This window comes from Fundulus heteroclitus, chromosome 23 (assembly GCF_011125445.2).
Source record: "Fundulus heteroclitus isolate FHET01 chromosome 23, MU-UCD_Fhet_4.1, whole genome shotgun sequence".
NCBI lineage: Eukaryota > Metazoa > Chordata > Actinopteri > Cyprinodontiformes > Fundulidae > Fundulus > Fundulus heteroclitus.
The window spans coordinates 962,768-1,023,715 of record NC_046383.1 but is presented as its reverse complement, the minus strand read 5'-3'; the positions used below and the strand labels follow the sequence as shown (position 1 = coordinate 1,023,715).

The following is a 60,948-nucleotide window of genomic DNA, read 5'->3' as shown; positions in this document are numbered from 1 at the left end:
TTCCTGTGTACTGAAAAAAATTAACTACTGAAATGTGTAAAATTCTGTTTTATGTCCACACTTTAGTGCAGTACTCATTTTAAACCTTAATTTTTTTTTATCCTTTTTAGTCATGATTCAAACCTTAAAGGATCCTGACAACATCCCTCTGACTGAAGCTGGACTCGGTCAAACTGTGACTCTGAACTGTAATGCAGCTGGGTTTGACAATGGGTTGCTTTACTGGTACAAGATGAATTATGGATTTATGCTTCAAACCGTTGCTAAGGGCACTTTTAGCAATGCGAAACTTGAACAACACTTTCAAAACTCAACATTCAAAGTTAATAACATGGGGAACATGCATTATCTCACCATCAATAATGTCCGCAAAGAGGACGAAGCAACATATTTATGTCAGGCAGGCTCAGCATACGAAATGGTATTTATTAATGGCACACATTTGTCTGTGATTGGTAAGATAACTTAATTTCTGTCTGTTTTATTTTATCATTGCCCACCCAACCAAATGCTTTTAAATGATTTTTGTGCCTTTTTACTTTGTTTTTTAAACTTAGATTCTCATAAGAAGTCCTACTATGTGAAACAAACTTCAGACATAAAGTCTGTTTCGCTTGGCACCGAGGTGACTCTGCAGTGTTCACTTCTCTCAGAGAAAAGAGAAAAAGAAAGCAGAGCCCGCTGTTCCGATGAACACAACGTGTTCTGGTTCAGAGCAGAATCAGAATCTAATCCAGGATTCATCTATGCTGATAAAAAGAGCTGTGACACACAAGCAGGAGGCAGCTGTGAATACCGCCTTTCTAAAACTATACAGAGCTCCTCGGATACTGGAACATACTACTGTGCTGTGGTCACATGTGGGGAGATCCTGTTTGGAGAAGGAACCAAAGTGGAGACAAGTATGTATTTAGGTCAACTACATACTATTTTATGTATAATCCTTCAGTTTACAATATTGATGTCTTTGTGAAGTGTTTACAAACAGGCACACTGTATTTATAGTAATTGTAAAATGTTATCTTACCACTACAGCCCTTAATTTAACAATCTACTGTTGTTCATTTAAGCACTTAAAGAACACCAGCAATAAACTTTCATATGATGGGGTATAAGAGTTAGGGTTATTCATTCACTATTTGTAACCAATGGATTTACTGATCATCATGATTTCTTAAATAACATAAGGCCATTGTGATTTTCTAGTCTTTTATGTTTTTAAAATTCTGAATAACCAAAGTGAATGGGATAAAAAAAACACCTGGATTGTTTTTTTTTAAAAGTGTGCAATATAATGAATCCTCAAATGTGTAGTGATGATCTTATAAGAGATAAAAAAGACATATTTCCAGAGATATAGTTTTCCTAACTCAAAATGTGCTGAAGGTGACTCTAAATCAGCTTTAACCTTATTTTGGAACAAATAGCATCTACTAAATTTACAGTGTAAGTTAAAAACATTTTCAACAATCTAAAACTAAATAAAAATATAATAAGTAGATATTTTAAATGTACAAATACTTTTTATTCATTTCCATCTGAAAAATGAAACCCCCCTTAGTAACCCACCCGAGCAGATATAAATAATGGATACAGGAATGGTGGAAGATTTTTAAATCAAAATATTTTAAATCAAAATGTCAGGTAGCTTTTCTACACATTTCTACACATTTGTGTGTCAATATTTTCTAACTCTAGGACAAGAAGTGTGCCAGTATGGTATTGTGCTTGGAGCACTTTTGGCGTGTTGTGTACTGGTGAACTTCGCCCAGATTTTCAGCTGCAGAAAAGGAAAGCAATTTAATGAAAATAAGATTGGTAAGTTTGTTGTTTGTACTAATCTGTTTCCAAATCACTTGTTTAATTGTATGCATAGCTTATTGTGCTTACTAAATGGTTATAAACTATCCATGCAACAATATTGAATTATTATAATGTTACTAGACATTTTTGTTTGTAGCTGCATTCTTTCAAATTCTGATTTCCTTTGGTGCTGAAACACTGAATTTCACCATTGCAGCAAAAGTAAAGGATTGTTATATTATATTCTATTTTATACCATGTCTGTTTTTCTAATGTCAAAGATACTGATTCACATTGTATTGTGAATCAGTTCTTTTTTTATTTGGCTGCTGCTTTTTAACCTTAACATCCAAAGTGAAACCCTTACATTTTTACAAATAGATCTTTGTCTGTTTTGCTAAAAAAGTTTCATTTTAATTAATTATCTCTTTATTCTTTCACCCAGCTGCTGTCAAGCTGCATAAAATCCCTGGTCAGAAGACTGAAAAGGTGAAGGATTAACACTGTTGTGGAATTAAACATGCTGATAAATGTTTAAAATAACAAATTCGCTTTATTGCTGCTAAACTGTCTAATTTATCTTCTCAGAGAAATGAAGACAAAAGGATGTACTCTGCTGTCATCTTCACCATGATAAAAAACTGATAACACTGAACCACAGGAGTCAGCAGCAAAACGGATGATGTTTGCATCTGTAAACCCTTTGACCTTTTAAACATGTTCAACATAACTTTGCAATGATTAAATTTGCCCACAGTTCTTAAGAGTTACACATCATAACATTGCAGATGTAATAAAATGTGTTACTTTAAATATACAAGTTGTATATTTATTACCAATCATAATTAACTTCATGAATATTAACTAAATGTTGTCTTGTTCATTGTTTAATAATCCTGGTGCTACATTGGAAACTAATTGGTCAGCGGAAAGGTTTCTTTAGATAGTGTAAAATTTCTATTCCATTCCATTTCTATTCTATGCCAGTGTCATAATTTCTCCCAGAGTCGACTTACAAACAATAAATGATCAGGGATGCTGAGCATTAGAAAAATATTTCTTACTTCTCGTATTTTGAAATGTACTGCCTATTGTCAACTCAGAGGCCAGCATCGATATTTGATGGTGTGCCTTATGATTACCATTGCGCTTACTGACTGATTTTATGTGATAAAATGTGCTCAAAAATCTGTTAAAATATAAATGTTTAGCCTGGCCAGCCAGACTGACACTGTCAACACGGCATACCAGTCTGGATAGCTGATGGTAGAGCACAATTTCAAAGGCGGGACTTGCAGGGTCAGAGGAAACAGGGTAGAACCAATCAGATAACTACGGATGTGACGCAAACTCTGAGCAACATGCTCTGTTTTTTCTCCTAGAGCAGAGAGTTGTTGAGTTTTTAAAGATATATCCAGCTCATTTGGGACATCATTAATACATTGTGCCATTGGGCCGCCATCTTGACTGTTATAGCTAAAGAAAAGTGCTGCTGCATTAAGGGTAAATAGAGACACATTGTAAACTCCTGCCTCCCACGCTGTGAATGGTCCTGTAAGTTTCAGACCAGCAAGCTGTGTTTTGAATACACATAATGTAAGTCGGGGCTGCACAGTGGGGCAGTGGGTAGCACTGTTGCCTTGCAGCAAGAAGGTCCTGGGTTCATGAGTTTGCATGTTCTCCCTGTGCATGCGTAGGTTCTCTCCAGGTACTCCGGCTTCCTCCCACAGTCCAAAAACATGACTGTTAGGTTAATTGGCTTCTCTAAATGGCCTTAGGTGTGAGTGTGTGCATGAATGGTTGTTTGTCTCTGTGTTGCCCTGCGACAGACTGGCAACCTGTCCAGGGTGTACCCTGCCTCTCACCCAGTGAACGCTGGAGATAAGCACCAGCAACCCCCGCATTTTTTTTCACATTTTTAATAACTTGTTTTGTAAAGAGGAGCTGGATTTTGTGTTTATCTCTGAGACTTGGCAGCATGAAAATAAAGTTTCACATCTTAGAACTGTGTCCCAGAAACTCCTCATTCTTCTTTACACCTAGGATTTCTTGTAGAGGATGTGGCAGGGCAGTCATTTCAAAAAGACATTTTTATGGCAGATCATTTCTTCAAGCTCTTACAGTTCTTTTGAGACAACTGAGATAAAAATTGGACGAACTCAGCCAAATATGGTATTTTAATTTATTGTCAACCTGGGTCTGCTGCATCTTCTCTGTCAGACCTTGAATACTTTTTATCCCTTACTTTTAAACTAGGCTAGATTATCATTCTCAGAGATTTCATGTTGAAGACTCATCAAATAGTGATAACAAGGGGTTCAGCATTATCATTATCTGGCCCTCTTGGACCTGGGGCTCGTTCTTCGTACGTCGCTAACTCAGTTAGCTGGATCTGATTGTTGACGATTTGGCATGATCTTGGATCATGCCAAATGATGACAAACACATCATTCAACAGTGGCTTATAAAGAGAAAAAAGTGGTGCTAGAGCCATAAATAGAAAATATTTAAGTTATTTGTATGATGCTTTGCTTATTATTTTTTATCATATATCAGTAAGAAGATTTGTTCAGGCCATTTTATTGTGAAGTTTAGTTTTACTTTGAAAGGCTTGCATCCTGTCGAGCCGTATATTGTATTATAAAAACTATGGATGGATCATCTAGACACGGAGCAATACAGTTTTTGACCGTGTAAGCTGTGGATGACGCTTCCTTTACATTCAGTGTCTTTCAGTGTCTAATGCATGAACGCGCAGTTATCTCAGATAACTCAATCCAGCCATACTAATCGTAAACAACAGGTGTGTTCGAAGAACCCAGTTAGCCGGATCATGATTAGCCGGATGAAATCATCTTGGATTTAACATTTGATCTCGGATGTTTTAAGCAACGTACGAAGAACGGGCCCCTGGTCTTCACTTATGGTGTTACTGTAGATCATTTGCAAAATGCATTTTGTTGTCTTCAGTGATCATAAGTGTACTTTAATGTTGTTACTCTGAGTCTTTTACTAAAGTTTGTTTTGAGCACAGGCATTTGATGTTTCAGTCATTTTAAAATGTTCTCTTCTTTTCATTTTTACATCTTTTTCTGATGATAATTCGTTCTTTCAATGAGCACTGTCATGATTGTTTTTTGTGTTTGCTTTTGGACTTTCTGGACTGACTTTTCATGCTCCACTCCTCTCAGCCACCAGTCACCCTCCAATCAGCTCAGTCACCTCCCAACCACCATTCAGTTTGGTTCAGGTTAGTGATGGCCAAATGAAGCTTCATGAAGCAATGAAGCCTTCCAGCCCATTGCTTCATTACTCAGTGCTCTCGAATGACATCTGCTGCTGTAGTTATACTTTAAAGGTCTAGTCACTTAAAATAAATCAAAAACAAAGCAACTGGACTTGTTTTCCGTAATTGAAGACGTTTCGCTTCCTCTCCCGGAAGCTTTCTCGATTCAAAAAGTCTGGAGTAATGCGGAGTAACAAGCTTTATACCATTGCCCAACAAAGGCCTTGTAATGGCTTAGATAACAAGCTTTATACCATTGCCCAACAAAGGCCTTGTAATGGCTTAGATAACATACAAATTCAATAGAAACAGGTCCACCCCTTAGTAATGGGCGGTCGTTAAAGCCATTAAGCCAACAGATTGGACCGAAACTGGTCCACTCCTCTGTAACGAGGAGTCGTTAGGGTCGTTATTGGCTTGGTTCAAAGGAACAATGTTTTGATCACCCGAATGAGGGTGAGAGTTAAGGTGATGACTGGCCGGAATTAACCCTATAGCTGTGTTGTAAGTTTTTGAGAGTTGGAACCTAAGGCCCCCTCCTCTGTTTAAGGTTGGTCTTTCTCTCTTAAAGGCATACTATGCAACATTTTTCAGTTAATTAATGTGTTCCATACCGTTTTGGATGATTAAATGAGTCATTTCAGGTCGAACAAAGGTTTTCTCGGCCGCCCTGGGGGTCTGTGGGGGAAATACCGCACTTGCAATTGCAGGAGCTCACGGCCCGGACTCACAGAAGTCTCGCTTTACGGCGAGAACTCCATGTGTTTTTGCCCTGCCATTCACTATATGCACACGCGAAAGCAACAACAAAGAACCGTGTGTTAACGTCAAATAAACATGCAAGCATATTGAGTTTTTTTATTATTATTATTATTTTTATTATTAATATTATTTGTTTTTTTTATGTTGGCGAGACGCTACCGCGGCGGCCGCAGCTGCAGAAACTCCTCATTCTTCTTTACACCGCCGCGGTCTCGCCAACATAAAAAAAAAAAAAAAAAAAAAAATAATAATAATAATAATAAAACTGCCGAGGCGCCGCCTCGCCAAGATAGCGCTGCGGGCAGCTTGATGTTCATACCTTCACTGTGTTAGTCATTGTTTGTACTGCCGTTTTTTCCACTTTTCGTTGCGTTCGCCTGTCTGCTAAGCTCAAAACAACCGCGCCTGGCTTGAGGAGAACCCAGAACAGCTGAGCATCTTTACGACAGTGCACTTTTACTTTCGCCCTCTGGGGGAAGCCTCGCTGGAAAATCAACTCCGGTTGCATAGTATACCTTTAACGTAGATGGCTTCCTTCAGACCCCTTTCAAACCATCTGTCTTCTTTGTCCAAAATGTGGACATTTTGGTCCTCAAAAGAGTGTCCTTTGTCCTTAAGGTGTAAGTGGACAGCAGAGTCTTGTCCCGAGGAGGTAGCTCTGCTGTGTTGAGCCATGCGTCTGTGGAGAGGCTGTTTGGTTTCTCCAACATAAAGATCAGAACATTGCTCACTGCACTGAACTGCATACACCACTCCGCTCATCTTAGGTTTGGGGGTTTTGTCCTTGGGATGCACCAGCCTCTGTCTGAGGGTGCTGTTTGGTTTGAAATGTACTGGGATTTTGTGTTTGGAGAAAATCCTCTTGAGTTTTTCAGAGACTCCAGCAACATATGGGATGACGATGCTTTTGCGTTTATTCTTCTCACCATGTTCTGCAGTGGGTCTTTTGGATTTTCTTGCTGATTTGACAAAAGCTCAGTTAGGGTACCAACAGGTTTGGGGGGCATCTTTGATTGATGTGTTTCTGTTCCTTGTGCTTCCCTTCTGTTTTAGTCGGGACATGCTCGGCCCGGTGTTGTAAGGTTCTGATGACAGAAAGTTTGTGCTCCAGTGGGTGGTGTGAGTCAAAAAGAAGATATTGGTCTGTGTGTGTGGAGAGCTTTGGGAACCTTCAGAGGAACACCACCAAGCCACTGGTTTAGATATGTGGATGACACCTTTGTCAAAATCCAGTTAAAAGAAGTGGAAGCTTTCACAAGACACATCAACTCCGTGGACAACAACATCAAGTTTACTCGAGAGGATGCCAACGACAACAAGCTACCTTTTCTCGACTGTTTGGTGAACTTGGAAGGAGATGGAAACCTCAACATTGAAGTGTATAGGAAACCCAAATGACCATGACCTGAATGACTGAGAGTCTTCACAAGCTTAAAATACATAACTTAAAAAAAAACAATGTAACATAGTAGAGTGTGCAATTTTGTATCAAGGTTTTTGTCCAACCCATGTCCAGTAGCTGATTGTCTTCTGACTTTTATGTAACTCTGCCATCTGTATTGGGTTCCTATAATGATTTGCACCCAAAGTAACCCTGCTCTTATGTTGGCTCTCATTGGTATTCTTTAATTTAATGGCATGGACTAAACATAGTTGGTGCAATTGTGTCTTGTGTGTATGCTTGTAGAGGCAGACACATTATGTTTGTCACATTATTTTTTCCAAAATAAACATTACCACTGCAGTGGATAAAACATAAATCAACATAGAAATTAATATTTTAAATGATGTTAATTATTGTCTTCTTCTCATGTTTTAATTCAAAACCTGCCCTTGAGGATAATTCTGATGTCTGGTTTGGAGCCTGGGTATTTGTGGGTTAATACTTGCTTTTTTATTTCTCTATTATAAGTGCACACATCATGCAAACTTAGTTAAAGTGGTTAAAAAGTATTACCTGATGGGGGTAGTTTTTCCTTTTTTTCAAACTGGTTGTAGTTCAGCCACTGCTGCTGAGAAATACTGTTCACAGGTGATACAATCTCTATCACTACTGACACCCTGATCAAACTACCCATAACAATAACCCAAAAAGCAACACGTTTTATCACGGTTTTATTTTGAAAATCGACAAGCAAAATTAAGCAGTCACATGTCCAGTGTAATGTGGGGCATTGTTTGTCATTGGGCACTTGGTTTACAGCAAGACGGCACGCACTTTGAAGCAGGGCTTCATCTGACACGCCCCCTTTTTACTTGGTACATGGCTCGAAGCCTGGCTTCAGATGTCCATTCACTAGTTGAGGTCCCTCCTGGGATTTCTGTGTCTCACTCTGCCCATACTGGGAACACGTCGTAGGCTTCATATTTGGTTCCGCCTGCAGCTCCTGGTCACGTCTGGTTCTGGCTGCTACACCCAGTCGAGTCTTTCTTGCTTGCCCATCTCATCTGCCACTTACACGTGTTTTAAAGTAAACTTCTTAACGCTGCTTTGTGTTGGCTGAGGATCAGGTTCACCACATACACTCTTTACAGAACACTGCCTTGCTATTGTCAACCAGGTTTCTCCTTAAAAAACTAGTGACCGTGACTTTTTTTTTCTCTTACTGGTTAAACAGCCAGACTAATTCTTCTAAGGCTACGTCCACACTGGTGGTCTTGATGCTCAATTTGGATTTTTTTTTTGCTTTTTTTAGGTGGCCATCAAACTTCTGTCTGAATGGTTCAAGACCATAAAGCAACCCGCATGCGCAAATAACAGGAGACATCACAGAATGTCCCTATTAAAACAGGTACAAACTAATCAGTGTGTACAAAGCTGATCTTCAAACCAGGTGCAAAGCAATTGCAGAAATCACATCAGAATGATATGATGTATGTATGCCGGGACATGCACAGATAGACTCTAGGTGGGGCTGGAGCCCTTCTGTGCAAAAAAAGTGTCCTTGTGAAATTATTATTTTTCTTTCTTCTCAATTTATCTTTTACAGTGTGTAGCATGTGGTGAGGTATCTTTTATGGATTTAAAAGGTTGTTTTTATTAGTGCACCACATTTTCTGTAAATTTGCCGGATAAGAGCTACCTCCATGTCCTGCCGCGCGCCTCTCTCAAAGTGAATGTGCAGTGAACAGACGTGGTGATGCAGCAGCAGCGCTTCCTCTCCTCTCACCTCTTCTGCTGTCTATAGAGCACCAGGAGATGACATTACACAACCACCAGGTGCTATATTGGCAGGATAAGCCCATACACAAACTAAGTCACTAATCAACAGTTTTTCAATTTTGCAACGATGGTTGACTCGTGTTGTGCCCTTGGATGCACAAACCACTGAGAGAAGTTAGAAGAATTTAATCGCATTGCTAAAGATCCTGTTAGAAGGAAAAAATGAATTTCTGCCATTAAACGGGTTCGGAGTGCGACAAAGAAAACCGAGCACTGGATCCTTTCACTCAATGGTTCCGCTTGTGCAGTGAACATTTCATATGCTAACTTCAGATGAATGTAATTTAATATTAACATCATTTGATCTTTTACAACAGTATTGCTTGCTATTGCATTACATTTTTGTGTCCACAGTTTTTATGGTAATGATTTGCCAACGCAGAAAAATGAATAAATCCTAATGCTGTCAAGCAAACGTTTCCATACTAACAGAAAGTCCTGTATAGTAAACAACCAAAACTTTGGTGATCATGACTTTTTCTGTATATAATACAGCAGCCTGCATGGGCCTAATCCAACTTTTACTCTATGTATGATCCAGTACAGTGCCTGACTGAAAAGTCAATCCTACTGTTTCTTATTGAACAGAGTGCAGAAATATTAGGCAACTTATCACCCTAGGGGAGCAGTGGGCTGCCACTGTGTGGCGCCCGGGAAGCATTCTGGGGTAAAGGGTCTTGCTCAGGGAGCCAGAGTGTAGGCACTGGGGATCGAACCGGGTACTTGCATCCTTCTCTGAGTGCAAGCGCGCTGCTCTAGCCACTCGGCCAACACTCCACGGCCAAAGTATTTTGATTATATTGTTATTTTAAGGCATGCTTTAACAGAGGAGTCATTTCATCTTTGTGAATGATTCACCTGTAAGAAAAGTCACCATAAAACGCGTTTGTTCAGCTACTAGTTGCTGTCCAACATTATCATAGCCTATTATAGCATAATTGTAGGGTACTTACCCTTATAGTAACAATGAAAAAATTCCTGTTGTGGTAAACTCCACAGCAGAATCTCACCCAGAAATTCCGACGAAATCCATTTATATCCCTCAAGACTTTTGTAGGCCTTCAGTGATTCTCCGGTGTAGTGGGAGGGAGAGTTGATAAGTCCACTATATACACTTATTTCAAAATCAGGAATCCTGCAGCGCTGGCTACCAGGTGAATTGTTTTAAAAAGCAAACAAGGAGCTAAGTATGGATCACAAATTTTTAGTCTGTTTACTTAAGTTGTTTATCGCTATATATCGCTTTGAGAAAGTTAACTGCTCCAATCCATTCCTCTCGTTAATTTCCATGCTTTCTGATCCTGCCAATATGGCGGTGCAAACCAAATTGGTCACGTAATGTCCGGAGCTCCATTACAGCCCTGCCTTGGTGGAGGCCCATGGAATTTTTCAGGTAACAAACAAACTCCGTGCATTTGCTTCCCAAACATCTGATGAAGAAGTGTAATCTTCAATTGCTTGAAATGTTTCTAAGCTAACTGTAGATAGTCTCATTATTCTTAACATTCCAAGAATCATATATCACGCTGGTCTCATGCAGAAGAAATTAATATAATACTTATTATGACCATATTCTCAGCTGTCAGTTTAATTTTGACAACAAATATTTTTTAACTCTTTTTCTGATCAATATACTTAAGCTCATTAGTCAGTTACTGAGGATAACCCGTGTGCCCCATACCTGGTAAATTTGTCAGGGTAACCTGCTTTGTATAACCATAAGGTTAACCATAACCATAAGGTTATATGGTGCAGATGATATTTTGTGATAATGTATGTTAAAATACAGAATTATGTAATCAAGGCAACCATCATGGCAACAGGTGACTGAGCGGCCAGTGGACAGGCTGGTGGTATCTGTGAAGGGGGGTCGGAGCAGCGGCGGCGTGGTGCGTGGTCCGATGACAGCTGGAGGAACCAAGGCTATCCGATAAAAATCCTCAGCCCGGCTTGGTAAAGCCAAGGGAGCGTCGGGTTATTGCTTGAACACGGGGAACGTAGGAGCAGGACACAGAGAGATCTGAGTTGGGCTGCTCGTCTTGGAACAACAGAACGTCGGCAACGCTGGGAACGGGTCCAGAGCGTGAGGCGACCTAAGGCACAGGAGACAAGATTTTAGCACAAGAAGGAGGCAAGTTTTCATGAGCCAGGGGCCGTTGAAGTGTACCAAACAAGGTTAATACCCTGGTGTCCTCCAGCTGTCAGGGCACTGTTCTTATAGTGCAGCCGCATGCAGCAGAGCGAGCTGCAGGTGTGTACCACGCCCACCTGCAAACTCAGGTCACCTGTGGAGAGAGCAGAGAAAAGATATAAGGGAATTATTTCAGAGATCGTCTGGGGATGTAGTTTTTAGTAGTATTTTTAGTTTACTAAGAAGAATAGGCATTATGGGGAGAATATAATAGATTAAGATTGATCCATACTCCAATCTGGAAGGTGGCGGTAATGCACCTAAAAGTTGTTTGCCAACTGCCATAAAAAAAGAGAAGAAGAGAGAAGAGATGTCAGAAGCGGCAGAAAAAAAAAAAAAAAAAAAAGTAATATATATATATATATATATATATATATATATATATTAGGGCTGGGCAAGTTAGCGCGTTAATTTTGCGTTAACTCATTAGACTATTAACGGCGATATTTTCTTTAACGCGTGTTAACGCATGTTGCTCACATGCTTTTATTTTGTGAAGGTCTGTTGCTGCGGTGTAGGGGTTTGAATCAGAACAGTAGGTGGCGATAATGCGCCAATAACCTCGCTGTCAGCCAAGCCTCGGATTCAGAGTAAGAAAGGTGCTGGCCGGAAAAAAACAAAGCCGACATGCGGAAGGCGGTGTTTCCCGCACGAATAGTGTACCGCGCACGTGACGTCACCGTCTCAAGAGCAACGCCCCTTTTGCCGCTTAGGTAGGACATACAGGTAGAGAACGCCCGTAGCAACCAGCTATTACACGCGCAACAGAAACAGCGATATGACCGACTCTATAGCCATTAAACTTTCCCAAGACGATGTCCCAGGCGCACGGATTACTGGCCGCACTGTCGAAGAACACACCAACCTTCAGCTCAAACGATGGCTTGAGTGTCGAGGGCTTAAAAAAACGGAAAACGGGCCGAGTTGATCGAACGGTAAGCTTAGTTTTTTTTTCCTGCGCGGCGGTCATGGTGTCGTCGGCCGTTTTTTTCCTGTTTGTAATCACCGTCCAGGGATCGGTATATGTTTAATGTTTGTCTTATTTGAAATGTTTTTGAGTAAGCTATCCTGGTAGCAGGGTATCATGTTAGCGCCTGCTACCATGATAGCCTAAATGCTATCATGGTAGCAGGCGCTTCATTATTAACATGTCGGCCACCAAAATACTCTTAACTGTTCACTACTTGATGTCGCTGGAATTGGGTCAGGATGTTCTTCGGTTGTGCCCTTTCCTCCAACAGAATGCTTGCTACATATGTACTTGAATTTGGTAACTTTTTCCGGGTTGAACTGTTGTGTAGGCCAACCGCACCGGTGAACCCAGCGCACACATTTCTCCTTGGCAGTCTTGAAGAAAACATCCTTCAAATGCGGCCGATCAGCGTACCTCGAGTCGCTGTTGCACGTTCCATAGCAACAATGTTTAAAAACCATGGTCTTAGATTTGGAAAAAGCAGTCATTTACCGAGTAAAACCTAGGCTAACGCACGTCTCTTTTACAGCGAAACAGCGACGGACTATGCAAGCTTGCCCTACTGCGTACCACGTGATGTGACGTTACGTTTCTAAAAATAGCTCGCTCCCGGTACGCTATTTGCTTAGGCGAGGCGGTGAGTTGGCGAACGGAACAAGTTTTGTGCGGAGCGGAGCGGGGGGGGGGGGGGGGGTTTGCTTAGACGCCGTCGGTGAAGTCACTTCGCGTTTCAAAGTATCCATGTGTTTTTGCCTGTTTTTCCCTGCCATTCACTATATGCACGCGAGAAAGCAACAACAAAAAACCGCGTTTCAACGTCAAATAAACGCAAGCAACACAAGCATATCGAGTTAGCAAGCATTTCAGTTTAAAGTTCTTCCAGCATCGAATATGACAGAAACAAGTTAGTTGTAACCACTGCCAAGTTAAACTTTGGTATTGAACATAAAATGGCAATGCTGCTCCCTGCTGTTACCACAGAAATTGCCTGTTTTTGGTAGATTTTTTCCCCATAAAGAGAATTCCCTGTCAGTGGCAATAAGCTTTAATTTATTATTATTGCTATTTTTTGTTTTACATGTTTAAGTTGAGCTTTACACTAAATATGTGTTACTGATAAGTGCTACAAATGTTACAACACTTTTGTTCATATGGCAGCAGAACATTAAAATAAAAGTGCTCTTTACACTACTTTTGAATTCATTCTTGGAGTTTGTAAATACAATGCGATTAATCGCGATTAATCAGGGCGATTAATCAGGGCGATTAAATATTTTAATCGTTGCCCAGCCCTAATATATATATACACACATATATATATATATATATATATATATATATATATATATATATATATATATATATACATGTGTGTGTGTGTGTGTGTGTGTGTGCGTACAGTACACGTGTGACGTATGCTTGGTCTGTACTGTACTATGTACTGTGCAGACCAAAAGTTAGGACACACCTTCTCATTCAAAAAGTTTTCTTTATTTTCATGACTATGAAAATTGTAGATTCACACTGAAGGCACCAAAGCTATGATTTAACATATGTGGAATTATATACATTATGTATATAATTATGTACCTAACAAAAAAGATCAATTGTGGAGGCCAGGTCATCTGGCGTAGCACCCTATCCCTCTCCCTCTTAGTTGTTCTAGAGATGTGTCTGCTGCTAGAACTCTGTGTGGCATTGACCTGGTCTCTAATCTGAGCTGCTGTTAACCTGCGATTTCTGAGGCTGGTGACTCAGATGAACTTATCCTCCGCAGCAGAGGTGACTCTTGGTCTTCCTTTCCTAAGGCAGTCCTCATTTCTTTGTAGCGCTTGATGGGTTTTGCGACTGCACTTGGGGAAACTTTCAAAGTTTTGCGAATTTTTCAGACTGACTGACCTTCATTTCTCAAAGTAATGATGGCCACTCGTTTATCTTTACTTAGCTGCTTTTTTCTTGCCATAATACAAATTCTAACAGTCTATTCAGTAGGACTATCAGCTGTGTATCCACCTGACTTCTGCAAAACACAACTGATGGTCCCAACCGCATTTATAAGGCAAGAAATCCCGTTTATTGACTGACAGGGGACACCTGTGAAGTGAAGACCATTTCAGGTGACTACCTCTTAAAGCTCATCAAGAGAATGCCAAGAGTGTGCGAAGCAGTAATCAAAGCAAAAGGTGGCTACTTTGAAGAACCTAGAATATAAGACATATTTTCAGTTGTTTCACACTTTTTTGTTAAGCATATAATTCCACATGTGTTAATTCATAGTTAATTCATGCCTTCAGTGTAAAGGCATCGAAATTTTCATAGTCATGAAAATAAAACTCTTTGAATGATAAGGTGTGTCCAAACTTTTGGTCTGTACTCTATACACACACACACACACACACATACACACACACACACACACACACACACACACACACACACACACACACACACACACACACACACACACACACACACACACACACACACACACATGATCAAGCTGTGCCTGTAATACATTTCATACTACAGCTCCCTGTGCTGGTACTGCAAAAGGTGCTGTTTTTCTCCACTTGAGCACCTGCCCCCAAAATATCTGAGTACTCCTCTGAAGACCTAACGAACTTGGACAGAGTCGTTTTACACTAAACAGATGTGATTAAAACAATTTATTTTATTGTGATTGTTGTTTTCTTTTTGTGAAAGAGAAACGGTGCTTGCTTGTAGTGAACCACATAAAATTCTCTGGCTGATTATTTGAGTAAAACTTGCAGAACCAATTAACACTAAAGAGATTGATAAAATTATTAGAAGGTCATACTTGGTAAATTGTTATACTTTTCTTTACATAATGTACCTCTGGTTAATGACAGAGACTTATGTACAAATGTGAACATGTAGTATTAGAACTTGTGTTAGACACTCACCAACGTGTGATTTGTTCATTTTTTTTTAATTTTCAGTGGTTTCCTTTTAGTCACCACATCCTCATCTGCAGGCAATGGGCAGCATACCCTCACTAAAGCCTTCACAGAACTTTCTGTCTAAAAAACGGTTTATTTTCCATCAAGCGTTTTTTTTTTACGTGTCCTGTCCAGCAGTGTAGCCCAACGACTGACGGAGTGTGATAGGGGAAATGAGTGTCTTCTTTTGAAAACTTTCCCCTCAAGAAAGTACAATGCATCTTGCAATTTTTCACTACTACTGTACAAACAGCTACACAACCCAATAGTAGTAAGCTTTTTGTTGAACATCAAGTGTTATGTCTATGAAGAATTTATGCTGTTTTCAAAGTGGCAAAAAAATTGTACACTATGTGGGTTTTGGAATGAAGGTTTGTAAAATTTAGTTTTCCATTGCCATGTTAACACAGACTCACTTATTTCTCAGATACTGATCGCCTGGCAATGTTGGGATAAAAGTTTAATGTTTTACAGACTCGATATGTAAGTGTTTCCATGAGGTTAAACTGATCCATCAACAGACCAATGTTGGTATTTTATCTACAGTAAAACCCAACTTGTGACCCTTTGTGTCATTAACCTTGGATCTATTAAGAAACCTTGGCAGGCAGGCAACATGATATTCAAGCCAAACACAGTGTTGTGTTTAAAACGTTTCTTATCAAAATTCAGGATGACAGTCAGGGATCCTTTGCAGGAGTAGGAGACCAGGCAGAGCTTTAGAAAGCTGGCTTACTCGCTTGCAGGAGAAACAGGCAAGGTAGCTGGGGCTAGGTCCAAGTCCAGGAGATCAGCCTTTGTCATTCACGGGTGGTCAGAGTGAGGTGGGCAGACAAATCTAAGGGCTTGGCAAGGCTTGTTCTTGTGATAACAGTCCAGGTTGTGCCCCAGAAAGCAGTAGCTCCAATGGCAGACATTGGCTTGGCAGGGCAGGAAGATCAGTCATGGTCAGAACATGGAAATCCTGCGCACAAGCAACGAGTTTTGGAAGCAGACGGAGCCAGAGCAGCCGATCTTGGAGGCGGGCAGCACTGGACCAGGAATCATGTTGGTCAGCGTCAGAGCAGGAATTGTGGTGGCCGGCATTGGAGGAGCTGGACTTTTGTTCTGTCAAATCTAAATCTGGTTTCCAAATGTTTTATGCAGCTGAATCATTAATCTTACCTATGGTTTTATTTAATTGACAAACCAACTGGTGGAATATGCGTTTGGTAATTTTAGGTTACACGGAACTTATTTTAGAAAAAAGACAAAAGGCAGATCCAACTGTAAACATCTGAAGTGGTTGAGCTTCTTTTTTGGGCTAAGTATATGTCCAGAGAGTCCCTCAAGTCATTTTTAGCTTCTGAGCCATGTCCAGTGCATCTCCACCGATGTACAAGTTTCATGTAATCACAAACAGGCTTGTGGTTCCCATGACCTGGATCGCTAAGATTTTGCACAGGTATAATGTTATATGTAAAGATCAACAGCCTGTAAATCAAATTTGTATAATATGGTTAACCTATTTTTTAATATAAGCGAAAATTCCCCGACAAAAATTCAGGTGTGGTAGCTCTGTTGATGTTTGTGTCTATTTAAATGGGTGTTTCACAATTTATGTAACAATGTTATAGTTCAGAGGCTAGTCATTTGTTTTATTTGTTCAGAAAGAAATCTTTGCAGGGATCAAAATTCATGATCAAAAAACATGAACAACATGATCATAGTGTTGTTCAAAGATGTAACAAAAACTGGTGACACTAGTTATAACATTTTGTCACCTAGATTTTGCAATTTCCTCCCTGCCCAGAACATTTGTATCAGGTTTGTTTGCAACCTCGTTTCTGTGTATGTTTTTGTCTTTAGCAAATAAATAGTGCTTACAAAACCAGGAGATAGTAAAAAAAATATATATAAAGGCTCAACTATGAGAAAAGACATACAGGAAATGCCCTATCATTATATATTCTGTAATAACCAATCAGATGCATTTGACAGGATCGTCGCACCTCCCCCAACTACATAAGGATCTACTACCTCAATGAAGACAGATTCATCATGACTCTGTTATGGCTAACATTGTTACTTTTTCATCAAGGGTGTAAGTACTTTTTACATAAATTTAGACAGAATTGAATTGAATTCAAGTATGTGAAATATGTATTTTGGTTCTGTTCAATCTAATATTGTGCTTTCCCCTCATTGCAGACACTATGGTTCCAGTGGTCATAGTTGAACTGGGTCAATCTGTCAATTTGACATGTGCTTTTCAAATGAAATATCAGAGCAACACATGGCTTTATTGGTTCAAGCAGAGTGCAGGAGATACTCTGAATTTAATAGTGATACAGCAGAGAAGGACATCCCCCATGTATCAGCCAAAATTCAATAATTCAAGATTCAATATAACATACACCGATCATGGCAGCAATCTTACAATTTTATCAATAGTTGAACAAGATGAGGGAATGTATCACTGTTCTCAAAAGGACACACTTGAATCTACGTGGAGTGGGACCTATCTATCAATAAAAGGTAAATAAGTAATTTTCTTCTTCCAGTGTTTTCAAGATCCTTTAATTCACTAATTAATCAGTGTTTATCTGAAATCCAACTGGACATGATTATGTTATTAAAAGATGTATCCTGACGCAAAATGTTTTAAACCAGCAAAGTATATTTTCAATGTTCAAGTCACGTAAACATCTATCTTTTTTGTTCTCTTTTTGCCTTGCATCATGTAACAACATTTGACATACATGCAGACTGAAAGACAAACTAAGTTTATTTGTTGCACATTATGCATCTAAAATCTTACTTTTGGCATTGTTCCTCCAAGTACAATTAAAATCCCAATATTTTAGTTTATATATGATGCTTTGTAATTATTCAGAAAAAGCAAACTGTCTGTTGATCCTGATGTAGTAACATTTAAATGATCTGATCCTAGTCAGGAATTGGAAATTAAGTAAATCTATCCTAAATTTAGAGAAACCAATCACCAAAAATTTCCCCATTCATTAAAACAGCAACGGATTTAATACAAAAAGCTGTGGAAAAACAACCTGAAATCCACAAACCCTCAATAAAAAAAACACAAAGAAAACATAAGAATCTAAACGAAATTTAACTTACATTAAATCAAATCAAATCAAAATTGACTATTTTTTTTATCATAAGTAATATAAAAATCTTACTAACAATTTGAATAACTGAATTTTAAAAAATGAGAACTTTAACAAATATTTTATACAGAACAGACTTTGCCAGGTTTAAATGAGTTCTCGTATACGATTAAAGTAGGTGCTGTAATAGTTATATTCTCAAACACTGATGTTCACACAAATACATAAAAAAATGCCAACTGTATACATACTTGCATATATGCATATTGAAATAAACCACCTAAACAAGTACACTTTGTACCACACATTAATGCATATATGAAATATGACCATAAATTAAGTGTCCAACATTCAATTTTCTCACTGTAAAAGTATTTTGACTTAATACAGCATCTCTTTACCAAATGTGATACAGATACAGATACAGTCTATTTTCAAGCATTGGAAGCATTCTACATCCAATATGAGTTTGTTTAAATTGTGCACTAACACAAATTACCATTATTATCCCATAGAAAAATCTACAAGAACATCACGCTACACCGTGGTTCAGGAGTCAACATCAGTTCATCCAACAGACTCAAAGACTCTGCAGTGTTCAGTTCTTTCTGACTCGGGTAACAAAACCTGTTCAGGAGAACCCAGTGTGTTCTGGTTCAGAGCCGGACCAGAAAAGTCTTTTCCTGATATTATCTACACGGATGCAAAAGGAGCTGAAGATTGTGAGAAGAGATCGGACACTCAGAAGAGATGTGTTTATAACTTCTCCAAGAACGTCAGCTCCTCTGATGCTGGGACTTACTACTGTGCTGTGGCCACATGTGGACAGATATTATTTGCAAATGAAATAAACTTGGGAATTGATGGTAAATATATAAAATTATTTATTAATAACATACTTTCAGTGTGGGATAGAATAAAGATGCAGTCTTAGCTATAAGCACTCTAACTGAAAATCCCTTAGCTAGATTTTGGCCAATCCAGATGTAATTAAATGTTTGCACGTGTGATGTTGTTTATTGATTTTTGTCTTATAATGTTCCAGGATTCAGTGTGTGGTCACCAGAAGCCATGATATTTATTTTTTCACTCTCTGCTGCCTTAGCCATAAGTCTGATTTGTATGGCTGTCCTCATAAGCTCCATCAACAGGATCAAATGTGATTGTCAAGGTGATTCAAAATTCTTTTCTCTGACTTATTTTGTAGTAAATGGTTGCCTCTTTATTTTACTGTCTACTTTTCTTATCCAGAATCTGTTAAGGTGCAAGAAGACTTTGGTCAGAACAAGCAACAGGTAAAGTGTAACGGCTTCTTTTATCAAGTGTTTTGATACATTTTTAAGTAAATGAGTTTCATACATTTTTATTTGGCTTATCCATTATTTTTAAATGGATTTCCTTAGAACGACGAAGACAAAAGGATGTATTCTGCTGCCATTTTCGCCATGATGAAAACTGACAACACTAAAAGAAAGAAAATAGCAGAAAGACAGATGATTTTTGTTGCCATAAAAGCCTTCGGTCGATAAGAAACTGTTTTACAGTCTTTGTGCTGATTGATGCAGTTTACGGTTGTTTCGAACTATAAATTTCAATGTACATCAAATGTATTGAATCGCTTCTAATAAACATGATTAGCAATTGCTTTTACTTAATTTAGGTAGATTTTTTTCTGTTTAAATTGACATTACTGAAATAAGGCCATTATTGAGGACACACAACATACTCAAGGGACGAAACGGATGTTAAAGTATCTAAATGCTGTTACAGTGGAAAATAAAGTACTTTTGATTGGGTAAATTCTGTTCTATCAATCTGAGCAGTGGAGGTTTGTCAATAGGGCACACTATGGTGCTGCCTACATCACAATTGCAAGAAAAAATGTAAAAACAAATAGACAAATTAATTTATAACGGACCTCAAAATCCATCCGCATGTACTTACCTGCAAATGGATTTCTTTTTAGGTAGAGTTTATTGTTGTGTTGTCAGCCCTGACCTTTGGTGCCCTCCATTCAATCTTTTGTCACCAGCCGCCACTGGATTTGAGTGAAGACATTTTCTTTCTTTACAAACAATGGCGTGTTGGTTTTGTCACATTGTGAATAACTTCAATTTCTTTTATCTCTGTAGTGTTAATCACTCGTGTTTTTGTCTTAAAATTTGATGCTCATTGTGTTTGTTCTCTGTTATAGTTACCTGTATGTATCAGGCTTTTTGTGGTGACTTTACTACATTGTTTGTTTTGTGCAGTGTCTGTTCCTGCATTCACATCATTGATCGTTGCCTTTTCCCCAACACATAAACTGTTAGTGTCATATTACCAGATTACTCGATTTGTTTGATTTTCTCATGAGTTTTTCTTTAATTTCTTCGAGTCCTGTCCTATGTATTTATTTTTTAGCTCTTCTGAAATATTGCTTTGAGGACATCCTTGGTAATCTTACCACTTGCTCCCATCTCTCATTAAAAGTTAATTTACTTTACATCTGAATGAGTTCATGTTGTTTCAAATTTATATTTATCCCTACCCACAAACTGTGATTGTTTTACAATCTATACCTTACATCTGAATGAGTTCATGTTATTTTTAAATTTATATGTATCCCTACCCACAAACTGTGATCATTTTACAATCTAACAATAATGGTTAAGTAAACTGTGACAAGTATAACAAGTAAAACCACTTGTGTCTGTACACATTTTAAGTTGCAAGCTAGAGGTAAAAATGTATATGATAGAACAGAGAAACAGTCAAATATAGAGAAAGTAGAGAAACAGATAAATCTCTGCATAAAGACTGATGTTGCTCCTTTCTTTTTTTCTCTGATATATTTCTGTATTAAAAATGTTTTTCTATGATTCTGATGTAAGGCTGTTTTTTAATTAAATCTAAGTGAACAATCATAAATAACACATATAACCGCATGGACATCAATATGGTATTTTTAAACAGGATCAGAGCTAAATTTACAAAAACAGCAGAGTGTAATCAAATTATTAATGGTGTTCAAGGCCCATCCCAATCCGTAGTAGAGCATGTGGACAGAATAAGATTAGCTTCTTGATAAATACAGTGGCTTGAACCTCATGTGGCTGAGGTTCTGTCTCAGCCGCATGAAGAGCTTGCTGCACAGCTGCTTCAGACAGTGTTCATATGTTTATCAGACAAGAAAGCATTTGAAAATCTAATAAACGTAGGGGTAGTGACTGCGATGTGGTTGCCACTTTCAGTGTTGGTACAGATTATCTTTCTAATCTGTTTGTTCGAAAACCCAAATTGAATTCACCTATGTTCAGGAAACAGTTTTCAATAAAGTGCGCTGAACATATAAACATAACAGTCTCGTATTGGACCGTGGCGAAGTTAGCTTTAGGTTGGATATTCGTGCTCCGTTGCTTCAGCAGTGAGCGAGCACACAGAGTGGTAGCACCAGATCAGCCTCCATGTTTCATCTCGAACAGGATTTGCGGTCTGCTGAAGCCGCAGACTGCAAATATGCAATTGCCAACTTAAAACTAACTTCACAGCGGCAGGCCAGCTGACAGCTTTGCCAGGGCCCGGGACAACACAGTCTTTTTGGGCCCCCCCTCTACACCTGCCGCCACCACACACACACACGCACGCGCACACACACACACACCAAAACAAAGTCAACTTAACTGTATACTTCATGCCCTGGAAATCTCTGTATTGGATACTTCATACTGGATATTTTCAACCCGTCTATGGAATTTAGTGCAATTTAGTCTCTTTCTTCACAAGAGAACAGCCTTAACAGCCAAAATATGGCCTTTTTTGACCTGCTGTAGCCTATATTAGCCAGTCCTTAAGCTTGATGTATCATGAAACTGTGGACCTGTGATTTTTATTTTATTATTACAATTAAATAATAATAATAATGTTATATTCATAGTGTTTTTCCCCTAATTCACCTTATATATTTCAATCCTGGTGTAATTTTGTCTGTGTTGTGTGCCCCTGCCTATTGCTTTAATCCCATTTATTTCCCCGTCGTGGGATAAATAAATGATTAGCTAATGTTATCTTATCTTAAATAACACTTTTTAATTGGATATATGTACTGGGTTCTTTCAAGGTCTTAATTACATTTTATGTGTGGGCTCCAGTAACATATGATAGATAATATCTACTTTGAAAGTTAGATATTATCTAAGGTCTGTCGGGGCAATGAGAGAAGTTTCGTCTCCTCTCTCTGTTTCTGTGGCTCGATGTTTTCTTGCTCTTGGTTTTTCACGTGCTTATATAAAATTGTTGTGTTTCCACTGAATTTAACCGGCTTTTTACAAAAGCGCGAGCTGACTGACACTCTGACCATTTGTCAGTGTCAGTTTTGGGCCCCCCCTTTGTCTTGGGCCCCCCCTTTGTCCTGGGCCCGGAACAACTGACCCATTTGTGCCCCCCTGTCGGCGGGCGTGCACAGCGGTTCAAACTGGGGTTATAATTGTGTAGTATTTCCCCATAAATGAACTTCAGCCACTCTGACTCTCATGTCATAACAGCTCCTCTTTTTAGAAGACATTCTCTTCTCAGGTGGAGCAGTCAGACATGCTAGCACAACCAATGCCATTAAATTAGTGGGCTGGTATCAGCTGCATCAACAGTCAACTAACTTCTGAACTGCTTTAAAGTCCAAACAATTACTGGCAGTTGCTTTGAGGTAAATTCAACATAATTCTTAAACGTTTTGTAAGACATGCAAAAAAAAAAAAAACTTTGTGTAAAAAATATAAAATTTTAAACATGTTACTTTCTTTATATAAAAATAAATGTCCAATTTCCTAAAACACAAACAAACCACAAAAAAACACTTCATAATTAGATTAGTCCTCCCATTGGCTCTCATCTTGCAGCATCTTTGTGTAGACCCCCAACAATGTTGCTGTCTGTGGGGGTTGGGTGGCTGGCCTTTGTTCTCTTTCAGACTGCAGTGTTGAGGTGGAAGGGGTAGGTGGTGGTTGACTCTGTGGGGTTGGTGTTGCCCTCCAATACCCTTTTAAAAGATCAAATACGCTGACATACTTTGCTGACCCAACTTGGTCAATGCATTGTTCCATCCTGAGAAGAGGATAAAGGTCTGCTTTAGTAATACTATTTACTTTACGATAGTCAGCACAGGGTCTAAAAGTTGAGTCAGACTTCCTAACTAGAAGACAGTGTGATGCCCAATTCTAAATATATGGTTCCACAATATCATTTGCCAACATGTATTTCACCTCTGTCTCCAACTGTTGTTTCTTCTCCTCAGATACTCTGTAAAATTCTTGTTTATTGGGCTTACCCTCTCCGGTGTCTAGGGCCTGTGAATAGACCACGCGTGACGTGGTCTATGACGAGCTACATCCGCGCTACATCTGTGCCACGCTGGTAGACAAAAACAGTACTGTTTTCGTCTACCAGCGTGACAAAACGGGTGAATTAGAGCGTACTTTTAGTTTATTTTTGGAGTCTAAACAATGCATACGACTTGTTGTGTTCCCGGTTGCACACAGAGGCATTCCAAATCGTTGGATGTACGTTTCTTTCGTTTACCGAAGGACGAAGAAAGAAGAAAAAAAATTGATATTTTCAATGAAAAGGATGCAGGCAGACAATCCCAATCGACTGTGGGAGCCATCAAACCACGACACAATTTGCAGTCTACACTTCATCTCCGGTAAATACAACTTAATTTTGCACTGGTCATTGTTCTACTTAAATAATTATATAAATAAAAAAATAGCATGTATACTTAAGTCAAGACGTAAACGTTCGTTTCGTAATAATATACAAACATGTACAATGTATGCAAACCCTCTGGCATGAGTCTGTGAAAAGGATTAATAAGACAAAAACACCAAAATAATCCTTTGTGAACAATGTTTTTTTAACCTACCGGTGACGGGTCTTCCTGTTTGCTGATGCACTGTCTGTGTCCGACTCCGCTTTCGTATGCTACACAAACATGTCTGAACATGTCCCGATTTAAAATAATTGTAGCCGTCCAGTGGTTTCATGGCTTTCATGCTCTCTCGTGTATACTGGCCTGCCGTGTTTATAAGGCAGCTGTATATGTCACCGTATGGAACACTTGGCCAGCATTTCACAGACTCGCTCCATCCCTTCATGCTTTTGCTGTGTGGATCTGGCAATTTGATACCATCAACCATCAACTTAGTCTTATAACGATCTTGTGATACGTTATCTAAAGAACAAAAATACGCCGAGAACTCGTCAGTTTCTTTATTTGCATCCGCCATTGTGTTCGCCTTTTGCCTACCAGTCAAGCGTGCATGCGGGAAAAACCCGAATCAAAACAATAACAATAAACTGGTCTATAGACGTCACAGTGCATTGCATGCTGGGTAGTGGCGGCCATACTTTCTGACATGACAACAATGGGCTGTGGGAAAAGCAAGTTCCATATTCGCTAACACAACCAGCCAAAAAACGAAAGCAAAGCAGTGCTACTCTGAAAAAGTAAAGTTAGTTAATGGCCTTGATCCGCACGAGCATATTGAGAGGACGAGCGATCTAAATGAGCTAGCATGGGTAGTAACATTTGCAGACGTCTTGCGCTTCCTTTTCTGTGGGGTGAACTCCCACACAAACAAGCAGTTGAAAAATTATAAATCTCTGGAAGCTCACCTTCAGTTCCCTCACGGATGGCTGCAGGATCTGCAGATTTTCAGGGTCAGCTATCATAAAACCATCCTTTTCATGAAGGTAGCTGAACATCACATGCACACACACTTGCGTCACAACAAACATTTAAAGGCTGCTTAATTGTTAGGCACCTTTGCAAAGTAAAATAGTGCAGTAGCATGTTGTTTCTAGTGATTTGTGTAAAAGGCTATTTTGATTTGAAACATTAAGGCTTTGTTGACTGTATATTACGACTACTACCTTTTAATGTTATTGCTGTTATTAGAGTCACCATTTATTTCATTTTTGTAATTATACCATTTTTGTAATTTTTTTTACCTTAAGTTTTGAACTCAGTGCCTCAGTAAACTTCCCTTTGGGTCATCATCTTCGGGTCACCTTGGGTCATCATCTGTTCCTCTGGCCAAGTGCGCTGTGCACGTCTAGCTGGCATTGCAGAGCCATGTACACATGTTGAGGCTCTCCTGTTTAAAACTTAAGCTGCTGTCTGGATACGGGGACAAAAACAGCCTTCACTTTATGCCTAGGTGTTTTGCACAGCAATGCTGTTGTAACTACTCGGATTTACAAGACCTTTTGTATCTTAAGCGTAGTTGATTACAGCACCTCTGTTTACCTGTTCAATTTAATACTTGGAGTATTTTGTCCCGGAAAGCTCTTTTGTTGCTTTTTAAATTTACAAGCCTTTGGCCTTTTGTATTCATTTGACTAGTGTCCCATATTTACACTCGTTCACTTCCCAGTCAACCATGGGTGGAGTTGTTTTACACTGAACAGATGCAATTAAAACAGTTTGTGATTGTAGTGTACTTTTTGTGGAAACTGAAATAGTGTCAGTTTAGCGTATCAAGTTTAGCCACAGCAAGTTTTTTTTTTTTTTTTTTAGGTTTTTTTTTGCAGTTTATAGGTAAACTGAATAAAGGGTCAACAAATCACAAATTGGTTTTGTTTCACAAATCACAAGCAAGTTATTTTGCTTGTAGTAAACCACCGCAGATTTTATGTTGAAAACCTGCGGAACCAATTAACACTCAGGAAATTGATACGATTTTTAGAGGGTCATACTTGGTAAATTGTTATATTTTTCTTAACACTATATGTTAACATTTCTACATTGGTCTCTGCCATTAACCAGAGATACATTGTGTAAAGACATGTTCTTTTTAATGTTTTCAGTGGTTTCCTTTTAGTCACCACATCCTCACCTGCAGGCAATGGGCAGCCTACCTTCACAGAACTTTCTGTCTAAAAAAGTGTTTATTTTCCATCAAGCTTCTTTTTTTAACGCATCCTGTCTAGCAATGTAGCCGTCAGAAATGTTATCTGAGTGGCAAGGGGAAACCCAACACATTTACTTTCACAAGTATTTTGGCTTTTTCTATAATGCTCTGGTTTATATATTTATAAATAAAAACTATCAGAATTTGCTTAGGGGTTAGATCAATTGCAGTAGAACCAGAGACAGAAATGAAAGGGAAATAGAAGAGAACGATAGGGACAGAGAGATGTGGATTTACAAAGTTTAAAGGAAGAGACAAAGAAAAGAATAGAGAAGAGAAATAAGGATAAAGAGAATACAAGACAACACCCTAGGAGTCTGCTCCTACACCTGCAGAAATAGGGAGAGAAAAAAACAGCGTAAAAACAAAAACATTGGATAACAAAGTCACTGAAAAGTACACTAGATGACAAATACTAGATGTATTTAGTGATAACTACATATTAGTGGTATCTACTCTGTAGATTGTATTTCTGTGGATCTCTAAGGACCTGAATCCAAACACCTGTGAATGTGTATATGGGTGTTCTTGCGTTTATAAGATTTCTTGATAATGTTGAATAACTGGCATGGCAAGGCACAGAACTGCTCCCCTGGACCCGTGGCAGGCACGAAGGAGATCAGAGCCACAGACATCCAAAGCAACCCTAGAGCACGGGAGTCAGGGGAAGACAACATTGTTGTCTAATCTAAATCTGGTCCAAATGTGTCATGCAACTGAATCATCAATCTGTCACCATTTAGGTTTTTGTTTGTTTTGGACTTTTCCGGATTAAGCTCTGTCACCTCTCAGCCATAGAAACCAATCAGCTCAGTTCACTCCTCAGCCACCACCCAATTAGCTCAGTCATCTTCCAGATGCCACTGTGCATGTGACCAGATCCACCTGCTACAATTAATTAGAGTCAACTCTGCTCACCTGTACCCCGGTCTCCACATACCTGCCTCAGCCAGCTCATCCCTGCCAGAACGTCTCATTTTGCCTCGTGCACTGTTGTCCTGTCACGTTCAGTTTATGTGTGCTCAGACTGTTGGACTTGTCTTTGCCAGTGTTCAGCCCTCACTGATGTAAGTTCCAGGGCCTTTGTGCTGCTCAGCTTCTGCTATTTTCTGTGAGGTCCAGCTGCTTGCTCTGCCCGTTCTGATGGGTCGCCAGTCTGCACCTTCTGGTCAGCTCCTGCTGACCAGCTTCTGCAGTATTCATTCTGCCATTCACCCCACCTGAATCCTCTGGTATTCAGCCCATTACTGCCGGCCTCATTGCTATTCTGCAATAAACTTTTAAAAAACAAAGCTCTGTGTTTGGCTGAATATCGGGTTCCCCAGCATCATTCATAACAGTACGCTCTGGCCACACACAAACTGAGTGTGACAAGGCAGCAGTGCACATGAGGCAAGACGAGACATTCTGGCACAGATGAGTTGGCTGAGGCAGGTATATGTAGATAGGGGACCAGGTGAGCAGAGGTGACTCTAATTAATTGTAGCAGGTGGATCTGGTCACGTGTACAGTGGTCCCTGGAAGATGACTGAGCTAATTGGGTGGTGGCTGAGGTGTGAACTGAGTTTGGATGATTTTCTATGGCTGAGAGGTGACAGAGTTTAATCCGGAAAAGTCCAAAACAAACAAACAGAAACCTAAATCATGAAACAAACTTACCAAACATGGTTTTTATTTTCTGACTAACCAACTGGTCGAATATAATTTGCATAGTTTTGTACATTTTAGGTTAGACTGAGCTTATTCTAGAAAAAAAAGATAAAACCCAGTTCCATTACACATAACTGTAAAAATCTGCAGAGATTTTGCACAGGTATAATGTTACATATAAAGATCAAATGCTTGTAAATCATATTTGTATAATATGCAGGGATATAATCTCTGCAGGGATAGTACCACAGTACCACAGGACAATGTTGAACTTTTTATAAAATATAAATTGTTTTGATAATTTGTGTGTTTTGAGAGGTTCTTTATTACAGTGAGGCTGAAAATTTAAACTTAACTGGGGCAAGAAAAATTAGATAAAAATAAATGAATAAATGAAAAAGGCCTTTTAACAGCTTTGGTGATTATAAGATGTTGGAACTCACCAAGCCTCTATAATTAATAAGGATTCATTATCCAAAAACATGAACATCCTTTTTGATCATAGTGTTGTTCAAAGTTGCAACAAAAACTGATCTTCTGGTGGCGCTAGTTATATTTTGTGGCCAATAATATTTTGCGATTTCCTCCCTGCCCATAACATTTGTATCAGGTTTGTTTGCAACCTCGTTTCTGTGTATATTTTTGTCTTTAGCAAATAAATAGTGCTTACAAAACCAGGATATAGTCAAAAAATATATATAAAGGCTCAACTATGAGAAAAGAAGCTCGCTGTACATACAGGAAATGCCCTGTCATCGTATATTCTGTGATAACCAATCAGATGCATTTGTCAGTCAGGATCGTCACACCTCCTCAACTACATAAGGATCTACTACCTCAATGAAGACAGATTCATCATGACTCTGTTATGGCTAACATTGTTACTTTTTCATCAAGGGTGTAAGTACTTTTTACATAAATTGAAACAGAATTTAATTCAATTGAAGTATGTGAAATATGTATTTTGGTTCTGTTCAATCTAATATTGTGCTTTCCCCTCATTACAGACACAATGGTTCCAGTGGTTACAGTTGAACTGGGTCAATCTGTCAATTTGACGTGTGCTTTTGAAATGAAATATCAGAGCAACACATGGCTTTACTGGTTCAAGCAGAGTGCAGGAGATACTCTGAATTTAATAGTGATGCAGCAGAGAACGACATCCCCCAAGTATCAACCAGAATTCTCTGATTCAAGATTCAATGTAACATACACCGATCATGGCAGCAATCTTACAATTTTATCAATAGTTGAACAAGATGAGGGAATGTATCACTGTTCTCAAAAGGACACACTTGAATCTACGTGGAGTGGGACCTATCTATCAATAAAAGGTAAATAAGTAATGTTCTTCTTCCGGTGTTTTAAAGCTACTTTAATTCACAAATTGACCAGTGTTTATCTGAAATCCAACTGGACATGATTATGTTACTAAAAGATGTATAACCTCAAAGAAAAGCTTGGTTCAGGGAGCAAGGAGGTATCCTGGTACAAAATGTTTTGAACCAGCAGACAAAGTATTTTTCAATTTTCAAGTCAATTAAACATGTGTATCGTTTGTGTTCCTTCTTTGCCTTGCATCATTTAGCAAGTTTTGAAATAAATGCAGACTGAAAGATTTCGTTTATTTATTGCACGTTATACATCTAAAAGTATATTATTGGAATTGTTCCTCCAAGTACAAGAAAAAAAGTTTTAGTGTATAGATGATGCTTAGTAATCATTTTGAAAAAAAAAACCCAAAACAAAACACACAAACTCTCTGTCAATACTGATTTTGTGAAATTTAAAGGATCTGGTACTAGCCAAGATAGGAAATTAAGTAAATCTATCCTAATTAAAACAGCCAAGAATTTAATAGAAAAGCTGTGGAAAAACAACCTAAGAATAAAAAGAAGGAAAACCTGAAAATTTTAACGGAATTTAACTTAACTTAAATTAAAATTGAAAATCTTTTGTTTTACAATAAGTAATATGAAAATCTTACTGACAATTTAAATAACTGCATTTTTAAACAGTGAGAACTTTAACAATTATTTTAGAAAGAACGGTACTTTGCCATTCTTAAATGATTTCTTATATATGATTTAAGTTGGTGCTGTAATAGTTATATTCTCAAACAGTGATGTTCACACAAATAAATAAAATGAATACCAGCTGTAAGCATACTTGTACATATATTTTTTAAATTGTAGAACTTAAGCCAGTACACCTGTGTACCACACATTAATGCATGTATGAAATATGACCATAAATTAAATGCCCGACATGTAATTTTCCAAATGTAAAAGTATTGTCACTTAATACAGCATTTCTTTACCAAATGTAATGCAAATTGTCTATTTTCAAGCATTGAAAGTACTCTACTTTTCATATGTGAATTTGTTTGAATTGTGCACTAACACAAATTACCATTATTATCCCATAGAAAACTCTACGAGAACATCAAGCTACACCGTGGTTCAGGAGTCAACGTCAGTTCAACCAAAAGACTCAGAGACTCTGCAGTGTTCAGTCCTTTCTGACTCGGGTAACAAAACCTGTTCAGGAGAACCCAGTGTGCTGTGGTTCAGAGCCGGATCAGCAAAGTCTTTCCCTGATATTATCTATATGGATGCAAAAGGAGCTGGGAATTGTGAGAAGAGATCAGACACACAGAAGAGATGTGTTTATAACTTCTCTAAGAACATCAGCTCCTCTGATGCTGGGACTTACTACTGTGCTGTGGCCACATGTGGACAGATATTATTTGCAAATGAAATAAGCCTTAAAAAAGGTATGACATTATGTATCACTGGAGGTGACGTACAAAATGGCCAATTTAATCACAAATATATCTGCTTTGTTCAAAGGAATGACATAAATTTTCTTTGTTTCTAGATAAAACAAATGAAACCCATGTCCTGGTGGTCACAACAGTCACAGCAATCTGTTTGGTCATTTCTTTAATCGGTAATATTGTCTTCATCTACTTTCAAATTAGAAGATCACCACATGAACAAATTAAAGGTTTGTCTAAATTACTGTATTATACCTTTTAGATTTTTTTAACTTTACTGTTAGTTATTAGCTAGAGCCCACATATAATATACAAAGCAATGTGTTTTACATAGCATTACTGGTCTGAATCACAAAAATAAAAAAACGCACATAGATATATAACCAACAACCCAGGAGCAGGGTACACACCACACTGACAGAAGTGGCAGATATCTTTTAGAAATTTTTAATACAACAATCAAACATGAAATTAAATCAAATGAAATAAACCTGGTATACACTGAATCAGAGTAATTATGTGTGTCACTGTTCCAGAAAACTCTTCTTCACAGACAAGACGCAACTTTAACCAAAAAGGAAATGATGTAAGTAAATGAATCTTAATTACCTATTTTGCTCTTTGTAAAACTAAATAATAAGTCTAAACATTACAAAGTAACTTTGATATGGAAATGTACTTTTCTGAACAGACTGAAAGTGGACCAGATTTGAACTACGCTGCGTTACATTTCTCAGAAAGGAAAACGTCAAAAGGAAAAAGGAAGAAAGAGTTAATGACAGAAGAAAGTGTGTATTCACAGGTTAGATGACCAGTGTGAATGTATGTTTGTCAATTTCTATGCAAAACCTAAATTGTGAGATTCTAGAGCATACTGATCTGGATATGAAATTAAAAGTTGTGGATTTAATTACAATGCTGAATGAAAGGCAGATGTGATGAAGGAGGAGAATGTTTTCAGTATTTTATTATGAGTTGGACTACATATTGTAATGTCTTCTTCTTCGTGTGTGAAAACTATTACATAAGTTCAAAATAAAAAATAAAAACAGCTCTGTGGATGTGGAGCTTTCTGATATTCCACTCTAAATTTATGTAAGTTATATAACTTTCTAATATATTGTTGAAACCTGGATATTGTATTTTTGAGTAAACAATGTTTTTTCAGTCCTCTGAACTAAAGAAAAAACAAAACAGCTCTAAATACCTAAATATTAAACACAACAATGCCATTTTGAATTTTTCCAGACCAAAGCAACCCTCTGCATCTCCCACTCCTTGTGCTGTATTTTATTACATGATCATGTTCATCTTTTGATGTATATCTAATGAAATGGTTTTGGTGCTTAAGTTAAACATTGCTGATTTATTGTATAACAACGAAAAATAATACAGAAAACAGACATACCTCTAATTATATTCTGAACATTTGTTTTATATGTTTAGGCAAATCTAAGTTGGCTGTTTTTCTGATTTTTGCAGTATTAACAAGACTGTCATGATCCATATGTGTTTGTTTTAGGGTTCATTTGTATTTACATTCTGATCATTCGTGGATGTTCTTTCGTGGTTTTTAAGGTCTTGCCATATCAGTTAATTTATCTGTATTGAATTTCTTACATATTTCATGTTTCCTTTTACTATTGCATTTTGGTTTAGGTTCCTATTTTAGTGTTACACTTTTCCCCCTTGCTTTGTAGATCATCTTGTTTTAGCCCAGCTCCCTCTACATCAGTGCCCATATTCACAAAGATTCTCAGAGTCCTCTTAGAGAGCCCCTTTTTTAGCCTAAAAATTCTCACCTAGGACTGTTAGTTGAAGAGCGATTCACATTGTGCGTCTTTGAGTAAGGAAATGACAGAAATTTCTATCTTAGTGAGGAGATGTGGTTGACCCCATTGTTAGGTGTAACGCTGTCTTTCAAGAGCAGTGATTGGTTGATAGTACAAGAAAAAACAACACAAATGCACTCTTAGTAAGTAGAGAAATTAACTGATTAGACTGGATTTAGAAATGCGTGTCATGATGATAAAACTTGGCAAAATGAATTGTCACACATAATCAAAATCCTTGAACTTATTTATATCTTCATCATTATTTTGATTAGCTTATTTATTTTATTTGCCACACATTCTACTTCTTCATCTATTTGATATTGTACACTCACCTGTCAGCATTTTACTGGGATTGGCTGCTTGTGTTTGGCAAAACGACCGACACAAAATGGAGAAAAGAAAGAGGGAACCTCGGACACAAAAAGGTGGGGATGATGTAATCTGCGACTCGTGAGTTCCGACCTCCGAGGCAAAAGGAATGCATCATAAACTGCCTCACTTGCATGCAGTCAAGCTCTACAGAGCTGTGCTGATGATCTAACATTTGAATCTGGAATGTCGAAACAGAGAGGGACCTAGCACTTTGTGCATGCCACATATTCAAATTTTTTCAGGAGTCAGACAGACAGGGAACCCAATATTCAAGCTCCACACAGTGTTGTGTTTCAAATATTTTTTTCATATTGTGATCTAGAGCCATCAGATTCTCTGCAGGAGCAAGCATGAGACCTGGGAAAGGTGAGTGCTGGCTTACTCACTACAGAGGAGACAGGCAGAATGACTGAGGCTTGGCAGAGTCTGGGAGGCAGGATTGAGTCATACATGGATGGTCAGACCTGTCAGGGGTGTTGTGGCTGGGTCAAAATGCAGACAAGTGCTCAGGAGTCGCATGTTGAAGATGGTGATGATTAATCAAGAAAACAACCAAGGCTTACAGGATAACAGGGAATTAGGAACACAACAAGGAAGACCAGAACAGGGTGGATAGACCAATGAAGATGGAGGACCTGACAATGTATGTGACAGAGTTGGCAAAACTCATAAGGGAGGAGATGGAAGGAACAATAGGTGGGGCAACAAGACAAAGTTGAACTGAGTGAGGCAATTAGGCCACAGGAGAAAGGGGACAATTAAATAGCAGGGGAATAAGAGAATCTAACAGGGAACACGACATTGGCCAGACATGGCGAAAAACCTACGTAAGCTAAGAAGGGACAGATCTCACAGGACTACAGAAGCTAACTAAAATAGAAACTGAATCTAACAGTGCAAGAACGCACTAATAGCATAAACACAGAAATGAAACTAACGAGAGGTTGGCAGAAAAGAAGATCTAACAAGTATACTAAAATATAAAAAGAACATAAGCTAACAAGACAGGAACCGAATCTAACAGGTATATACCATTTACATTAATACAAAACAGAAAACTAATCAGATGACAAAAAACATGGATCTAGAGATGAACAATACTAAAATAGATCATAACCAAACTGCAGGATCCCCGGGGATCTACAATAAATAATGAAAACCCCTGGGAATCTTCACAAGACCTGAGAAGGGCAAACAAATCCAGGGGCTTAGTAAGGCTCATAGTCATGATAACAGTCCAGGTTGTGGTCCAGAAAAGAGAAGCTCAGTTAGGCTGCGTTCCCACAGCCTGGCCCCGTTTCAGAAAAAGCAGCTGCTTTGAGCTTGGTTGCAATCAGGTAACTAAACTCAGCGTCCTATCAACCCTGAGCGAAGCGCAAAACCCCTCATCAATGGAACGCAGCTAACGCGAATCACCATGGCAACAGCAGGAAATAAGAAGCCGCAAAGTGCGCATTTCCCACAAGTTCAATTAAGCCTTATGGAGAATATCAAAAAAATAATTCACCAAAAGAAACAATGCTGTTGCTGCAGAAAAAAGCCAGTTCGCATTAAAAACGCTGGCCATCTACTAACAAAAAAAAAAAAAAAAACTGCTGCTGATGTGCAGATTACTGTTGATGTGCAGTAATCCGCACATCAGCAGTAATCTGCTGCTGATGTGCTGGCCTCAATCAGTTTAGAAAGAGGAAAAAACAGGTGTGAGGAAAGGAAATCTGGAAGTCAGGAAGTCAGGAAATTTGGCGCTATTGAAATTCAATTGAATTGAATTGAAAGAGCAATCACAGGTGGTAGGCTCACAGGTGCAGAACATGAAGCTTAATTTTAACTGATCAAAATCTGACATTAAGTAATAAAAAACAAACAAAAGCGTTTTTACAACAACATGATGACTCAGCATCGAAGAGTCTAGTGTTGTTTCTGTGGGTTGTTGAGTTTAAAAAAACTGTGTACATTCGACTGTGTGAGAATCGGATCACAAGACTGTTTCTTTATGTTCAGAATTTATTTGAGTTCAGGTTTCAGTTGTATAAAGACAATTTCAGCCTATTACTCATGCAAAACACACACAACATCCCAAAGAGAAGGCTATGATGATACATATTTTATACAATAGATAATGTGACAGAATTACAATGATTGGTCGTGAAACGATGAGAGGGAGTCAGAATTTGTGGGTGAGACTTTAAGACCCCCTAATTTTAGCTGAGTCATTGTAATACATGGTTGAAATTACAAATTTTCATAATTTATGACAAGATATCTTGAGGCTTATGAGGCTCAGAGACTGCATCAGAGCAGTTGAACATCAAACTACAGTATATTGTGCCCCCTGCCCTCTTTTGACTAGAGAAATTGTTTCCCCTTAACAGGCATGCTTTCTCAGTACACCAATTGGTCTAAGAGGAAATAAAAAGCGTTTTCACACCTTGGTTCATAACTCTAGCCTCAGTACCGCCTCAGTTTCAGTCGAGTAACTGCCTGCTGCAAGCCACAAAAAGTTGAAACCATAAATGCAGAATCAGCCAAAGTAAATTAAACAAATCTGATCTGTAAATTTACTAGAAACTGTGTATTGTCTTACTTTGTAGTTTTAACCGTGTGTGCTCTTTTGCTTGTGCGAACACTGGGTGTCTGAGACTGCAAACCACCACCAACAAACAGGAAACATGAATTGTGACTTCTCAGTAGGATAAACACCCTGCAATCGGACCACTGATGTTTTGGTTTTGTTTTCAGCTAAAGTCTATAAAAAACAAATTTTATTCATTTCTACAGCTGCAAAGGCCATAAAACTCAATATTCTGATACACTAGGTAATGCAGCAGTTTGAACTTTCTTTAAAAACAACAACAATGTTTTATGGTTTTAAAGTTTAATTGCAATATTTCAGAATGCATAATGAAGATTTTGATTATTTTTATAATATGACTTAAAGTAATATATGCATTGTCAGGTAATTTAAGGTGGAAAGGTTTAAAGCAAGTTTAGGTTTTAAAACAATAAAAAGGGGCGTCTTACTTAGCACTGTTCAATTCATCATCCAAAAATGGAGAGGGTATGCTAAAACTGCATACCAATGCATGGCAATCCACCAAAACTGACTGGTAGGGCAGAACATGCATTGATTAAAGAAGTCATCAAGAGCTTCATGTTATTTTGAGAGCTACAGACAGACAAACTGCTAAGGTAGGCTAAGGTCTATATGTTGCCTACTTCACAAATCTGGCCTTTTGGGAAGAGAGATGTGGAATAAACCTGTAAAAGGTCCATTTGGAAGTGGGTGCTCCGGTCACATTAGATCAATTTAAACATTTTGGCCTCAATGGAAAACATCATGTGTGGATGAAAACTCACAATTCTCAAAACAGAACCTACCCTTCTTGGTGAAACGTGGTGGTGTCACCATTATGCTACCAGGATTACTTTCTTCAGGAGAGTGTGGGAAGCTGACCAAAGTTGACTGGAAGCTTAATGTAGCTAAATAAAACACAATTACGAAGGACAATCTATTAGAGGCTGAGAAAGATTTCAGACTGGGGCAGACGTTCACCTTACAGTAGTACAACAGCATTCAATGTGTTCAGAGCTATCATGGAATGGTTCATATCAAAGCATTTTACCGTGGAGGAATGGCCCAGTCAAAGAACTAAACAGGCTCAGTCAAAGTCCAAATCTAAATATACATGACAATCTGTCATGAGAATCAAGTGTTGTGCAATTATACACTGTTAACAGTTATTTAATGTTTAATAAATAACTATCTGTTAGGTATTGTCCGGTGGGTATCACCTCTTAAGCTGTTATCAGGACAATAGTTCAAAGGGATGAATTCGAGCACTGGTGATCTTTTAACAGCAAACTTTGCACACACATAGAATAAGGAGAACTTCCCTTCAAGTTCAAGAATTTTTTAACAGAAATAAAATGAACATCCAGAGAATATCACTAAACAATGCTGTTTATCTGAATTAGCACTATATTTCAATCAACATATCCTCTACTTGGCTAGTGAAACTTAAACTAAACCTACTAGGCAAAATGAAGATAAAAAAATAAGCTAAGGAACTATGTACATGCAAAAAGACAAAAGACAACATAAAAGTGGTGATCGTCATCAAAATAATTAAATGAATCCTGGTTCACTGCAGATCTGACTTAAAGAACATGGAATGGAGTTAAATTAGCTTAACTAATTTAGACGACATTTGGTATGTGTTTCAAGCCATTCACAATGCAAATCCTGAGTTAAACAAAACATCTGATGAAATAACATTTTATTTGAGTTAAAGGACCAAAGTTCACCTTAGAGAACATGGAATGAACTTAAATTAGTTTAGCTAATTCAGAACAACATTTGGCATGTGTTTCAACCCATTCACAATGCAAATCCCGAGTTACACAAGACATTATTTGAGGAAATAACATTTTAAAAACTGATTTTCTCTGTAAGAATCTGTATACGTTAGGAACGTTTGATTTTATTAATGTGATTATACCTCCGGGGGCCTAGGGGTCGCTGTAGCAATCAGCCCCTAAAATCGGTTACTTCTAAAGTTATACAAATGCCTTTAGATCAACATTAATATTCCATATTAATGCGGTAATCACACTCATAGCACTATCAAACAATTGCAGAGCAAAACGAAGCAAACCTTATGCTTGAACGAGCCGTAGTTGAATAACGGGAAACCAGAAGTTGCGGGAGCTGATAGCATTTAGGCTAGCGGGCTTTCGGCGCTAACTTTAAAATAAAATTTGGCTTTATTAGTCATAATGATTGGACTGGATAACATAAAAAGTAATGTCCCATCAATGTATGAAACCTTTGTGGACATAACATTTGTTACAACCATGAAAAACACACTCGAACCATATTGGCAATGGCCTGATTTGAAGAAGCTAGCGGGAGCTACCCTGTAAGCTCCATGTGTTTAAAAACACCATGTGAATGCATTACACAAGCTTTCCAAACAAACCCTTCCACTTTCCCTGTGGTTTCTCTGCCGAACCTGCCGGATCCTCGTGTGAGCTGGTTCACTTTGGCCATCCAAGGAAGAGCAGTGGTCTATGGAAAAACACTGGTCATTTCAGCAGTGGGCTAGCCTGCAGCTCTGCGGCCTAGCCGACACGTGGTCGGGTTGTCGGTCCAAGGTCCTGCATGCAGTCTCTAAACTCTCAGCTTGTCTGGTGAGGGAAGACAACCAATCCGCCGTCTCACGTCCACTTTCCTGCAACAGCTGACAAAAGTAAACACGGCTGTTATGGCATTCCGTACTTCAGCGGCTGGTTGTGCACAAGTTAGACTACAAACTTTGCTTCTGACTCTGGTCGGTGATTCTCCGAACTCAGTAGAGGACGAGTTTCTCCCCATTGCTGTACCAACAAAACAGCAGGAACTGAGTTTCAGAGAGGCACATTTTAGTCAGCTCATGGGTCTTTCAGGCCCTGTGAAGCCTGCTTGGTGGCTCGCAAGTGTGGCTGGCTTCCCCAGCCAGACGCTCCTCCAAGGTCCCAAGCAGGAGTGGAGTATGAGTCTGAGTCCCAGGTGACTCGCAGGGTATGGCTGGCTGGTCCCAGCCCCCTCTCCTCGAGGGCTCCAGGAAGAAGAATGGGCCTTTTGAATCTAAGGAGTGGTCTAGGCTCATATGGCAGGGCATCCTCCTGAGAGAGGCTGTCTCAGCCTGAAAGTGTGAAATTCTTTGCTTAAAACCCCATTTGAGTTGTCCTCCGGTTACATAGTCAGAATTCAATCTGACATAATTTTTCTCATCATGGCTTTAACATCATGGCACAACACAACACTTAAAAATTGAAGTTCACAGGTGCTCTCCATCCAATGTGCACAAACCAAATGCATCAATTGGAATCATGTTTTAGTCAGAACCATTTTCTAAAACTGAACCACAACCTTCTTAAGGTATAGATGCAATTTATGTAATTCAGAATCGGTGTGGCCCTGGTGACTGTCTGCTATTACTACAACATTTTGATTTTTAAAGAAATGCAGTAGCGCAGGGGTAGTGAGCACTATAGAAATATAGAGGCTTTAGTCCTTGACGTGGGTTCGGTTCCGGCTTGAGGACTTCATTTCTTTCCCCATCTGAGGAAAGAGGCTTTCTACTTTGTAAAAAATTAGCCGATAGTGCCATAAAGCCCCAGAAAACAATATATATATTTTTTTAACCATTTAAAGGCCTCTGACCAATAGCAATGTTATTGTCTTCTAGACATTTGAATAAATCTTAAAACCAGGATCTGTGATGATCAGAAAGGAGGACCCAGAAGACAACGAGACAGGTCAGTGGCGTTCGAAGGCTGATTTATTTAGAGAGCGGTTCAGGTGGTTCGGCAGGCAACGTCAGACCCGGAACTCCTGGTTGTGAGGACAGCAGGTTAGCGGATTCGGGGCAAACTGAGAGTCCAAATGTGCCGAAGTAACGAGGGGCACTAACCTGCAAAACCTTGGGTCGGAGAGGCGCCGTCCGCAGAGCCGAGGGGGGAAACGTCCGGCTGAAGCGACACTGGTCCTGGGGCCTTCAGGGTCGTGATCCGGGAAACGGTCCGAGGTCAGAGTCTAGAGAGCAATCCTTGGGGGTTATCCTTACGAGAGGTCGGGGTCCGGTCCAAATCTGTGCAGCGGTAAGGGCTCAGGCGTTACAGGGTTAGTCTGGTGCAGTACTCACACGAGGAGCGGGGTCCGGTTCACAGGTAGTCCATCCAATAGATCAGTCCAAAGGGGTCAGGCGGGGCTCGGAGTCGGGAGACAGATCGGGTCGATTTCTCAGGAAGACAGGCAGAGGCAGAAAAAGGGAGAGGCAGGGTCGGGAACAGATAACAGACAGGTCGGATACGGGCAAATAGTCAGGTTAACGCTGGAATACTCTTACCGTAAGGGCTCAAGATACTCTGGCACTGGCATTAGGTCCCAAGGCTATTTATATAGCTGAAAGAACAGGTGGAGCTGATGACAGTAAATTGCGGGGTGGGTCTTGTAGGAGCAGGCGTGCAGATCAGGTAGTCAGAGCCGAGATCATTACAGGATCTTTCTGACCCATAACCAGAAACCAGATGAAAGTGCTTTCCAACACCAAAGAGTAGAGCTTTTTAATATTTTTTAATAATTTTTAAAACCGCCCTTCTCCGTATTATGTTTGTGGCATGTACAGTTTTAATGTACTGCTTGTGGTGGTCAGAGGGCCCAGTGGCAACGATGTATGGCAGCCTCGCCTCCGTCAGTCTGCCCCAGGGCAGCTGTGGCTCCTAACATAGCTCACCGCCGTCAGGTTGTGAATGTGTCCGTGAATGGATGAATGACTGACTGTAGTATAAAGAGCTTTACAGGTACAAGACGTTTACCGCTCTACCATAATAAGCAGAATAGTTTTTTATCCATAATTTCTTGAGTTGCAAGTGTGATCTGTTTTATAAAGGTTGACTTAGATATTCCCAGACATGTTTGTGATTCAGTCTCTTCATTTAATTTTGACTTCTTAATTTCTGTTGGAATGGGATCTCAATAGAAACCTGATAGCATGTCCTATAATTATATTAGACCCAAAGCAATGATGTTAAACATATTAATTAAAACATGCAACAGACATGCATTTTATGGCGTTATGGGAAATCAGTTTGTTAGATGAACACGTAAGATAAAATGACTTGTGGAAGAGTGTATATCGAACATAAAAATCATTACCATGGTTACCATCAGAAGGAAAGTGCACACATTTTGCCTCTTGTGTTAATATGGAAAAAGGGGTTTATATTATTTCCACTGTGGTTGTATTGTAGTGAAACCTCATGATTAAAAAGGCCAATCAGGTTGTTGTGAAGTTGTTCACTCCCACTCTGCAAGATTATATTAGGAGGGCTGACCCTATGATTGCCTCATGGTCGGATGTAACCAGTGTAGTGGATTGATATAAAAATGATTTTTCTATTTTATACATTTCTCACTCTCAATGCTGGATGTAAGTATATTTACAAAATTTGAAATGTACGTTAATAAATAGAATGGAATATATATCTCTTATGTATGTTTGACTGTGTGTACAATTTAGTTGTTATTTTTAGTTGTTATTAGATCATTGTGGGGTTTATTTCCAGATTGCGCTGAAGAATTTAAGTTTGAGGTGAAGACCATGACTGTGGGACAAAATGTGACCCTGACATGTCCTCGCCAGACCTCTGCTCTCTACAAAGAAACTTTGTACTGGATCCGCCTTATTTCTGGAAACTGGCCTGAATTTCTCGGAGCAACATTTAACTTTAAGTATGATGATGTTTCCAAGATTCCTCGCATTCAGACAAAACAGGAACCAGGAGAATTTCTTCTCCATATTAATGAAGCTCAGCGAAATGATACTGGACTTTACTACTGTATCAAAGTCAGACAGCTTGACTTCATATTTATGAATGGAACTTTTCTACAAATTAAAGGTAAAAGTATCAGTTAGCTATTTACAATTTCATGTTCTTTATTGAGTCACTTTCTTCTGGTTCTGTGAGTAAAACATGTTTTTTTCCCAGGATTGGAATCAGACGTAACTGTTGTCGTTAAGAACCCTCCATCTGATCCAGCTCATTCAGAAAACCTAGAGACTCTACAGTGTTCAGTTCTCTCTGGTTCTGACAGAAAAACTTGTCCTGTAGATAACCGGGTGTACTGGTTCAAAGCTGGATCTGATCATTCTTATCCCAGCTTACTTTATCTAAAACGAAGCAGTGGAGATCAATGTGAGAAAAGTCCTGAGGTTCCCTCAACACAGAAATGTTTTTACAACTTCTCTGAGACCTCTGATGATGGGACTTATTACTGTGCTGTGGCCGCATGTGGACAGATATTATTTGGAAACGGAGCAAAACCAAAGGGTATCTATAGAACTTTTCTAAACAATGATGATGAAGAGGTTTGTGGAATCAAATCTTTGTAATAATTGATCTTTTATTGTTTGTTAAATTTGTCTAGGTGCCAAAGTACAAGATTTCTACAAACTATTTCTTGCTCCATTATGTTCAGCTTTGGTGATAAGTCTTCTTGTAATATCCTGCCTCATTTATAAAATTAAGAAGAAAACATGCGGTTGTTGCAACGGTAATACCAGTTTTGTATATAAATTTCTTAAATATTTATTAAAAGGTTTTAAATATTTACCATACAATTTTTGTCACTCTAAAACAGATCCTGTACCATCAATAAGCAATAACCAAAGTCATCAGGTAAGATGACAAAATATTATTGTAAATTCTTTGTTTATCATGTAATTGTTTTTGTTGTTTAAGCTTTCTATTTTTTAATAGAGGGAAGAGAACAGTTTGGTTTATTCTGCACCAGCGTTCAACAGGAATAAAGCTAACAAAGGCGAAAGAAGAAATGTAAAAACTGCGCTGGAGGAGACGGTCTACACAGATGTTAAAACATTTAGATAGATTTATTTGCTCTAATATGATGAATTAATTGTTGTTTCTCATTCGTAAAACTGGTGGTAAAAATACATTTTATAATTAAATAGGCATTATGTATAGTTTCAATATCATGCTTTATGCAGGCTGATTTAGGTTCAGGGTTTTCACAGTTTTCTATTTAGTGTATCAGAAGTTCTAAAAATAAATCCCAGAATCATGTAAAAATGTTTTATATATAATTTACTGCCTTAAGGTGTTATTTTTACCATGGTTTTCCTTTTTTCTAAATTTAATTTTAGAAGGAGATGAAGTTTTTTTTTCCTCCGAACTGATTTTGTTTCATTGTTATGCGCAGCTTTATGTGAGATGGAAAAATACAAATAGCACAAAATTAACAAAAAAAAAACATAACATTTTAAAGTTAGTAAAGTACATCTAGTGATGAAAGTTTACATTTTAATAATTTTTCCTAGGATACAATGCATTAAATGGGTTGAGGTGCCTGGGTCGCTTACACATGCAATGTCTAAAGTTAATGTTTTTAACAATTCGCCTGAAATGTAACCTTTTCCTGTGGTAATTATAAGGTATTGGACTTTCCATCCCCTCACAAAGTGGCACAAAGAGTGAAAACAATGACGTGATGTCTTAAATGTACGTGAAAAAATTTGTTATATTACAGAACTTTGGAAACACACACTTGGAAGCAAGGTTCATAAAAAAACTTCTAATGTATAAAACAAATCTGTGAACTGTCTATTAATTTGACTACTTACTGAAGCCCAGACATGACTTGGATTTTATCTTTTGAACTGTAGTTTTGATAAGTTGTGTGTTACCAAGTCATGCTGAGATAGTACTGATGGCTTGATTTTATTACAGTCAGAAAATGTCTTGTGTTTTCTAACTTCATCAAGAACTTATGCAGTAAACCCAGATAAATTAAAAGAACAAACCTTTCATGAGATAAAAATAAAATATGTTCAAGGAAATATACCCTAAATAATTGGTTGCTGCAATGGTAATAGGCTACCACACAGTGGTACAGGAAGTCAATCTCTCCATATCACAATCAGTTTGTGTGGAAATTTGTGATGCTTCAGTCTGTTGAACATCCGCTGGATGCTCCACAAAGTCACCTCCCCGACAGCCTGAGTAACCGCCTCCCAGATGATGTCAGCGACGTCCTCCATAGACGTGTTGTACAACGTGCTGATCAGGCGGATCTTAGCATCGTAGCCTTCAGCTTCTCTGGTGAATACCTTTTTGTACCTAGTCATCTGGAGCTCCAATAGCGACAGCCATTCTTATCCACGAAGCCGTGTTCCTTCTTTAGTTTTCTAATGATCTCCTGCTCCTCTTTGAACCACTGAGGAAACACAAGCTTCTCTACAGAACTGATGCCTGTCAGAGCCATGACATGTGCCACGTTCTCCTTCATTTTCTGGTATTCCTGCCCAGAAAACCGACCCAAACGTGCAGGAAAATCTTGCTGTTTGAATTTCCTGAAGCGCTGAAGATTGCATTCCAACATGTTTTTGATCTGATTGACACATTTTGTTTTGATGTAAGGAAGGCACTCGTGCAGCTCGTCCACCAGCGCCCAGTTTACCTGTATTTCTTGGCTGTTTTTCATGTCCCGTTGGTTTCTTTTCTTCTTCTTTGTGTGGGAGGAATAGGAGTGAAGAAGTGGAAGAGAGTTTGAGTGGTTTTTCTTACTTTTTCTATCTTTTCACTGGGTGTATGTCAATAATGTGTATGTAGTTGTTTGTTGCGCTTTGTATTTTTAGGTTTTTGGTGGGTTTTGTGGGTTTTGTTATTGTCGGGTGTTGCCTGGCAGCAGGTCAGCGTTCTTGCACGGCGTTGTGGTGGGTGGGGGTTCTGGTGCCTTTTCCACACTGACACTGAAGAACGACATGAAGGTGGGTGCTGAATCTCAGTGTAGCGTGGAGGACGTGTTTGGCAGTAGGTGAGGTCAATGGGCACAGTGCCATCAAGTCTGAGGCCCGTGTGAACTGTTGTGGACAAGGTTGAGCAGGCGCACCTGTTGGTCGAGTCGGGCATCTCGGTGAACGGCTCGTTCCTTCAGGTGTCGCCGCTCATGCAGTCCGCCACAAAGATCATTTTATCAAATGTCCCTCCATTCGTCAGTGATGTATTCCTCGTCAAAGAGCTGTCTCGTCATGGAAAGGTAGTTTCCCCCGTTAGAAAAATCCTGCCAGGATGTAAATCTCCCTTGTTGAAGCGTGTCATTTCACACATGGTTCTCAACAAACGTGACAAGTAACTCAACCTGTGTTTTAAGGTAAAAATAGACAACTTTGATTACATCTTGTTTGCCACGTCATCAACCATGAAGCTCTTTGGTTGTGGCCAGGAGGGACATTTCATAAAAATGTGTCCAAACTGGCCCCATCAGACGTGGTGGAGCAGCAGCCTGCAGCTGCCAGTGAGGAGGGGGTGGGGGGGTGTCCCCATGACGTTGGGCCCTGTGGCTGGAGACCAGCAGGAGAGTGTGGTTGAGGAGCTTGATGTAACATCTGATCCACAAACTAGTGGTTGTGTGGTGAGTGAGGGGAGCACAGTGATGTGTGATGGTGGGGAGAGGTGTAGAGGGAATGGGGAGAAGGGTAGAAATCAGGGTGAAATGGAGCAGGATGGTGTGTGTGGAGAGCAGGAGGGTGAGACATTACCGGATCCATTAGGGATCTGGAGATAAACATAGTGGAGTTAAAACACTTAAGTGTATCCAGAGGAAAATGACAGTTCATTGAAGCTGTCAAAGCAAGTTTTAGCAAACCTGATGGAAACTAAAGTTCAAGGTACATTGGTCAGGTCCCGGATGCAGAACATCACTGAAATGGATGCACCTTCCAGCTATTTCTTTAACTTGGAGAGAAAGTGCGGGCAGAGGAAACTGATCCACTCTCTGCTATCAGACACTGGGTAGCAGCTAAGCGAGACGGGATAGATCAGGAGGAGAGAGCAGTGGAATTTTACTCCTCGCTATTCTGTAGTGAGTATAAGAAGATTGGTGAGCTGCTCAGGGAGTTCTGTAGTGGACTGCCCCAGGTCACAGAGGGGACCAAAACCCAGCTAGAGTGCCCCCTTGGTGGTGCAGGAGCTCCACACAGCCCTCCAGAGTGTGACGGGCCAGAAAGCCCCATGCATCGAATTTTACAAAGCCTACTGGGACATCTTAACAGGGGACCTGCTAGATGTTTTTATTGAAAGCCTGATCACTGGTTCACTCCCGCTGTCATCTGCCAAAATAAGGTAATTTGCAGGACATAAAGAACTGGCGCCCTGTGTCTCTTCTCTGCACGGATTACAAAATCCTCTCCAATGCCCTTGCAAACAGGATGAGAGGAGCAATGAAACCACTGGGACCAGACCTATTGCATCCCCAGCAGGTCTATGGTAGATAAGATCTACTTGATTCGGGATGATTTGGAAGTCTCCAGTTCTGAAAACAGCATTGGTCTCACTTGACCAAGAAAAAGCTTTTCACCACGTCGAGCACAGTTTCCTCTGGGAAACCATGTGGAGGTTTGGATTCGGAACTGCTTTTATAGCCAAGATCCAGGTGCTGTACAATAATACTGAAAGTGTGCTAAAGATCAATGGTAGCCTGTGTGCTCCTTTTAGAGCGTGTAGAGGCATTCGCAGGGCTGCTCTATGCACTCTCCCCAGAACCCCTCCTCTGGAAAATATGTTTGAGCATTCAAGGTTTAACTTCACCTGGTTTTAACAGAAATATAGTTTTATCAGCTTACGATGATAATGTTGGTTTTATAAAAGATCAAAAAAGCATTGCCGTATTAAACAAGGTCACCGGTAATTTTTCCATCCTGTCTGCCTCAAGGGTGAACTGGAGTAAGAGTGAAGCCTTCTCCATTGGTGAGTGGCATGGAGGGCTTCCGGTTCTCCTTCAAAATCTTCAATGGAAGACAGATGGTTTTAAGTACCTTGGGGTTTATCAGGGGGATAAAACCATTGTAACCAAAAATTGGGAAGACATGGAAACAAAAATCAAGAGTAAACTAGCAAAGAGGAAATGACTCCACCCTCAGATGTCTTACAGATGCACAATGTTAGTTTTAAATAATCTGACTGCATCACAGCTGTGGCACAAGCTTTCTGTCTTGGACCCACCTGCTGGTCTGATAGTAAAGATACAATCTGAGATGGTGGAGATTGTTTTTGGAATGGTTTACACTGAGTGCCACAGTCTTTCTTGTTTTTACCAAGGGAGGAGGGGGACCAGGGCCTTGTCCACCTGGCAAGCAGAACAGCTACTTTCCATATGCAATTCCTCCAGAAATACCTGGCAGGGCCTCCTGACACTGTGGAGAAAGGGTTGCCTCAGTTTTATCAAGGTGTTTTAAAATCCTGTACACTTTTTAAGCAAAAAAGATCAAGAATGTTTAACTCTCTGCATTGTTTTTTAGCAGAGCCTTTGGTATATGGAGCGAGACTAGACATCAGCGGCAGCATGGTGCTAGGTGTGTTGGAAGCAGCACTGTGCAGGTCTGGGACATTGACCGTAAGGAAGCTGGTGGAGGGGGCCACAGTGGATCTTGAGAACTTGGGGTCCGGTCTGCAACGTTGGTGGGGCAATACTTGGACCTGGTGAAAGAGAGGATGACAGTTTGGAGAGAGGCATCTCTTGCAGCTCTCATGGAGCCACTGTGGAAGTGCAACGTCAAGGCCAGGATTAGACTGGAGTTTGACTTTGTTATTGGAGTATTATCCTATATCAATCAATCAATCAATCAATCAATCAATCAATCAATCAATCAATCAAATTTTATTGTCAATTACAATTTGCTTTGCAATCGAAAAATCAGTTCCAGTACAACCGTCCATCACATACACTTAAACAAACAACATTTTGGGGGAACGATTGATGCATTCCTTGCGTTGCCAAGGAATGCAGCCAGTCAGCGCAGCCGTTAGGCGCATTCCTCCAAACAGCCCCGGACCCCGTCAACACGGAGCCCACGAGGCGCTGCCCTTGAAAATCTGTTGAAGAAAGATTAAGAACATGGGGGTAATGGAGGGAGAAAAAGACAAGAATTTATCATAATGTAAAAAACATTACAGTATGAGAAATCCTGCATAAAAAACCTCATTGCATAAAGGCACAAATATAACAAGACACATAATAGCAGAAGGAAAACATTTGAGATTGGTCGTGTGTAAGTCCATGAGATAAATGTAGGTCAGTAGTGTGTGTATGTTGTGGGGAATTTCTAAATGTCCGTAAGCGTCGTCCCCCGGCAGGCGGTGTCCTTGATGGAAAGTCTTTATCACTTCACAGCCAGCTGGACGGCTCCACAGGTGTCTTGCAGGGGAGGGGGGTAAGCAGGGGGGAGTAGTTCTGTGCGATTTCGCCATAACAATGCATGAGAGAATTTAGATAGAGAGAGTCTGATTTAAATACACAAATTTGTTTCGAGAACAAGCTGAGACACTTTTTATTCAGCTTTAAAAGTCTTTTCATCACTGGCTCCTGGCTCCAAATTTTCCAAATTAGAGGGCTCTTTTTCACGTCTTCACATCCAGATGTTATCCCATCTCGCCCCTTCCAACCACAGCGGTCAGCTTGTCCAGCCGGATGTTCTGTTCATTCATCGCCTTTGTGATCGCGTTGTACCCTGCTGGCAGCCTCATAAAGGCCGAATTTGCCACCAGCAGTCGCTGAAGTTGCTGATACATCAGAAATCCCCCACATCCAATAAGGAGGAATCCGAGAATCATAAATCCAAATATATACACGTAATATATACACGTCTTCGGCGTCCTCCACGGAAATCATTGAGAGGCACACCGTTAACCACCTATTCCACCGATCCACGGAGTGTCCCGCAAAAAAATTCCGTCGGGACAGGAATTATTTGTATTTTTTTACAGCACTAGTGGCTAATTTTTTATACAGTGGGCTGACAGGAAAGGGGGTACGACAAAGGGGGAGAGACATGCGGCAAAGGACCACAGGTCCGATTCAAATGCATTGTTTGATGATTGCCAACTGCGCTGAGTCCCTGTATATTCAACTTGTCTATTTCCTCATTTATTCCGCACCCAATAAATAGAGAAAATTCCAGGTGATTTGAAAGTACATGGAAGAGTTTGTAGAAGAATGAGAGGTCATCAACATTGGGCCATATATACTGACAATAACTTCACAATGACATAATCGTTATGAATCTATATTTTTATTATTTTAATTTTGTGAATCTACATTCAAGATCTATAATTTTGTCAAAATTATGCCTTAAATATTTTAAGCTGGTGCCAGCACCATGCACATTCCAAGATTCGCCATAGATGTGAGCGATGTGAGAAGCTGAAGTTGGAGAGTGCAGATATCTTGAGACTGCCTCAGAGCAGTTGAACATCTTCTCCCCCCATACACACAAACCCCGCCTTCTTTTTACGGGACAAATTGTTTCACCATAAATGGTAAATGGACTATGTAGCGCTTACTGACCACTTAAGTGCTGTACACTACAGCCGCATTCACCTAATCACGCTCACTAACGTGCGTGACGAGGGGAAGCTGGAATCCAACCTACATCCTTCTGATTGCAAAACAACTACTCAACCCATCAAGCCACAGTCGCCCTTCAAACGCTCTTTAACAGAATCTTTGTTTATCTCAGTACAACAATCGGTCTAAGAAGAAAAAAAAACACCTTTTCACACCTTGGTTCATAAGTACAGCGCCAGTACCGCTTCAGTTTCAGTCGAGTAGCTGTCTGCTGCACGCAACAAAAAGTTGAAACCATCAATGCAGGATAAGCCAAAGTAAATGAAACAATTCTAATTTATAAATTTAATAGAAACTGTGTATTGTCTTACTTTGTATTTTTAACTGTGTGTGCTCTTTTGCATGTGCAAAACACTCGGTGTCTGAGACTGCAGGACACCATCAACAAACAGGAAACATGAGGTGTGACTTCTCAGTGGGCTAAACACCCTGCAATCGGACCACTGATGTTTTGGTTTTGTTTTCCGGTAAAGCCTATGAAAAACAAGTTTTATTCATCTCTACAGTTGCAAAGGCCACAACACAGAATATTTTGATACACTAGGTAATGCAGCAGTTTGAACTTTCTTTAAAAACAACGTTTTACGGTTTTAAAGTTTAATTGCCATATTTCAGAATGCATAATGAAGATTTTGATTATTCTTATAATATGACTTAAAGTAAAATATGCATTGTCAACTAAGGTGGAGAAGTTTAAAGCAAGTTTAGGTTTTAAAACAGTAAAAAGGGACATATTACTTAGCACTGTTTAATTAATCATCCAAAAATGGAGAGGGTATGCTAAAACTGCATACCAATGCATGGCAATCCACCAAAACTGACAGGTAGGGCAGAACATGCATTGATTAAAGAAGTCATCAAGAGCTTCATGTTATTTTGAGAGCTACAAACAGACACATTGCTAAGGTAGGCTAGTCTATGTGTTGCCCACTTCACAAATCTGGCCTTTTGGGAAAAGAGGTGTGGAATAAACCTGTAAAAGGTCCATTTGGAAGTGGGTGCTCCGGTCACATTAGATCAATTTAAACATTTTGGCCTCAATGGAAAACATCATATGTGGACAAAAACTCATAATCCTCAACACAGAACCCACCCATCATGGTGAAACGTGGTGGTATCACCATTATGCTACCAGGATTACTTTCTTCAGGAGAGTGTGGGAAGCTGACCAAAGTTGACTGGAAGCTTAATGTAGCTAAATAAAACACAATTATGGAGGACAATCTATTAGAGGCTGAGAAGGAGTTCAGACTGCGGCAGACGTTCACCTTATAGCAGTACAACAGCATTAAATGTGTTCAGAACTATCATGGAATGGTTCATATCAAAGCATTTTGCTGTGTTAGAATGGCCCAGTCAAAGTCCAACTCTAAATATACATAATAATCTGTTATGATAATCAAGACTTAAAAATATAAGTTCACAGGTGCTCTCCGTCCTGTCTAACTGAGCTCCAGCTATTTTGCAACAAAGCACAGGAAAAGTAGTCAATGTGCACAAACCAAATGCATCAATTAAAATAATGTCTCAGTCAAAATATTTTCTAAAACCGAACCACAGCCATCTCCAAGAATAGATGCAATTTATAAGGAGTGGGGCTCTATTATGGTGACTGCCAGCTATTACTAGGAGATTTTAATTCTTCAAGAAACTGCGAGGCTTAGCCTCCCAGAAAACAATTCTGGCCAAAGTTCTATGACCAAAGTTCTCTGACCAATAGCAATGGCACTGCTTTCTAGACATTTTGAATTAAAGTGTCAAAACACCAGGATCTTACTGACCCACATGCACAAACCAAGTAGATGTTATAGATTTACACCAAAGAGTCAATTTTTGGAATATTTGGATTCAACATCACCAAATCTCATTGGACCATGATCTTTACTGGTTTATTAGAGTAGTTTTTGAATCCTGACTTTTACATATCCTTTATGTTTGTGGGATGTGTAGTCAAAATAAGCAGAATATGTTTTTATCAATAATTGTTTGAGTTGCAAGTGTAATCTGATTTATAAAGGTTGACTTAGATATTACCAGACTTGTTTGTGATTGAGTCTCTTCATTTCATATTCATTTATTCATTTCTGTTGGATTGAGATCTTAATAATATCAAAAGAAACCTGATAGAGTCATGATTTAGGTTTCTGTTTGCTTTGTTCTGGACTAATTAGTCTCCACTCTCCTCAGCAAACAGCCCCTGTCACCTCCCTGTCCACACTTCAGTCTCCAGTCAACCCAGTCATCTGCCCAGACCATTTCCACCTGTTGTCACCAGTTAGTCCCAACTCTGCTCACCTGCACTCATATACCTGCCTCATTGACCCACTCGCTGCCAGATCGTCATATCACATTTCATTTCACAGCACTTTACATCACCCCACTTGTACCCTGTCTTTTTTTTTTTTCCAAGTTTGTCTACGTGCTCCACCTGCTTTGGTTCAAGACTGGTAACACCTGCATCTCCAGGTCTGTTTTTGCTTTTTCAATAAGCCCCTTTTTACGTAACTCTGTATCCGGCTGACTTTTGGGTTTTGTCAGCGGTAGCCGTTGCAGTACGATCTTGCCACCACGAACCCAACGCTGACACAGAGTTTATGCTCTGGACTGGGTATTATGATGGACACTTGGCTCTGTTTGGGACGTAGGAAGACGTCAGACGCTTACCTGAGGATGTCTTGAACCAAAGCAATTATTTGTTAAAACATGAAACAGACATGCTTTTTATAGCATTACAGGAAATCTGTTTGTTAGATGAACACATAAGATAAATTTACTTGTGGAAGAGTGTATATCGAACATAAAAATCTTTACCATGGTTACCATCAGAAGGAAAGTGAACACATTTTGTCTCGTTAATATGGAAAAAGGGGTTTATAATATTTCCACTGTGGTTGTATTGTAGTGAAACCTCATGATATAAAAAGGCCAATCAGGTTGTTGTAAAGTTGTTCACTCCCACTCTGCAAGATTATATTAGCAGGGCTGATCCTATGATTGCCTGTTAGTTGGATGAAACCAGTATAGTGGATTGATACAAAAATGCTTCTTTTATTTTATACATTTCTCACTCTCAATGCTGGATGTAAGTACATTTACAAAATTTGAAATGTACGTTAATAAATAGAATGGAATATCTCTTATGCATGTTTGACTGTATCTACAGTTTAGTTGGTTTTTTTTAAGACGTTATTACATTATTTGTGGGGTTTATTTCCAGATTGCACTGAAGAATTTAAGTTTGAGGTGAAGATTGTGACTGTTGGAGAAAATGTGACCCTGACATGTCCTCTCCAGACCTCTACTCTCTACCAAGACAGTTTGTACTGGATCCGCCTTATTTCTGGAAACTGGCCTGAATTTCTCGGAGCAACATTTAACTTTGAGTTTGATAGTGTTTCTAAGATTCCTCGCATTCAGACAAAACAAGAGCCAGGAGAATTTCTTCTTCATATTAATGAAGCTCAGCAAAATGATACTGGACTTTACTACTGTATCAAAGTCAGATCACTTGACTTCATATTTATGAATGGAAGTTTTCTACAAATGAAAGGTAAAAGTATAGAAAAAAACTGTTTTTAAACTCATTCTTATTCTGAGTAATTTCCTTCTGGTTTTGTAAATAAAATAATTTGATTATTTTTCAGGACAGGAATCTGATGTACCTGTAGTTGTTCAGAAGCCTCCATCTGATCCAGCTCATTCAGAAAACCCAGAGACTCTACAGTGTTCGGTTCTATCTGGTTCTGACAGGAAAACTTGTCCTGTAGATAACCAGGTGTACTGGTTCAAAGCTGGATCAGATCATTCTCATCCCAGCTTACTTTATCTACAAGGAAGCAATGGAGATGAGTGTGAGAAAAGTCCTGAGGTTCCCTCGACACAGAAATGTTTTTACAACTTCTCTAAAACCTCTGATGATGGGACTTATTACTGTGCTGTGGCTGCATGTGGACAGATATTATTTGGAAACGGAGCACAACTGAAGGGTATCTATAGAACTTTTCTAAACAATGATGATGAAGAGGTTTGTGGAATCAAATCTTTGTAATAATTGATGTTCTTTTATTTTTTGTTAAATATTTCTAGGTGACAAAGTACAAGATTTCTACAAACTATTTATTGCTCCATTATGCTCAGCTTTGGTGATAAGTCTTCTTGTAATATCCTGCCTCATTTATAAAATTAAGAAGAGAACATGTGGTTGTTGCAACGGTAATACCAGTTTTGTATATCCATTTTAAAATATTTATTAATAGGTTTTAAATATTTACTATACTATTTTTGTCCCTCTAAAACAGATCGCGTATCATCAATTGGCAATAACCAAAATCATCAGGTAAGATTACAAAATATTGTAAATTCTGTTTATTTTTTTATTTTATTTTTTTGTGAGTTTTCTATTTATTTATTTTTGTTTATAGAGGGAAGAGAACGCTTTGGTTTATTCTGCACCAGCGTTCAACAGGAATAAAGCCAAGAAAGGAGAAAGAAGAAATGTAAAAATGGCGCCAGAGGAGACTGTCTACACTGATGTTAAAACATTTAGATAGATTTATTTGCTCTAATATGATGACTTAATTGTTGTTGTTTCTGATATATTAAAATGTATCATTAAATAGGCATCGTGTATAGTTTCAATGTCATCTTCTATGCAGGCCGATTTAGGTTCAGGGTTTGTTACTTGGTGTATTTAAAAAGTCAAACCAGTTTTTCACATTTTCCACAAACCTTTTGTACAGTTTTCTATTTAGTGTATCAGAAGTTCTAAAAATAAATCCCAGAATCATGTAAACCATATTTTATATTTAGTTTACTTAAGGTGTAAGTGTGATCTTTAACTTTTCTAAAATTATCCTTTCATCAGGAAATTAATTTAAATAAGAACATGTTTTTAATAATAAGAACAGACTTTTTAGGTGTAGCTGAAGTTATTTGTTTTACAGAATTGTTTAATTTGATATTGATGGCTTTTTATGAGATGGAAAAATAGAAACTGTACTATATAAAGAACAAACAAGTTTTAAAAAGTACATCTAGTAATAAGGATTTACTATTCATCTTTCTCAGGACACCTAATGCATTAAATGGATTAAGGTGGATGGGTATCTTACACATGTAATGTCTAAAGTTAATGGGTTTTAACATTTGGTTTGAAATGTAATCTTTTCCTGTGATAATTGTAATGCATTTGACTTTCCTTCTCCCCACAAAGTGGCACAAAGAATAAAAAACAATGTGATGTGTTAAACATACGTGGAAAAAAAAAACACTTGTTAACAGAACTTTGGAAACACACTTGGAAGGAAGATGCTGAGACAGTATTGAGAGCATGATTTGATCAGTCAGAAAATGACTTTTTTATACTTATAAACTGGTCAAGAACTTAGTAAACTTAGATAATTAACAAGAACAAATCTCACAAGATTAAAATAACTTGTTAAGGACATTTGCTCTAAATATAAACTAACTTTCAAAGTGAGTGATTTGACTTTGCTTGATTTGCTCCTGAAAGTCTTCATTTCATTTTAAGTTCTTATGTTCTGGATACACTGCCTGGCCAAAAAAAAGGTCACCACCTGGATTTAACTAAACAAATGGGCACAAGCCTCCCATTGGACAATTACTACATGGGCAATTAATATATATTATCAGCTGGCAACAAGTTATTTAACCCCAACTGATGCAGTGAGTTGCTTCTCATTTCTTACACAACCATGTCAAAGGACACATCCCGTGGTTGTGGAAAAGATGTCAGTCTGTTTCAGAAGAGTCAAATCATTGGCACGCATCAAGCAGAGAAAACATCTAAGGAGATTGCAGAAACTACCAAAATTGGGTCAAGAACTGTCAACGCAATATTAAAAATTGGAACCTGTTTATCCAGACAGGAGAGAATAAGAGTTGCTGTTTCCTGTCCAAACATTGTGTCACAGTACAATGTCCACATGGGAGGAGTTGACCTTGCTGACATGATGGTGGCCTTATACCGCACTCCTGCAAAGTCCCACCGGTGGTACCTGGGCCTCTTTTGGCAAATGGCTGATATAGCCATCAACAATGGATGGCTTCTGTATCGCCGAGATGTCCAAAGCATTGGTGTGCAAAAGCACAAAGCTCAAGGTATTCAGGCTGGAGGTTGCAGATGCCTATATCCACAGTGGAAAGAAGAAGAAAAGGCCTTCCAAAGGGGGGGGGGGGGAGAGAGAATGTGCACAGCCCCACTAGATGCATACAAAGGCCAACAACCCCGAGACCCATGATTGATGTCCGCCATGATCAAGTGGATCACTTTCCAGCTTTCACAGACAAGGGAAGGTGCAGGCTTTGCCCAGTAGGATAGACAACAATCTACTGCACAAAATGTGGTGTTCGTCTGTGCATCGTCACTGGGAAAAATCCACGGAACTGCTTCCAAGCGTTCCATAAAAAATTAAATATAGAAAGGAAATGAGGGGAATTGTTCATAGAGTTCCCATCATTATGGAAAACCTGGCCCCATAAAACTTCCTCCAGTGTTCAGTTGTGTATGCAAAATTAAATTGCTGTGTTGTTTTGTTTTTATGTAATCTTTAGTGCACAAAAAGTTAAATATGTTCCGTTTTTGTGTAACTTTGTTATGAGATTACTAAAATTGGAGTATTGGTAAAAATTTAAAAAATCAACTTTAGAAGTGCTATGTGTAATGTAAATGACCAAGGAATACAACAATGTATGGGTTGAGTAGTCGTCTGGCAATCAGAAGGTTGTGGGTTCGATTCCAGCTTCCCCTTGCCACGTGTCGATGTCCTGGGCAAGGCGCTTAACCCCAAATTGCCTACCGAGCTGCGTTTCAGTGTATGGGGAGTGTTGGCCTAGTGGTTAGAGCAGCACGCTTGCACTCAGCGAAGGATGCAAGTACCTGGTTCGATCCCCAGAACCTGCACTCTGGGTCCCTGAGCAAGACCCTCAACCCCAGAACGCTTTGCGGGCGCCGCACATGGCAGCCCACTGCTCCCCAAGGGTGATGGGTTAAAAGCAGAGAATAAATTTGGTTTCAATGTATGTTTCAATGACAATAAAGATGATAATATTATTATATATAAATTTTGAATGTGGAAATATTTCACTTAGGGCCTAAGGAGATGAGTGATACAATTTAATTATTTTTTGCAACTTATTTTCCACTCCTGCCTGTTTAAGGGTTAATAACCAATTTTAAAATACAGTACATAAACAGAAATATATAATGCAAGTTTTAAAAAGTAAATCTAAGGATGAAAGTTTACTATTTAATCATCTTTCTTAGGACACTTGATGCATTAAAGGCATACAATGCAACATTTTTCAGTTAATTATTGTGTTCCATACCGTTTTGGATGATTAAATGAGTCATTTCAGGTCGAACAAAGGTTTTCTCGGCCGCCCTGGTGGTCTGTGGGGGAAATACCGTACTTGCAATTGAAGGGGCCCTCGGCCCGCACCCACAGGCTCAGAAGTCTCGTGCAAGACCGCGAGAGTCGGTCTTGCTTTACTGCGAGAACTCCATGTGTTTTTGCCCTGCCATTCACTTTATGTTGGCGAGGTGGTAGCGTGAGTTTGGCGAGGCGGCCGCCTCGCCAAGATTGCGCGGCGGGAAACCCTGATATTCATACTTTCACTGTGTTAGTCATTGTTTGTACTGCCGTTTATCGAGTTTTCGTTGTGTTCACCTGTCTGCTAAGCTCAAATCAACCGCGCCTGGCTTGACGGAGAAACCAGAACAGCTGAGCATCTTTATGACAGTGCACTTTTACTTTCGCCCTCTGGGGGGAGCCTCGCTGGAAAATCAACCCCAGTTGCGTAGTATACCTTAAGTACAGAGCAGACTGTATTTCCTGAGGAGGCTTAGATCCTTGAGGGTTTGCAGCAAGATGTTGCAAATCTATGTCTGTTGTGGTGAGTGTATTCTCCTCTGCCACCGTCTGTTGTGGTAGCAGCATCAGAGCAACTGACTTAAAGAAGTTCAACAAGCTAATAAAGAAGGCACGCTCTGTTTTGGGGATCCTTCTAGAACCCCTAGAGATGACTTTGCCAACAAGGATTTTTCATAAAATGAAGGAAATTATGGATAACCCTAAGCTTTCCTCTTGATCAGACTCTTGTACAACAACAGAGTGTCTTCAGTAAGAGGCTTCTCCAGAACCGATGTAAAACAAACCTGTACAGGCGATCCTTCTGCAAATGACATCCCAGGACAGAGCTGGCTCTCCTAATGAGCTTATCCAGCCACGTCCTCTCAGCTACAGATAAGCTGCTGCTCTAACAGACCACTCCATAGAAGATGGCCGATGCCACCACAGAGTTAAGGAAGGTCTTCAGGAGTGCTCCCTGTACTCCAAAAGACCTCAGCCTCCTCAGCAGGTAGAGTCTACTCTGACCCTTCCTGTAACAAGCATCAGTATTATGAGTCCAGTCCAGTTTATGGTTGAGGTGAACACCCGGGTACTTATAAGAGTCCACGATCTCCACATCAGTTCCCTGAATATTCACCTGTGTCAGTGAGGTGGGTCTTTGCTCCATCTAGCATGAGGTGGTTATGCTGGCACCGGTCTACATAGCTCTGGAGCCCCTGCCTGTACTGTGACTCATCTTTATCTGTGATGAGACAGACTGTGGCAGACTCCTCAGAGAACTTCTGCAGGTGGCAGCCTGGTGAGCTGATGGAGAAGTCTGCAGTGTAGAGGGTGACCAAAAATGGTGCCAGCACATTTCCCTGCAGTGCTCCCGTGCTGCAGATCAACTTGTCAGAGACAGAGCCCCGTGTCCTCAAATACTGCGGTTGACCAGTGAGGTAGTCCAGTACCCACTGGGAAAGTTGATGATCCACTACTGACTGCTCCTGCTTGTCCTTCAGGAGTCTTTATTGGATGGTGTTGAACACACTGGAGAAATCAAATGACATGATCCTCACCGTGCTTCCAGGATTCTCCAGGTGGGCCAGAACTTGGAGCAGCAGGTAGATGAGGGCATCATCCACCCCGATGCCAGGCTGGTAGGCAAACTGAAAAGGATCCAATGAAGACCACCAGGGGGGTGAAGATGGTTTAAGATCAGCCTCTTGAGGGTCTTCATCAGGTACGATGTTAGTGCTACCGGCCTGCAGCTGTTGAGATCTTTGGGGTGTGCAGGCTTAAGGCCCATTCATACCCTACGTTTGGCCTACACGTCCGTATTTCTGTCCGTACGTTCTATCCGTTGACTCCTTCATACCTCCGTCCGTTGAGGTGCGCAATAACCAGTATTTCCTCTAAGTGGCAGTGCTGGGCGCCAATGATTCGTCACTGATCAAACACGGCGACGGTCCAAGACGTGATTTTGTTGTATTTGCTCCGTAAGTAAACTTTTTGTTTGTCCCTGTGCCCCGGTCACGACACATCATATGTGTGGGTAGTTGCAGACAAGCTCCGCAAGTCGTTCCTCGAATCCCGCCATTGTTTAAAGCCCAGAATTCTAACCTTCTTCGTGATTTTGTTGACATTTTGTACTACAAACTCAATAGCGCCCCCACCGTTTCCGGTAGTATTGCTCCGTATTGCTCCGTTTCGTCCGTAAGCGTAAGCTCCTAATTTTCGTGTCAAAGTACGGACGAAATCGACGGTTAGAACGTATGAAACACTCCACACGTATCCGTATCCGTCTTTTACGTGAGGTATGAATGGGCCTTTAGGCACTGATACTAGCAGGAGGTTTTCCACAGCTGGGGTACTTTCCTCTGCTTCAGGCTGATGATAAAGATGTGCACCATGATGCAACATAGCTCATCCACAAAGCACTTGAGGAGCCTGGAACAGTGGACCTGCAGCCTCCCTCAGTTTGGTCTTCCGCAGAATGTTGCTCATGTGGAACATTGAGAAGGATGAGGTTGAGGAGTGGGACTCATTAGTGGAGTCATCTGAAGTAAAGGGGCTGGATGACAGCTGAGACCTAAAAGATGTGCAGTTCTAAGTTTAAGAACAGGCAGGTGAGGGTGTCTGCAGCATGTAAGGCTGAGATGGAGAGGCTGGCCGGTCAAACCTCAGGAAATGCTTGTTCAGCTTATTCATCCATCTCAAGTCACATAAAGCCTAGACTTTCTATTTGTGACCCGAGATGGTATTTAGGCTTTTCCAGACTTCACTAATGCTGTAGTTTTGCATCCATGACGTCTTACCCTATCTCTGAGGCAGAGCCCAGACACCCAACGGAGAAAACTTATTTCAGCTGTTTGTATCCGCAATCTTGTTCTTTTGGTCATGACCCAAACCTCAAGACCATAGATGAGGGTGGAAATGTAGATCAATCAGTATATCGAGAGCTTCGCCTTTTGTCTCAGTTCTCTCTTCACTACAACAGACCAGTACAGCGCCTGCTTCATGGCAGATGCAGTACCAGTCCGCCTATCAATCTCCTATTCCATCTTTCCCTCATTATTGAAGACCCTGATATACTTAAACTCCTACAATTCCTCCACTTTATTTGCTAGCAATAAAAAATTTACTATGACGATAGAAGGAAGCGCGATTCTATATCTCCTCCTCCATGTCTGTTGGCTGCTCCCTGCCCAGCTGCCTCGGTTGTTCCTTCAAATCTCCTTGGGTATCTCTGGTTGAGTTCCTGGATTTCTGGATGGGTTATTAGCCAGAGCTTGCAACTGATCCCAAGAGTAAACAATGGGCTCACTCCAGTCTCTGTTGTCTGCGAGAGCAAACCCATGAAGAGAAGTATCAGCAGCAAAGTAGTCCATATAGCGGTTGCATCCATATTTGTGAAAAAGTGTAAAGAAAAACGGGATCATAGGCACTCAACTAGATTAATATAATAGATAAAAATATAAAAACTCTAGTAAAAACTTAGAAGTACAGAGTCACTGACGTGAGCTGCTAGCCCAAGCAGTGCTCCGAAAAAAAATGCCTGCATGAATGGGTAAAGCGGTTTGGAGTCGTCAGACTTGATACAACGCTATAAAAGTACAAGCCATTTACAGAGGAAGTAAAAATGGAAAAACCGGTGTGGCAGGTGTTGAGGAAAATAAATATCTTAGTTGGGGTTCCTGAGGAATGCAGAGTGTTGACTGTCTCTCCCTGTTGCTAGGTAGAATAACACATGAAGTTTTAAGGCAAGGGGGGTAGGTCATGTGGCTTGACCTTTGCAAAGTAGAAGGGTCTCTTTGTTGTAAGAGCAGATCAAACTCCTCCCAAGCATGGGAGGGACGCAGCCTTTAAAAATGTATTCAGACAAGGAAAAGTTAGACAGAATCTTTGCATCGCCATGACACAGGATGTCAGCTTGTCATGAATACCAGAGAATGGTAATGTAAACTCTGTCTCCATTCAGAATTCCTAATTAATTAAATATGCATATTACAATGTTTTACCTCTGATATGCTTTTCTAATTTATTGTCAAATCTTAAACCAGGGTAAGAATGGGCCTTTTAGAGCTAAGCAGGAGCAGGCCGGTATGAATACTACACAGGCTAGTCCAGTTTGCTATAATTTCATTGCACCAAGTCAAATTGGCCCCAACGTACTTGCATGCATTCTGACAATGTCAGGGCTGATCAGTATGACATGACCAATGATGCCATGTTATCTCCTCTCAATCCCTGACCAGGGCATGACTGAGCTTCTGGACATTTTGAGGTGCAAACTGGTGGCATAAGAAGGACCTAAACATGATGTCCCAGTCAATGATATCAATTCATTCATTCTCCAGGAACTGCCTACATACTTTTACAACACAAGGCAGGGAATTATCATGTACCAGGAGAAACCCAAGATACACACCACCAAAGAGTCTAACAATGGGTCTGAGGATTTCATTCCAAGACATAAAGGCAGTTCGGGTGCCATTGTTTATCCTTCATTGCTAAGGCAACAGTGACTCACTACCAAACCGTTAATTTGGAACAATGTTGCAGGCATAATAACATTCAACGCAGTTACTCCAGACTCTTTCATCTTTTTTACATGAGTTCAACATGATCCTGCTCTCCTCTTTGAAAAGGGTGCCAGTGCTTAAAATGCCAATTCTAGTGTTCTCTGGAAAATGCCAGTCAAGCTCCACAGTGCCATGCAGTGAGCAGAGGACCTGCTAGAGGAT

At 39.6% G+C, this 60,948-nt stretch overlaps 4 protein-coding genes and 1 long non-coding RNA gene across 5 annotated transcripts; all 5 read left to right on the top strand.

Moving 5' to 3' along the window:
- Positions 1–295: 295 nt before the first annotated feature.
- LOC118557568 lies at positions 296–3,471 on the top strand. The gene is made up of 5 exons (XM_036127778.1): positions 296–455; positions 558–902; positions 1,699–1,818; positions 2,249–2,292; positions 2,392–3,471. The coding sequence occupies exons 1-5, from the start codon at positions 332–334 to the stop codon at positions 2,446–2,448; spliced, it is 690 nt and encodes a 229-aa protein (XP_035983671.1). The 5' UTR covers positions 296–331; the 3' UTR covers positions 2,449–3,471.
- Positions 3,472–17,259: 13,788 nt separating this feature from the next.
- LOC105922978 lies at positions 17,260–21,076 on the top strand. Its single transcript, XM_036127777.1, has 6 exons — positions 17,260–17,281; positions 17,389–17,715; positions 18,821–19,171; positions 19,351–19,476; positions 19,557–19,600; positions 19,709–21,076. Exons 2-6 carry the CDS (start codon positions 17,394–17,396, stop codon positions 19,832–19,834), a joined length of 969 nt encoding a protein of 322 aa, XP_035983670.1. The 5' UTR covers positions 17,260–17,281; positions 17,389–17,393; the 3' UTR covers positions 19,835–21,076.
- Positions 21,077–28,955: 7,879 nt separating this feature from the next.
- LOC118557340 lies at positions 28,956–31,678 on the top strand. The gene is made up of 5 exons (XM_036127238.1): positions 28,956–29,235; positions 30,330–30,677; positions 30,782–30,910; positions 31,217–31,266; positions 31,372–31,678. The coding sequence occupies exons 1-5, from the start codon at positions 28,974–28,976 to the stop codon at positions 31,489–31,491; spliced, it is 909 nt and encodes a 302-aa protein (XP_035983131.1). The 5' UTR covers positions 28,956–28,973; the 3' UTR covers positions 31,492–31,678.
- A 7,472-nt stretch (positions 31,679–39,150) lies between these two features.
- On the top strand, positions 39,151–41,751 carry LOC118557520 (the record flags this gene model as incomplete). Its single annotated transcript, XM_036127653.1, has 3 exons — positions 39,151–39,187; positions 40,997–41,329; positions 41,420–41,751. Coding segments are annotated over exons 1-3 (702 nt in total), but the record flags the coding sequence as incomplete, so codon positions are not given.
- Positions 41,752–41,755: 4 nt separating this feature from the next.
- On the top strand, positions 41,756–42,285 carry LOC118557345. The gene is made up of 3 exons (XR_004927820.1): positions 41,756–41,984; positions 42,072–42,109; positions 42,191–42,285. It is a non-coding gene; the product is annotated as an uncharacterized LOC118557345 (long non-coding RNA).
- The last annotated feature ends 18,663 nt before the right edge of the window (positions 42,286–60,948 follow it).

What these genes read in the sequence shown, in the direction of transcription:
- LOC105922978 (XM_036127777.1), top strand. Translation starts at nt 17,394, where the DNA reads ATGGTTCCAGTGGTCATAGTTGAACTGGGTCAATCTGTCAATTTGACA. An exon ending in GACCTATCTATCAATAAAAG is followed by an intron (nt 17,716 to 18,820) that starts GTAAATAAGTAA and finishes ATTATCCCATAG; the next exon opens with AAAAATCTACAAGAACATCA. An exon ending in AATAAACTTGGGAATTGATG is followed by an intron (nt 19,172 to 19,350) that starts GTAAATATATAA and finishes ATAATGTTCCAG; the next exon opens with GATTCAGTGTGTGGTCACCA.
- LOC118557568 (XM_036127778.1), top strand. Translation starts at nt 332, where the DNA reads ATGGGGAACATGCATTATCTCACCATCAATAATGTCCGCAAAGAGGAC. An exon ending in CACACATTTGTCTGTGATTG is followed by an intron (nt 456 to 557) that starts GTAAGATAACTT and finishes TTTTAAACTTAG; the next exon opens with ATTCTCATAAGAAGTCCTAC. An exon ending in CTGGTCAGAAGACTGAAAAG is followed by an intron (nt 2,293 to 2,391) that starts GTGAAGGATTAA and finishes TTATCTTCTCAG; the next exon opens with AGAAATGAAGACAAAAGGAT.
- LOC118557340 (XM_036127238.1), top strand. Translation starts at nt 28,974, where the DNA reads ATGAAATATCAGAGCAACACATGGCTTTACTGGTTCAAGCAGAGTGCA. An exon ending in GACCTATCTATCAATAAAAG is followed by an intron (nt 29,236 to 30,329) that starts GTAAATAAGTAA and finishes ATTATCCCATAG; the next exon opens with AAAACTCTACGAGAACATCA. An exon ending in TTAACCAAAAAGGAAATGAT is followed by an intron (nt 31,267 to 31,371) that starts GTAAGTAAATGA and finishes TTTTCTGAACAG; the next exon opens with ACTGAAAGTGGACCAGATTT.